The 72,089-nt window shown below is 43.3% G+C and overlaps 1 protein-coding gene across 1 annotated transcript; it reads right to left on the bottom strand.

Moving 5' to 3' along the window:
• Window positions 1–37,418: 37,418 nt before the first annotated feature.
• Window positions 37,419–52,023, bottom strand: slitrk6 (SLIT and NTRK-like family, member 6). The gene is made up of 2 exons (XM_047577051.1): window positions 51,359–52,023; window positions 37,419–41,340 (listed from the first exon to the last, which is right to left on the bottom strand). Exon 2 carries the CDS (start codon window positions 41,323–41,325, stop codon window positions 38,785–38,787), a length of 2,541 nt encoding a protein of 846 aa, XP_047433007.1. The 5' UTR covers window positions 41,326–41,340; window positions 51,359–52,023; the 3' UTR covers window positions 37,419–38,784.
• Between the last annotated feature and the right edge of the window lie 20,066 nt (window positions 52,024–72,089).

The following is a 72,089-nucleotide window of genomic DNA, read 5'->3' as shown; positions in this document are numbered from 1 at the left end:
TATATATATATATATATATATATATATATATATATATATATATATTGCACTTAAAAAGTGTAGCAGTTTATCTCACAGTAGGCATTTCTGTACAATTTCAAATCCGAGTTCACCCACTCTGAGCTAGACATCACCTCCATCCGTCTGTCTGCTCGATTATTCGCACAAAGGGAAGTATTTGTAGCAAACCGTGGAGCTTATCAACAGAATAAATTCCCCTCACCGAATTTGATGTCCTGGAAAGTGACATAAGAGAGGCCTTGAAAAGGGAAAAAAAAAATCAAATCAAAAGGCACAGGTCCAGATTTACTCGAGGCATATTGTTCATGAAATTATTCTATTCAGCGCAGCAGCACTGCACGCAACTGTCCTAACATTGAGCAAGCACTTGAAGGCTTTTCCTCTGATGCGGTGACTTTTCTTTTAAAGTTAAACTGAACCAATGCAGCTGTGAGTCATGTGAACATCTGGGCTGATATTCAGAGGCGAAGAAGCGCGGACTGGAGATAGCTGAAGGGTTTCGTTGTGACTGAAGCCAAGTGAGAACTATAAAAGAGCTTTCTCACGAGCGCGGATATTTCCGTCTTTTTTCGTATTCATTTTCTCTTCCTTATTCGAGTCAAATAATTACGTGTTTGCTCTTGTCTGCCTCCAAATGTCAGGTGGAAATGGTTTCGGGGACGCTGCATTGATTATTGTGCTCTTCGCACACGTGAACAGAAACAATCCATTCAAAAAAATAAATAAATAAACAGACTCCTGGAGCATCTTTCAAAAGATTTTAATCAGGCTTAGGAAAGACACACGGGCGCGACATCGATCCTGCCGTAAATATACTTAAAGCCGGTGTCGATCGACTCCAAATCTAACCTTTAAAACTCGAGTCGCTTTTCAGTGCTCGTTATACAAGCGTAATACGCGATGGAGAGCGGCCAGTTTGAGAGGTCAGATGCTGTAGCAGCTGAGCCTCATGGCTCTGCATGTTGAAAGCTGGCAGAGGGATATTTTATTTGAAGGGCACTTGTCCTGGCCGAGTACCAGTGGTGGCCTTTGTCACGTTAGAGGAACTGACAAGGAGTGACGCAAGGAGCAAGCTGTGACATACAGTAATCTGACACAGTCAAAATAATGAAAGGGACGTTTAGTTTGATAAACTGCTGCCCCCCGAGTTTGATTTTGTGTGATGACTAGAAGGCTAAGTGAAAGTCAGTTTGGGGATCCGCCCTTTTCCCTATCTGCAACTGTGAAGGGCACTCGACTACGCTGTCAAAATGTAATCTCTCACTTTGGATTGTTTGTGAAAGTCACAGGTGACGCATCAGAACCATCGTTCTCGTTCTGATCGCACGGGAGGTCAAAATGATGATTATTTTTTTTCCAGGAAATGTCGGAAGTCGATTAAGATTGCAAAGGAGCTCCGCAGCGGTTCTGGAGGCGCCTCCGATTTCGGCGGCATTCCTCAAAGTGAGGTATACGTGCATTTGAAAGGTGACATAAATGCCTCACCTAGCAATATCCAGCCTGCGCAAGCCCCCCGCCACTCCTTCTCCCCCTCCATTCCGGCGGCGGAGAGTTTTAACAGCAGAGGAGGCGACATGCATCAAACCGAGCCGAATTGACGAGGGGCGACATGCGTGACATTGATATTCATGGCGATCACGCAGATCATTTAGGCCCGTAGCGGAGGGAATTATGGGGAAAGTGCCGAGTGAAGCAGAATTTGTCAGACTCCGGAGCGTCTGGGGCCAGAAGATGCCCTTGGTTTGTCCCCTTTAGTGGACTCCAGCATAGTAGCAGGAGTGTGCGCTCTCTCTTTGTGCATGCTAGCGTGCCAATTTGTCATCGTCTCAATATGTCTTCTCGCTGATGAAGGTCCCATGGACCGAAATATCAGCCGCTCCTCATGAATATGTAAACGGGGAGATGAGGACGGCCACTTGAAGGAGTCTGAAGAGTGTGTCCTTGTCGGAACATCTTTGCGCCGCAATCACATGGAGTTCCTCATTTGAAGACTTAGCATCCAATAATAAACACACAAAAGAGCGAAGCCCACGGAGATGCTCTGCAACTTTTATTTTCTGCTCGCAAAACTTTCCCCCGCCGCTGAAGCACATCCTTAAATATGATGCCAAACGTCAGATGTTCTTTAGTAAAAATACAGCCATTTGCATATTGCGCTTGACGTCCCGTCTCTCAGCAGAAATGTTCCGGCAGTGCTGCAGCGCGGAAGCAAACGGAAGCGAATCCAGTCGACACAGTCTGCTCGTGTCATCCCCTATCTAGGTCACACAAACTGGGAGACCGGCGATGCTAACTGGCATCAATACTCCACTAAGTGCTCACCCTCTCTTTTGACTTTCTCTTGCCTTCCCGTTGTACTTTTCAAAACTCTTTTTCAATTTTTTTTTATTTTTTTTTTTATTCGGGATGGCAATTTTCGGAGGCGCACAAGAAAGGCGAAGGAAGCGAGCGGGAAGCCTGATCCGAGGCTCTCGAGGTTCCGCGCTATTATCAGCGGATCAGACATCGCACTCTTTGATCTGGAGCGATTTGGGGGAACTCTCGAGTGAGGTCATCCAGACAACAGAGGGTAGCTGGTATCAAAGTGATTGGGTTATGAATGGGAGCACAGTCTTCGCAGGAAATACCAAACAGGGGTGGATTCAAGTCTTTGTATAAACCACAAAAAAAGTATCTGGCCATAATGATGCTGACATCACTGATATTTATTTGGATGTTTTGGTCATCTAAAATACTTGGTTCATTCGATCACAGCATTTTTAATGTATTGTGTAATGAGAAATGAAGTAATGAAAGAAGAGCAGAGCGTGTGTTTCTTTGTTTGGGAGAAGAACGGCACAAGAGCAGTAGTTCGGTAGCTGTTTGTGGCCTCATTACCGAAGTTTCGCTGTAGAATTGTGGGTAATTTGTAGGGAGGTTGTGTTCTTAACTATAGCTCAGAGTGTTTTTACAAGCATCTTCTAGACTCTATCATTAGACCAAGATTCTTTTTTTGCTTTTGTGAATGCCTACAGAATCTTTAACACCTCTGAAGGAAAGTACATTAAGCATCACATCAGGGGTCACACTCATTCTTATCAGGCTGAGATGTTACACGAAGATGTCGCACAGACCATAAGAGGTTTGCCCTGTTTTCTTTTTTCTTTTTGTGTGTGTGTAAAAGTCACAGAGATAGAAGGAAGCAGAAAGCATATACCTCTCCGAATTGACATGTCTGATTTATGCACGCTGTAGTCTGCTCTACCCGCTGCAGCTCTGCGCTACGCAGGCCACCGTCTGCTCAGTGTCGACTATTAAGCGTCCTAAAAATGGGATGTGTTTACAGTGCGGGGCCGTGTTCTCCACGGGATCATACGGCCTGGTCAGGTCTGCTTTCAGTCAGACTCTTACAAGTCCTGTCCGCTTTCACTTTTCTCCTGGCACATGACGGATGGCCTAGTTTGGCAGCAACTCAAGATCAAGGAAGTGCGGTGGTATCGCGTGGAAGTGCATTTCACAAGTTGCCACATGGAGTCCATTTACCTGCTGCAGTTCTTAGCCGTGAGGAAAATGGAACTCAGGTGGTGTTATTTTCTGGAGGAAAAATAGCGACTAGTATCCCACTGATATGCTCATATGCACCCCGTCCTCTTGTAACAAGATGTCATGTTTCTGTGGTTAAGAAAAAAAAAAGTACGATTGACATATTCAAGTAATTCTAACCACATCTCTCCCAGCATTATCCATTCACCTCCATCACTGTACACAGTAAGATACACCATTTAAATTCACTATTAAAACATCGGCATTTACTTGCATTGCATTGCATTGGGTTAGGGTTATTTTTCTGTAATACCTCTCAAATTCAAAAAAACTTTATTAATTCCTTATGATTTTATACAGTGAGATACACCATTTGAGATTATTATAACTTCGGGTTTTATGTCTTATTACTTTATAGAACATATGTCTTCAACAGGGGGTCATTTTTATATATTTTTTAATTTTCCCCCACAATTTTAAATTTCTTTGAATACACAGTAACGTGATTCCAAAATACTTTAGTAAAGGGATAGCTTAATATTGAATGCGAAATGATAATGTATATTTATAAATAGCACAAGGCCGAATTTAATATAGAACACATACAACAGGCTTTCTACTTAATCTACTTAATTCTAATAATCAGTTTGGGGTCTTTGGCAAAAAAAAACATTGAAGACCCCTGGTATACAGTAAAATATTATATTATTATAAGATATTATTATCATACAGTGGAGTAACATCTTCATTTACCTGCACTATTTTAAATGGCGAGCATCACCATTTATGTCTATTAATTTGTACAGAAGGGTGGGAAACTTTCAACAGTATAAAAGTGTTTATATTATTTTTTTCTTTAGCATGAACCAAACCACTCAGGGAATTAACATTTACCTACACTACTTTCTACAGTATGGTGGGTTTATTTTCATTCTCAACTTATGTGAATTTTAGAATGAAACACACCTTTCGTGGTATTGAGGACACCATTTACATCCATTATTTTATGCAGTTCAATATCTGTCCATCTACATTATCTGTTACATTTATCCTCTAGATAGAAGGATGGGCAAGAGGAAGAGCTCTTAACAAACTGCCTGTCCATGATGGCCAAAAAAAAGTGTAAAAAAGCATCACTTCACATTCACGTCACCATTTACCTCCATCTTTTTTTTATTTTTTATTTAGATGTAGTCGTAGATGCATCAAATCTAATTGGCATGTTGGTTAATGTAGCATGCGAAACACCCTCTTGATTTTTTACTGCTTCATTTTGTAGGGTTCACACGGCTGCACAGATGGATGAGATGATGACAAACCAACACATCAATACATAATCACAATATTTACTCTGCTTATTAATATCAGGCCCCACCGCACTTGAAGGCAATGACATGAATATCTAATCTGCGGGAACACAAGTGATGATGAGGTAAATGAAAAAGTAGGTAAATGAAATAGCAAATATTTTAGGAAGGATGTATTGCCGTGTTCTCTTGGATGAGGTTCGGATTAGCACCAATATGTTCATGCATGCATCCTAAAATATGATAAACAAAAGTTCAGAGGTTACTTAAAATGCGTAGCTTCAACTCAAATCGGAGCTGAAAACGGGTGTTTGAGCAGCTCTGCTCTCATTTCTGTACTTCACTGCATAAACACACTGACCGATAACTAAACCACTTTGGTTTCCTTCCTAAAGCATGACAAACGGCCACAGCTGGAAGAAGTTTACATAACTAGGAAGTTCATTGTTTGCCTGTTTTCTGTCTTTCCATCCCACTTGTGTTAGTAAAACCCTTGATGCTGTTTTATTTTTTGTGCCTTTTCCCAAAAATTGCAGCATGTCTGGCCTTTTTTGTGTGCTGATAGTTTAAAATGTACAACCTGGCCGCTCTTCAGGAGGAAATAAACTCACTTGTAGAGCATAAACTCAGTGAGCCAAGCTAAACAACCACATTTGTTTTTTTCCGGCTAAGTATCGCTCAGGTTGGACTTAAGCAAAACCTAAGCCTCTCTTGCTCATTCTAATGCATTTGTTATTTTGACACTGAGCCAAGGTTTTGTGTCTCAGCAGGATCACTGTGTCAAGATGTCAGGTCTGTCACGGCAGGAAGGTCTTTAGGCCACATCACCCAACTAACACCATCATTCACACAGGAAAGTGTTACGGTAATCCAATCCAAACTCCTAAATCCTCGCACAACACCTGCGACATCATCATTTTACTACTTATGTAGGCAGTGGAAGCACTGGAAATGAACTCCGCAAACAATCCCTGGCATCAAGAAGATGTCTGCATTTACATTTGTTGAAATAAACCGGGGTTAGGTCTGCTTCGTGCTTCGCTCACCCACCAGGCGAGTCATCACTGCACCGAGCGGCCGCTCCGGAATCATCTCTTTTAAGCTTTCAGGAGTTCACATTTACATTAAACGATGGAAATTTATTCCCGAGGGTGGCCAGTGATGAAGCCATACAAAGGAATTCAATGAGGAGACCAAAAAGTGGGTCACGGGATTATGGCAAAGTATTTCACAAACAACTGTCTTCTTAATGCTTCAAATCGTAACTGCACGGCCGGATAATAAGGTGAAAAGAAGCGCAGCGTATTCTAAACATGGGCAGAAAATAAAAGCATCTGGTCGGGATGGTATCAATCGAGTCGGATTTCCTCAAGAATGAGGCACTTCTCAAGTATGTTACACAAATTTAATATATCTGCTTTTAGTTCAATGTTCCGTAACAGACTTTTCCATGCCTTTTGGGTGGCATTCAAAGCCATTGGCGTAGAGCTTTACCTTTCAACCCCCCCCCACTCTAATGCATTGCCAAGGCCAAAGGTCCTTAGCTCATATGTCACACCTTGACAGCCTCACTCTCCCATTTCAGCAATGAGATACCTGGGCCATGTCCCTGTGGCCATCTTTGAATATGCGCTCCCCTAACAGCCCCCACGCTTTTAAGTCAATCAGCTTGTCAAGAGCCAAGATGCGAGCTGAAATCTATCGCTATGGCCACTCGCCAATCATTTGCTGTTTGAAGTTGACTAACTGTGTTTGAATTCCAAAGGGTGTTAAATATGTATAAGATAATATTTGCAACAGAAATTCCGTGTGTGGGATGTATCCATCACTCCATACAATAGTCATTTTTTTATGTCTATAGATGTAACAGGATGAATCAACATTTAATCTATTCAAAGAGGGACTGCCAAGAAAAGCTACCTTTTGAAGTTTGAAATGTCAAATAATATATATATTAATAATCCTCAAGATTTTTATGAAATCAGATCCCATTCATGGTCAGTATTCCCTCTGCAATACACATTCAGTGCATCTACAGCAAGGAATCTATAGCTGGAAACAACAGAGGTACCATGATGCTTGGTAACAATTTTGGGATTTCCAACATTTCCAACAGGAAAATCCTCCATAATATGCTGAGAGCAACTCTTTGGGACTTGCGAGACATAAATACTCAAACCTCATAAAGTATTTTCCACAATCCCTCTATACAACTGTATTTACTGGTAGTGGCAAAGTTTGCCTTTACTTGTATAATATATGAGGTTCTGTTCAACCTCTCCAAAGCTGAGTATATCTACTGTTAATGCAAACCAAACATTCCCTGCTTGGGTCTATGGTGAAGACAGTATTACTGATGGCTATTTATTGCAGCCTAAATAGCAGCTTTCTAAACTATTAAATCATAGCCATTACTATAGTCATGCACTATATGTAAGATGGATAAAAACTTCATGATCTTGTTTCCTAAAGAGCAGATTTGAAGTTCAATGTAGTGGTTCTGGAGGTCGGCATCTTGGAAAATCCTAATCCTAGATCCCAACAAAGGCAAAGAGGTGGAGTTTAGATGGACGGGTGATGCCTAAGCAGATAGCTAGAAGACTGCGAAGGCACCCCGTTGTCACTCAAAGCTTAACGTTAACCCTCTGGAGTCAGGGGTCTAGGGAATCGCATGACACCCCCTTTTGTATTGGTGGAAAAATGCATCCTATCAAGCAATCAGGAAATTACGTGTCAGTGGTTGCTAAGGAAGAGGGAAAGTTTGTGGGAGAGATGCTATATTTAGTCTATGGAGTGACTGCAGCCAAAGAGAAACCATTTTTAAGATGAAATATAAAAGGTAGAACCAGAATTAGTCAAAAACGGCCAATTAATTAAGTAATGTAAATGAATCCTATACAATTGTCATGAGTAACTGTAGCTCTATTGGGATTGACTTAATTGAGACATTTTCCAGCCCTGATATCAATGAAATTACCAAGGACAGGCATTACAGAAAGTAGTACCGCATTTGACAGTTTGGAAAACTTTGTCTGTCCAGATAAGATACTAAGCCGAGCGTCCACTGCATACCTGATTCACTTAAAGTTTATTGGCGTAACCCTGCCAGTGATCCAAGATAAGTGTCCCCGCGAGAAGATTTGCGACAAGAGGGGCCCCCGAAAAGTGGCGAATCTGCATGCGGCGAGAGCCTCGCTCGAGTTGTTTTTACGAGGTCAACAGTCCCACCTGAAACCGCAAATGACGGGGACAAGTAGTTCAAGGACTCTCGACTGCGTTCGAGGATAAATGAAACGCCTTGTCCCATATTCAGAAAGCCATCGGGGAATGATGAGGTCAATGACATCGAGGGTGTGTGTGGGCGGGGAGGGGGGGACAGCGCCACTCAGTGTGGAGACAAAGAGGCCTTTCATGTTTTTGCTGATAAATGAAGAGAGTCATTGACTGGCTGCCAAATCTTTTTTGCATCTCACTCCCTTATGTTATGACTTTATTTGTCATCTTCTGGTCCTCAGATGCTCTTTGCACCTCCCTGCCAAGAGATATAAATATAAACTCCAAGAGGAAGGACAGGCATACGGAAAGCCGTGTTCTCACTCTGAAACACGCCGGAAGATTGAAAGCGGAGTGGTTCAATTTGATGGGGAAGTGGTCTCTTTGCATGCACAAACTAAGAAATCCTGTTTCAGTTATGGATTTAATAATATTAAATTGCCCCCAAGCACTTTGCTTCCATGTAATACAATTGGAAAATATCTGGCTCCTAAAACGGGAGCCATCTGCTTTTAAAAAGAAACACTGGAATATTAGACGCGTCGAAACTCCGAGAATCTAATTCTTCCTTACAATACCAAAGGGGAAGGATTGTTGTTTTAACCACAAGCAGCCACCCACCTTCTTTCACCTTAAATCAACCTCCTGTGCACAACTGTTTATCCCCCGGACAAAAAACGCTTACCTCACACTGACTTTTTCCTCGCCAGTCATATTTAGATTGCCGTGACAGCCTACCTGAGCTATCTGGGCCACGGTAAACTATCGCGGGCCTCCGTTTACTCCTCTGGCTCCAATAATCATCACAAGACGCCGCAGCCTCCCGCTTCGGAGAAATTATTTATCCTCCCCTCAGCTGGGGCACAAACAGGACATGCTCGCTTTGAGCCTACATGTTAGGCGTTACAGATAAAGCACATTTAGATTCGACGCCATCGCCAGGCACGCTCTTTTTCATCTCATTACACTGTTGCATGACTGCTAGATACAGTAATGAAATTATAACACGCGTTCAGGACAGTTTTTTTTTTTTTTCTTCTTTCCTCAGGCTCCAAGATTGCGTTTGGTTTCGACGCAATCAGCGTGATTGGACAAAATGTCCCTTAAAACGGGAGTTTGAAGCAGTGGAAAGGCAATTACTGTACACTGAGCACCAATAATAACGGACATTATTGTTGAGAAATAAACACTTTCGAGTCATTACACTTAAATGGCAACGGTTACACAATTGCACCCAAGTCCGTCACTGGCATCGGCGAGCGAGGGGGAGGCGGTTGGCATCAACGCAGTGAGATGTTTAGTTTGGGAAACTAGAAGAGAGCTAAAAAGGTCCAGATATGCATAAACAAATTCCATATAAATTACAAATGCTCTTCTTAAAATAAGTTCAGACAGAAAGCACGAAGTAAATATTAGCCTTCCACTGTTGGTGCTACTTCGCAGTACACACACACACACACACACAGACACACACACGTCGTGCTCAGTTTGTACCTGATGACTTGGAATCTCTCATTTTCCTCCAGTCATTCCTTTCCAGTCTCGTCGTCCAGTCGCAGCACTTTGCGAGGACGGCTTTTATGTCATATTTATTTGTCTGGGGGCAAATGTTAACACAAATTAAACTCCTGCAAAGGCGTAATGTGGAATTTTTTACTTCGCAAATCATGTCGGCGTCAGCTGAGGGACATCAACTGATGCGTCCGTCCACACAGACGTGTTTCAATGGACTAAAAGTAAATGGCTTACGACTACAGTTTAGACTTTGCTAAGGCTTTTGAATTAGGGGACTTATGTTTTTTCCTTTGAAATGAACCTTAATTTAACCGGGATCCCACTAACACGAGGAACCTCTTACAGCATAGGTCTTCGACATGAGATCATTGGTTGATTACAGAATTTTTATATAGATTTTTAATATCCTCCACAAATTGAAATTTCAAATGATCTTGTGAACGGGGGGGCAAAGAGTATAATCTGTACAATTAATATATGAATGTAGAAAGGCAGTAGCCCAAGCATTATATATAAAAGTACACCAATGAACGATCCTTCGGGTGACCAGAGCAGGACATCCCACCCGGGAGTATAACTTGCATTGACTCGCAGTGGTGTGTTAACAAAAATAAAAAAAAAAGTCGCAGCACAAGGCGCTTGCATTAAATATAAAAACCAATTTCGGCCTTGGTTCTTTACTAGCATCTCTACACTCAGGCACTCACACATTTGGACCACCTCTTTTTTTCTCCTTTCCTTCAGGAGTGGCCGCTGATAAAACGTTCACGATGTATTAGGAAATGGTTAATTACCCATCAGCGAGCCTTTACAAGACAACATGAGGACATCACCACCTGCTGGGATGGGTGCCAGCCTGACAATAATTAATAGATGCATTATTCATAAAAAGCGTTTACCGTCGCTCCTTTATAAAAAAAAATTTTTGCAGCCCTAAAGTGCTCCTGGATAACCGATGAGATATGACACGTATTTTTTAAGTGTCTTAAAAGCCATTTGTAAGGAATCAGCCACTACAGTGAAATCTTATTTGCCTAATGGTGGTGGTAAATTTCACTACGTATACATAAAAAAAAAAATGAACACAGTGGTGTGGTTCAGCACAGTAGCACTGTAGATGACAACCATATTTAAGAGCATATATAGCTTAAATATGGCTGGCATGCATGTATATTCATTCACTGCACACCAAAACAAGTCGTGTTCTGTCTTTATATGGGATATTATTGGATCATTACCATGAGGGCGCGTACTGTAGCAGACGGTTGAGCCGATTTTCCGCGTTTTCTGCACAATCGCGCAGCTTCATCTAACGTACAAAGGCTCATCGACCTTTACATCATCATTAAAGGAGAGAAAAATATCACATGTCCCTAATGAAAGCGAAACAAATGTAAATACTAATGCAAAAGTACATGTTCAAATACGTTTAGAGCTGGCCATAAGTGTTTGAGTAAATTTGCCTTTTTACTTTCCAAAACTGCATAAACGTCTTATTTCTAAATATATGTATTCAGAGACTAAATCCCCGCCTGCAGCCTTCAAGATTCGCGATTTCACAATTTATTTTCACTTGCAAATGACATATACTGTACATTTGCAAGTCCTACTGTCCGTAATGGCGACACCTGCTCACGTGTTGCCTCATTATCCATGTCGCTAATCTCGTTCGACCGGTGCGACCTCAGGACACTTTGCTCTTTTATTACGCAAGTTAAATAAATAGATTTTTAAGTAACGCCGTGTAACAATTTGCATGAGGATTTACGCTGCAAACTATGGAGGTGTGCGTGCACCAGCTGACAAACTTCTGGAGAAAATAAGAAAAAAAAAAATGATTTGAATAGCAAACTGGCTCCGCTGCCGTTGTCGGTGCTCGGGGAGGAGGTGATGTTTTGACAAGAATCAAAAGGACTGACAGGCGAAAGCGGCCCGAGAAGACGACGACATCGGCGGTTGAGGGGGGAGAAAACAGGGTGGCCGCCAGCTGGGAGAGGAGGAGAAAAAAAAAAGGCTGTATATGTATGTGCAGATGCAGGGGTGGTACAACAGGAGGAAGACAGTGAAGCGCATGTTTCCAGGCACGGGAGCCGTACAGGAAGGAATAGAAAAATGAATATATACATGCGGAGGGTGTCGAAAGCAGAGAGAGGGGCAAACGCAGAAGACAATGCACAGACAAAGAGTGGGGGGAAGAGAAAGGAGAAGACTTAGGAAAGGGGACAATGATGAAGAGACAATAAGGAACCAAAGAAAACGAAAGCTGGAGCTTGCTCGCTGTGTTTATAGGTCCCAGATGTCCGGAGGTAATTGTGCAGAGGGATTGCTCTGCAGACATCTGGCTGCTGAGAGCTCGGTTTTTCTTTCACACACACAGGCGTGCGCTCACACAAATCCATCTAAAGGGCTCCACATAATCCCATTGGATGCATTGCTTAAAGCGTGTAACCTGGGTTAATTTAAATCATTCAGGTTTCCCCTCTGATGGAATCCACCAAATGAAGGGGGAGTCTCGTGGGAGTCGGCTCGAATCTCCTCCAACTTCTAAAAGTTTCTTTTAAAAGCTTAACTCTAAGACAAACTCTTGATTCAATAAATGGCAAGCTACCGCACGACGCACAAAACAACGAAAACCATTAGCCAAACTGTAAGCCCACTCCATCTGATGCGCCGCTTGGACCTCCGTCTCCCGTCAGCTGTCTGAATGAAAAGGTTCCTTTCCTCCCGGCTTCGCTTTTGTCTGCGGGCTCAGGTGAATTGGGAGTTGGTTCAAGACGCGGCGCAGCCGTTTGATGGTGCTGCCATGTTTTCAGCCGCCTGAAAGTGCGCGCCGATGCCTGCAGTCCCAACCTTTAGGAGCCGGTCTGCCGGTTCTATTCCAAATCCTCCTCCTTTCAAGCCTGCCAGTCCATGCACGCCTTGGGGGAAAAGATGTTGAAACTTGGCTGGCAGAACACCTTTCGAAACCAATGCGATATGTTGGTATAATACATTGCTCAGTAGTAGTTAGCGTGGCGACACCAAACGGCGCTTTGCTTGAGGTATGAAGCTGGCACATTCTGACACCTTCTATTTGCATTTATCCAGTCCTAAGTGATGAGCACCATTAGCTGGACCGCTACCTGTAGTCCCAATTAAAATTGTAATCAAGGGCAGTCCAATTACCACAGTGATTGCTTATACAGCACATAAAGGTCACAGTGACTGAGGAAGGCCTCAGCTTCTCCGTCACATCGTTCGTCAAGGATGTGGTGGGAGGTGCGGCCGCTTTGGTGTTGTGGGTAGTTTGCATTTTATTATTTCAACCTCAGACCTCTCCACATAAAACTGGAATCCAATAAGACCACTCTTGGTTATTTCACTCCGTCTTTATGTGATGGTTCTAAAATAGCCCTGCTCGGATGCCGGAGACATTCATCCAGTCAGTGTGGCACCAATCACGAAAACACTAAGAATGTACACTTGAGAAATATTCTGCCAAAGCTTTTGGCAAGGAAATTCAGAAGGTTGCCTTCCAGACATGGACAATAAAAAATTAATGCCTTAAAGGCATTAAGGCCGAACGGGCTACAGGCTATGGAACATACAAGCAGTCTGTTTGGCAGCACAATGCCACGTTAAGCCTCCCGGAAAGCTAAGCTAGAGTAGGTTGCTGCCAGACAATACCAGATGCCTGACAGGAAGTAAAACCACACAGAGGCAGTCTGTCGGGCAGTTAGATATGCATTTAGTCCCCCAGGCAATCAGGGATAGCATGTTGTCTTAAGAGTGCCATATGTCTCAGATAAGGCAAAAGTGCGGAGACAGGTTATTGAGTTATCTCGTATTTCCTGGCTAAGTGGCCGGTGCCCCTGTGTACCTGTGCATCACTTTAGGTAGACCCGTGGCTATAGTAAAACATCTGTCCTCTGAGTTTTATTCCTTTTCCAGGTTGGACTCTTTTCAGATGGTTTTCTGAACATCTCTGTTTAGCTATAAATATAAAACATACCCATTATGTTTTCTTGGTATACCCTCACCAGGAACCAGAAACCATTTATTGTCCTAGATACATGTTTTGTACACATGCTCAAGAGATGTCCACTTATTTAAATGTCATGCTCGATAAAAACAAGAGCATCTCTTGTACACATGATGCATGCATAATACAGTACAGGAAGCTCAATAATTGATCATTCGGTATAACCACAGGTTACATAAAGTAACATTTTTTCTTCAATTTTTATAAACATTTGACTTCTTCAGTATCTTCCCTTGAGAGTTGACGGAAAGCACCAGGTCAAATACAGCTGTAGCTGCAAAACACTTGAGTGTGTTTAAGTAAGAGGCATGTTTGATTGCTTAGGCATGCAAAGCTGCAACGGCACAATCCAGTCACAACAATCCTATTTTTAGCTCATAGAGCCAAGGTTATGCGTGACACAAGGCTCCTACGCTGCAACGTATTTGAAATTGGTAGAAGTTTACTTGCCGAATGCGAAAAAAAAAATGCGAAAAAGAAAACTCATTTCACCATGTCAAATGGACTCACAATGCCTCGCCATTTCAACTATATCATATTCTTCAATTCCATATTCTATATTGCTGCCATTTAATGTTGAGAGCGCTAATGTTCACGTCTGACAGATTCAATTCTCGCCCGTTCAAGCGTTCATCGTTTATTTTAAAATATATTGACAAGATGTACAAAGGTACGTATTGGAATTCAAAACAATGTCCCCTCTCAATGTTGTCTAGAGAGGAGGATGTTCAAATTCCATCCACATTCCTGGTACGGAATACCTTTGCTGGCTTTACTGTGTGTTTACGTCCCTAGGTGGATCGAGGGAAATTTAGGGATGAACGCATGAAAACCAGACTTCATTTTAATCCTTAAACGTAAGTTAGGAGTGTTAACAAAAACAGTGGGAAGGATTGGACCAAAAAAAAGTAAAGCAATATAAAAAAGGAAGACCTGACTAGCAAACCTCTGTGCTCAGACCAACAAACAAGAGGCCTAAAGAGGCCTAACACATGGGTGGCACCAAACAATAACCCTGGTGGGTATAACAGAGAGTGAGCCATGTGAGGAAAGGGTAAAGGGTACCCCACTTGTACAACTATCAACATAAATGGTCAACACATATGATTATCTGAAAATATCTCAGGCAGGAGAACCAGTAATCAAAGTTCACAGCAGTAGAAGTTGCGGAGCAATGAGTGGATCTTCCGACTGGCTCCCTTTTGATTTATGCCCTGAGAAGTGATTGGGCAATCTGAGGTTGAACCAACCAACCAGAAATCACCACCAGACCTCCTACATCTGGAAACCAATTATGCAATCAAGACCTACTTAGCAAACAAGGAAGGGGGAGAAGGAGAGACTCAACAGCTCACCCATTTTCCATGCATTCCAGTTTTCATGTCTTTTTAGAATGCGATACCAACTTCTGCTTGGTTTCATCTACTGCAACATAGTATAACACAGACACAGTCACACCCTGAATGCTGGCCTATCAAACTGTTCAAAATTTGCCTATCACAAAGACTTCTTCTCAAGTCCTGAAAATATCAAGAATTGATAATAAAAATCATTAAATCTTTACCAGACTCATATTCTGATAAGAACTGAGTCCGGCGACACCAGTCTAGCTTAACAGTCCAATCATTTTAACTCCCCACACTCCCACTTTTAAACAATCTCTCTTTGAATTAGTGGATATCACAGCGACAGCTTCCAGCCGTGCAGGATTCAGAGCTTGGGGACCCATCAGCGCTTAGCAAGCACGGTCCCTTCCTCCCAGTACTCCTAAGCTAATCTTCCTATCTGTAAACACATGTCACGGAGTATTTGGAAAATACTTCAGGAACTTTTTTTTTTTTTTTAAATACCAGAAAGGTCTCCTAGAGAAGATGCATTGGTAAAATATTTAACACCACAAAGCTCCAGCAGAACCCGCAGCCCGTGATGCTAATGACTCCTCTTAATACTGCTCCGTCTTGGGGCATTTGCATCGGTGCAGTGTTTTCCTTTGTTCTTTTTTTAAACTCGCGCACACCTAAGGGCGTGCACTTTTTGAAAAACTATTTCAGAGACCCCCGAAGCGAGAGGCGGCGATGACGCTAGTGCAGCGGGGCAGCGTAGATCCCCGAGGAAAGTGATGGTCTGCCCTGGAAAGTCAAATGAAAGAGGTTCATACAAATGCACGCAGAAATAAATAAATAAATTAAAAAAAAAAAAAATCAATTACTTTCTATCTTATCTTTACATATTAAATTGCTGAGATTATATCATATTTTGTACATGGTGATTAAATCAGAAAATGCATGGAGGGCAAAAGGAGAGCGCGAATATTAAACCCCACAATATACTGTCTTCACTTGTGAATTCAAAAGATGATACAGAGTTTTAAAAGGTTTATTGTGGGATTAGGGTTAAGGGGTTAGGGTTAGGCACCAATCTTTCTTTTAGACTATCATTAGCCTAATAGCATAACTGCTGAAGTCATATTTGGATGCTTTTGGGAAAAAAAAAATAGCATGCATATTAGTTCTTTTATTTATATTGTAAGTCAAATAAATGACTTAGGCAATTATGCTATTAGGCTAACGATATTCAACATTTTAAAGAGAACTCAACAGGGAATGGAACAATTTACTCTACAACTCATACAAGCTACTTTTATGTCGGGCATCAATAATTCAAACTCCCGGAACTCGCCGGATGCAGTAAGGCAGCGTGCACACTTTACACACCACCTCCACCTGAGGTACCAAGGGATTACGAAGGAGGACACCGTCCTGAAATATTCAATGTTCTCCCGCTTTTGTTTTCCAGACTGATAGGAGGCGACGGGAGCGTTCGCCGGCCTTCCCGGGAAATTGCGACTGAACTGGAGGCAAGCGGCGCAGGAAGACAAGCGCTCCCTCCCACCTCCCGCCTCCCACCACCCGTAGCCCCGCTGTTCAGCCGAAAGGTACACACTGTGAATAAGTCTTAAAATGGATTATGCACAGTGGACCTGGGAGCGGTTAAAGTTTGAGTAGAAAAACAAAATTATGTACTTTCTTTGATCCGAGGCACATTTAGGAGGCAAAACGGATGTGTCACCCGGAATGTATTTTTACATTACAGTTGGTTGCTGCTCGCTTGCATGATCAAGCGGCCACATCAAAGGAAATACAGAGGGCTACTGAAATCCTATTTTTTTCCCCTGCTTGCTATTTTATGGTCCAGTGCTGTGACATTGGATTTCATCCTAATTTCAAGTGATGAAGTTAGAAACTTAACCCTTAGCGCGTCCGGTGGTAATCGCTCCGCGTTGAAAAAAAAAAAAAAAAACAGCTCAAAAGCCGTAAAGGAGCTTCATTTTTCCTTTTACTCTGCGGTCCTCTTCGTTCCTCTTGGTCAGCGGAGCGGGAAATGGATCCCACGGAAAACGGTGATGCAATCGAGTTATCTAACAGCCAGTTGAAAGCGCTCCAATTTACATTAAGCGCAACTTGATGTAAATGACCTTCTTGACGGGCAGCCTCGCCGCCGTCAGACATCCGCTTTGTACTTCCTGCCTGTGTCACATCGACGCCACTCGCCACATCCAAGGAGGTGGCAAACACACACACACACACACACAGATGTATACACAGGCACAATTCAGACCACTCACACCAAGGGTTGTGACAAGGTGTCGAAACACTGCTACTTGGCCAATGGCTCTCTGGTCCTTCAGGGATGGCCGGGGAAAAATGCTGTCACCATCGTTGTGAGTGTGTGTGTGTGTTTGCGCACATGTGTGTCCTCGACTTGTGTCACTTTTCAGCAACAGTGAGAGACAGTGGCTTGAGGACCATTACTGATATAACCCGTGACAGCCATGTAGCAACACAAGGTCATTATACCCCAAAACACGGGCCTAATAATGATAGCTGGGCGTGCAGTAGAAGGAGAGCGGACCGCTGGATAGTAATGAGCTCTTTTTAGAGTGTTATTCGGTCTTTTTTCGAAAGCCGCGGATCCTGAGTCATTAGCGCCTCGCCCCTGACGATAATTCAATGCAGTTCAGCCGGATAATTTTGATTTAGATAAAAGAGCTGACAGAAGAGTCTCCCCCCCCTCCCCAGTTTTATGAGCTTAAGAGAAGAGGAAGCCAAGGAAATGAACAGAGCTATACTTGTGCCCCGTTTCCTTCATTTTCTCGCCGCTCTTAAGCAAAGCCAAAGTTGTGCATTACTACTGTTTACACTGGGTCTGCAAGACGTTTCTGCAAGCTGTCGATAAAGGAGAGACAAAAAAAAAACTTGCAAGGTCTGTTGACGCGTGGAACGGAAATCCCATCCGTGCTAATTGGCAGTAAAACTACAACAACCTCTTTGGTTGTCTGCATCTGATCATCAGTCCTGCATTGGGAATATTGGCCCCGCTTCTTGTTCAAAGAGCGCCTTGTTTATGCTCGCAGAGCATAAATGAATGATACAAGATCTTGAGAATGCCGTTTAGCTGCAGAATGGACTCAGTATATTAAACTGTGAACCTTCTCAGCCCTGATCACCCACATGCCTTTCTCTTCAACCCCAGCGGGTAAACTACTCTGCTTCTGCAGCAGACCGTGTGAACATGACAGCATCACATGTTCGCGGTCCACAGCATGAGTTGGCAAAAATCACACTTCTGTTTGTCTACCACTGATGACGAGCATGCCTGAAGACGCCTGTTGGGAACTGACGCTACCGACAAGCTTTTTGTCAGTGCGCAGCACCCAGATTGACCTTTCAACGTCACAATTACTGGGCTGATGATGTAACAGTCCCAGGTTTCCATTTGAATTCCATTTAACGTTTGTTTAACTGTCCTGCTCCACATAATAAAGCAACTGCCACTTTTTATGGTCTCATATTTGTCCTTTCATAGCCTGTAGCAGTTTGCCACAAACAACGAGGACAGTGTTTGGCAAGAAAAAGAAAGTTAAGTGAAAAACACAGATAATCATTGTAAGATAATCAAATTTAATTCCCTTTTCAGTAAAAGAATGTTCTGAAGTATTTCTGTGGACATGTTTATCAGATCCATATCTCTTCCTAAGCCTTCTGGTCCTTTCCAGCTCAAGTTGAGGTGCACTATATTTGCTGTTCCTGGAATGTCTCTCTTCTGAACAGATGTCTCAGATGTTGGTTCTGGAATCTGCTGGAGGTGTTCCCAATTCCCCATGGGGAACATCTTATCCACATCCACATTTTCACCATAATTTCTAGCTCTTTTTTCATCCCTTGGAAATTCTTGATCGCCTTCGGTGTCTTTTCTTGATGGATAATGTCCCTCAGGATTGCTACATCCGAGTCTAGTTGGTAAGCTATTACCACTTTGGGTCGGACATTCATCACTCCCTTCAGAGGTGTTTTGGCCTAAGGACATCCGGTCCATGCTCTGTACAGGAACTGTGGACTATTCCAGAGGCTTGGCTATGGGTCTTCATGTGCGCCCCGACTGCGAGCACCTTGCACCTCACTGTTATGTTCTAGATTGTCTCAGGTGTGGCAGACCCCAACCACTGTTGAGCCCACACTTATGGCCTGGCAGGATTTCTTAATCTTGACCACTATGGCTGTTCCTGTGGGTTTCTGCTGCCTGAGGAATTCGCTCAATATATCAAAGGGGCCCATCTACTTGTAAGACCCTGCAGCCATTGTGAGGAGCTTGCTCTTGTCCCAGATCCCCAACATCCTGACGCTGACCTTGTGAACCTGGGCAACGTCCAACTCAGTATGACTGGTGTGTTTGTACTCTTGTCATTATTAGTAATGAGGTAGGCAGATGGTAGGTAGCTCTGAGGACCTTGCCTAAGGGGGTATATATGGATACGGGAAGCACAACAGTGGTTAGAGTAGAATCAAGCTGGGTTCATATCCTTGGTACACCAATGTTCTTCAGAAGTGTTTTACTTATTTATCCATTTACTCCCAACAAACAGACTTTTATTCTTTGTTTAACACTGAGCCAGAACCTGAAAATCTATTAAAGCAGCTGGCAAGGGGCCAGTTACGACTTATGGAAAACCAGTGACCACTGTTGTCTCCGAGAGCTGATCACTATCGAAATGTTTACTTAAGCTGGAGTTTTCAGCCATTTGAACAACAAATTATGTTTGTCTCCATTAAAGCTTTGCATATCTTAGACTGTATGACTGGAATGAGCCCCACGACCCTGAACCGTCACCTGTAAAGACAATGTTGATATCGTGCAGCGCGTTGTGAATATTCATCACCTGAATGTGCCCCTGTGGTTTATTTTATCCATGTTTAGCCGATATCAGCAGATCAAATCAAGAACCCCCTCTGGGAGTCACTCAGACCACTCAGGCTTGGAGCCAGATTATCTGGCAGTTGATAAGTGGGGGACGCGAAGGGGGAAATTATGTCCTCAGAAAACCCTTGGTGGGTTCTTCACATCCTTCAGATATATCCGTACAACAAGCCTCCCTATCGCGAAAAGGATGTTGAATGTATACAAAGGGTAATCATCACTTTATTCTCTCTTAGGCCGTTCTTTGAGAGTTCCGTATATGAGTGATGGCTTAAATCAATACATAAAGCTGTGTGTTACTTTAAAGAATGCAATTTTTCTGAATCAAAATCGTTAGGCTGTGATTTTGGGTTGGAGTCTCTCTGGGGCACAAAGCATGGAATAAAAAAAAAAAAAAAAAATCAATCATTAAGTTTGCAGGCTTAAAGGATTTTTTTCCCCCTCCAGATATCGGGGCTTGTTTTCATTCCTTAAGAAGAAGCTATTTGCTGCCACTCAATTCTATACTTGAAACAACTTGGAAATTGCCACAGCTCCAGCAAGGTAATTCATCATAGTAAACACAGAGCCTTCATTCGGGTTTTGTCGGAGTGTGTTAAATCGTTATTTCATTGTGCCACAGTTGAGTGTCTTCATATCAGCTCTGCGTTACCTTACAGTCTGCTTACTGTCAATCACCTGACACAAACAGGAAGGCTCGGATAGAGAGAAGTAATCCTTCACAACGTGACAACTTTGTCACATTCATGTTTTCCGAATGAGCATTTTCTTTGAAGCCAGGAAAGCACTCCATTTTATCTTCTGTTAAATAATGAGTAAAAATGCTAATTAAATGTGGACTGCATTGCACGGTAATTTGGAATCAACAACAATAATAAACTCGCAATATGAAAATAACATTTAACTTTACTTTGGCCACGTTTAAGTATGTCTAAACCCCTAATATATATCACAAGAAGTGACGATCTGACCAAATAAAGCCACATAAATGGCCCACAACCCCCTGATGAAAAGTCACTTTTACAGCATCCAGTGGTGTGCTGGATGTCTAGGTGTCTGTGAAGACATTCCCGCAAATAAATAAATGAATAATAAAAAAAAATCACAAACAGTCAACAATACCCGATCCATAACCCAGCATTTATCTTTCTGCCACGTACAATGGATGGAGACACTGTTAAACTGTATTGATCTCCGAGACGTGTTAAAAAAAACATGTGGCCGCAATTACAACAAATGGCCACAGGTGCCGCCAAAGAGAACACAACAGATTTTGATTTTGAGAAAAGTTTTTGACACCATGGTTCTGCAAAAATTAAAAAATTAAAAACAAAACAAAACAAAAAAAAAACAAACAAAGTGAAACTGGTCTTTGACCTTTTAGGGTATAAACCTTAGACCAATGAGATGTAGAATGCTTGGTTTTGAGTCCACTTTTCTGCCATATTTGTTAAAAATCCTTCAAGGCATTGCTGAGATTTTGCATTTATGAGTTGAGATATGAACAACAACACACTTTATGCCAAAAATACCACCCGTGTGTATATGTATGCAAGGTTTGGCCAAATTATACATCATTTGAACTGCATTCTTGTATGGAAACAGTTAAAATGTCTAATACGTAGGCCTCTTTGCACTTATTTTGTGAGACTTAAGAAAAAAAAATAGACAATAGCACTTGTGACAGAGCTGTTACTCAAGCCTCCGCATAGCGAGTTCAAACACGTTTTATAAAATAGCAGCTCGTCTGTTCTATCGGGTGACAACTTAAAAAAAAAAAAAAAAAAAAAAAAAAAAGTCTGCATTCCAGTCCACTCTCAGGACACCGAGGCTCACGCGTTTTCAATTACATTAAATCTTTCATTTCATATTTTGGCACTGAACATAGAGGCTCTTAATTGTATATTACACTGCAGCTGGCATCCCTCTCCCCTCATCTCGCCGCCTAACTGCATATTGAGTGCACGGTGAGCAAGCCTGGTGATATTTCATTCATTTTTATATAATTGACAGCTGACATTTTCATGCACCGCCACAAAAGTTTCATTGCCCTGAAAGACAAATGACAGAGTCACCTGAAGACGGCCTTTGTATGGATTTTGCAGCTTTCCGTGCAGCCGCGAAAAATATGAAAACTCCGTCCGCATTATTAAAGTAATCCTATGCATAACCTTGCCGTGCCTCATTATCTTGACACAAAAGGGAATGGCGCTTGTCACTGTATTCCATATTTTATCCATGATTTAGCACAAAGCTGACCTGAAGTCAAAGTGACTGCACCCGACCTGTAGCCCATGTTATGTATAATAAACTCAAAATTTATGTAATCCTCCGCGTGCCTTTGTCATGTTCCTCAAGGACTTTCTTGTTCTGAGCAAAGGGGGTGAAAAGGAACTTGTCACTAAGCTAATTTTTGCATGTTCTGAACTGTGCTTGAAAACAACCATTATGGGTGAACCTCCCTTTTCTCACAGGCCGTTATCTAAAAACGTATTTTTTCCTAGGCAATATCGTGGTTATTGGAGCTTTGCCATTTTTTTAAGATCCCCCATCACTAAAGTTTTGCCTGGGAGCTTATAAAATTCTTTTTAAGTTCTTTTTTTTTTTTTTTTTTTTATCATGGTGAGGTAAGCCAAGCTGGTGTAAAACTTAAAAACACAGCACAAAAAACAATTCAAAGGCTCTACTAAACACGTGCAACGTTTCTCTCTGGTACTGACACAGAAGCAAGGCGTTCCTCTATCCACACAGCTGCCTCGCGTTTCAGTATAACAACGCTTTTAAACGGTTGGCCTGATGAAGACAGTCTTTGGATTGGTGGAGTGTATGGAAACGGAGGTGGAGCAGGGAGGATGAGACACGGATGAATTGGGGGGGAGATGGAAGGGGGGTCTGGGAAGAACGAGGAAGTTTGAAGCTGTCAAGGCCTGATAATTTAAAGCAGATTAAACATACACACAGAAATACTCTGGGTTGTAACACTTTTAAGTGTGAACTTATGAGCTGATGCCATCAGAGGAGTATGCCAGCGCGCGCTTGTTCTGCTACAGACTTAGCAAATGAGTTCCCAAGTAGGAAAGTTACATTAAAATACCAGTGCACCTGAAATAAGGGCAACCATTGGGCAAATATATACATATATATGATAACAATATCTACGTTTTTCGCAAAAATTTGTTGTTTCCGCAACTTAAAAAAATCCAAACCGAGCTAGCGCAACATGATGACTGTAAATGCTAACATTACTATTAACCAGCAGTTAACCTTTTTTTAGTATTACATTTGTTAATTATTTTTTTGTGAGATAGAACACAAATTAATGCTAGCGCTATGCTCTTACTAATGGAAACTCGCTAATGCTAACATGCACATTACAAAGGTAATGTCATGAATATCCACACTATGTGCTGTTGTCAGCGTGCTAGCGTAGCAGTTGTATACAGATTGGTTTGATAACTTTACCTGGATATTTTTGTTTAAAAATTAAACTCTCAAAAGGAAAGCTAAGGTTGATCCTGTTAAACTTAGTCTCTTGATATGTTAGCATCCACCCCACATACAATGAGATTCCTACTTTGTATTATCATTCAGTTTAGTATATTTGCAGAATAAGGTTACATCAAGTACTTCACTGACATTTGAACCAGGTACATCCGTCTCTCTACCAGTGGGTAACTATTCGCCGTACAGGGATTCCCTTCAGGGAAACTGTCTTTGATTTACACTAAAATGGCAGCTGCCATTGTTGTCTGAAGCACACCTGTGAATCATTAACCCTTTCGACGCAGCTGACGCTTTTCACATCACTCAGAAATGAAGCTGCTCTCAGATAAAATGCTTAGAGTATATTTAGCATTTCTTGGCGCAGGAACGGATTGAACAGAACGTTAATTTGGTGTACTTTTTTTAGTTTCCCTTGTTTGTTTTGTTGCTCTTTTTTTGTGATTCTAGGTCACCGGCTTCACACGCTGAAACTCACCAGCGATGTGAGCCTACACTAATGACAGCATGCGCGCCCCTTCCCTGGTAATCTTCTGAAGCAAATAAAAGGGGAGAGCATCCAAAAATACCCAAGAAGCTTGGGCAAGTTAAAATAAAAGCGAAGTCTCGACCAAGGGTCATTGTCTTGTTTACATCCCAAGGTACGGGCACCCCTGCGATGGAAGTTAAAAACAACACGGCAAAAAAAGAGACTGAACGTTTTAGAAGAGAATTCTAGAAAGTGCCCTCTGGGTTTACAAGACATCTCTCAAACCGTGATTGACAGCAAAGAGCTAGGAGGACATAGTTTAAATGCCGGAGTCATTTTGGCGTCTCGATTCATGGGGAAAAACAAGCTGTAACCAAACAAGAGGAGCTGGGGAACACAGGGAGTGCTGCAGTCGCATCTGCATTATCTCCTCGGAAGGTTCGGGGACCTGCTCTGCCACGTAAGCCCGCTGAATGAGAAAGAGATGCGATCTTTGGAGATTTACTCCTCTCGTCTAAGTTTCCAAACGGGGTGATGCACGCCGCATAATAAGATTCCCGTTAAAACGTAGGAGGCTCTGGCTCATTTGTGTAGGTGCAGCAAGGCGGCTAAAAATAGCCCAGAGGGTGATGGAGCAAAAGAGGCTGCTTGTTACTCCGAGACCACGGGACAGATAGTGGCGTGTCGCTGCATTTTGTGCTAAGACGGGAGGCGAATGCGGCGAGAGAAAGTTGTGTGGGAGTGGAGAAGGAGACGGGGAAGCGGTGATGGAAAGAGCAGAGAGTGTTTGTGAAAGCCGGGGAGAGAGGTGAGGAGAATTGGGGAGAAGAAGAGGCCAAACTCCAGGGGCTCGCAGCCTCTTTTCTCCAAACTGACAGCGGGCTTGAGCTCCTGCCGAGAAGAGCTGTGTGTATCCTGTTACTCAAATCCCCGTATGCTTATGCACCTTTGGATATGTGTGTGTGAGAGTTTGGAGGACCCCTGCTCAAGCGTGTGACCTAGCTCATGGTGGGTATGTCTGGAGCCGGAACCCGCTAGCTAGTACCAGGCGGCATGACAGTGCAGTGTCAAAGAGGCTGAGCAGTGTCCTTTTTACCCCTTGAACTCATCACATATTCCGCTAGAAAAGCTCTCCGAGGGATTTTGGTGGTGATTCACCATGTTAGTTGGACGTCCACGAAGGGGTCTGCACGCAACGCGTCCGACGGATTGCTCGCGGAGGCGGGAGCTCCAGAAACCCCGCCAATTATTGATCTGACGCATCCAAGATGGCGAACCTCGACTGAGAATATATGTCCCGACGAGGCGCCCGGTTCACGGGAACGCACAAAACGCCACAAATGACTCGTGTCACGTTCGTGGGAGAGCATGACGCAGGCATCGGGAACAAATTAGCCCGGTCTGCGAGATGTGCTGTGGGTGGTATCGGAAAGCACATGTTGGTTTCAGCGAGCATAGAAGGAGAAGAAAAAAAAAAAAAAACTCCCAACGCTTGCATCCCACTACATGCAGTCATGTGCACTGGGCCATGTAGCGTCAAGTCCTAGCAATGATTCCAAGCAAGCTGAGACTTGCGGGCATGTGTGTGTGGTTTTGCATGTGCATTGTGTGGTATGCAAAAAAAACACAACGTGCAGGGTCTGAGTTTCAGCTGAGCAGCAGCGACATAAATCAAACCAATGACCTCCCTCTTGTGCGTGCGTGTGTGTGTCCCATCCTGAGCTGCCACTATTTACAGAGCTGACATTTATTACAGGTGTAGCGACAACAATCACAGCGCTATATAAAACCATCCTTGATTACATCCTGAAACCTTCCGGAGGGGCTGAAAATGAAAGAAGGAAACGCGTGTGTTCTTGTCAAACAAACTTGTGCGATTATATTATGCGTATCACAGCTATTTTTTTTTTTTTTAACAACATGGATTCGAAAACCACAGCAGGAATAAATATTTAATATGTCCTAGATCGTTGCGAAACAACGTCTTAAAAAGTGCGCCGCTTTCGTGTGGAGGGATATCCGTGCTTTAAATTGGCCCACCGTATACCGCGCTGGCCGATGGGTGAGGAATGACTTTATTGTTTTGACTTCTAACGTCAAGATTACAACAGCAGGAACACGGGCAGCCTAAAGCCAAGGATGCTCAAACACTCTCGTATGGATTTCTATGGATGAAGTAAAAAAAAACAGAGAACGTTTGCACTCTTCTGTGAGCGGAGGGATGAAAGTAGTTGAAATATGGCAGGTGAAAGCCGGGGCAGGCTGTTCTAGGCGATATCAGGGAGTACATTACAGCTGACATTGAAAGAAGTAGTAACATTAACCTAATAGGTACAAGATGTACCTATTAAAGGGATAGTCTATAATATATTCACTTTTCAAGTGTCAGTTTCAATGAAATTAATGTTTCTGTTTTCGGTTTACTACGAGAGCAAACCTCTTCTCTTAAATCCACAAGATTAAGCACTGGCATTAATTCCGCAAAAATCCACACAAGTGACCTCAGGGACTAAATGATTATACCAGGAGATGGTCGTAAGCCCCCCGATCAGACGGTGGACGCGTGTCTTTAAAGCTGATAAAGTGGGGGGAGTTGACCTTGAGTCACATCTGGTTCAGGAGCCGGATCGACTTTCTTTCGGGCGGACAGATGTGTCGATTTGCGCCAGAAAACTTTCAGTACTTTAGAACACTAACATGCATTAGACAGCAGCTCATTGACTGATTTAACGGATAACGTGTCTGTTACCCTGTTAAAAAATGTTATAGTTGCTTTACTTATGTATTTATCCAATGGTTACGAAAAGGGCCTGCATCTCACACGTCACCTTACGTAACTTCCGTAACTATCCCAAAAACTGGGTTTCAAGAACTACGGTCAAGACCAATGACCATACAGTACCCTTCTGTCACTTAATGTTTAAGAAGTAGGAAGTTTTGTGAGCTAACGCCATCCGTCACTATATAATAGAAAGCCAGGCATAGTTGCAAGATAAGATAACAGGACCTTTCTTCATCCCGTGGGAGATTTATGTGCCAGATGTTGCTCCGGAACAACTGACATCAATAATAAAAGGTCCTAGGTGAAACGCTGAAGCTGAACCGGGTCAGCGCTCCAAACCAGAGGCTGCCTGAATCATTTGGAGGCCTCCAACTTAAATAAAGGAGAAAAGGTAAACTAGACAAAACAGAAACTGACATGCACTTGCTATTCATGTTTTGGGAACCCTTTTGTGGCCCTTGGTGCCCAAAACGTCTACTTAGTTTGCTCACGAGCTCGATCTCCCCTAAAACAAAGGAATGAGCCGTCCAGATGTTCAGCACTCCTTTCAAAAGCTGCCAGTTGTCATCCTACGGCACGGACTTAACATCTGTTGGTTGTCCGACTGTATATCCTGCCCAACACCTTTCAGTTATTATGTCTGGAATCTTCCTGGAAGCCTTTGATTTACGCTTGCGACATCTTGAGACGCGCATTCGTCAGCTTTGGTTGAAACCTCTCTGACCTCCACATCCGTCCAACGCGCCATCCTTCTCAATTCATTCCGCACAACATCTCAGACATTTTGTAATCCCTGCTTAATCTCTCCTTCGAATAAACATTTTGTTTTCTAGGCATACCGCCGCGGGGTGAACATAACACCAGTCTCGAATCTTGATTACTTTCTGTCAAAATACCACTAATCTGTAACTGATGACACTGTGTATTAGCACAATAGAAACATGGCTGCGGCGTATATCCCTGAAAGCATCTTGTCATAAACAATACATCACACGGATATCAACGCGGGCTTGCTCAGCCTTTTAGAGTTCATAAGAAGTGAGGGCTTTATTTAAGATCCGGAACAGAGCGGTGCGTCAAGACTTCCTCAGCACTGCGTGGTTTTGTGATGTTTAACAGTTCAAGGAAACATGTTTCATGATCACATGTGGCGCACTGACTGTATTTAAACATGGATGAACCCTTCAGGATTTCACAGATGGAGTAAAAATAGGCAAAGAGGAGGAGCTGGAGTGGAGCTAATGCTGGTGATGTCTTGTAAAGGAACTTAGCCGTCACCCAAAGCAGCCACACCCTGTAACAATGGTGAGTTACATAAAAATTCGTTATTAGCTATAGAGACCAAAGCTGAATTTTGTAGCAGGCTGTAAAGATGTTTATTTCTGTTGTAAAAGTTTGGCATTATAAAACGGCAGTTTATGGAGATTGACTCCCTTATATAGTCAGCCCCAAGTGGCCATTCAAAGAACTGCAGTCTTTTGCACCATCGTGTTGGATGGGTTGCTGCTTGTGCTGCATTTCAAGATTTATTTTCGACTCCCTTTTATCTTGCTGCATTGCTTATAAAGCCTCATTTGATCACCGTTGCACCTCTTATCTAGGAAACACTTTCTAAAGCACAAAAGAGTCAATTCTTCCATTTGTGATTTTCGGACAATGTGTCTTTCCCCTAAGTGTTGATGAATATCTTGGAAATAAGCGGTTCTGTATTTGTAATCATAATGGGCCGTCTTTCCCTCACCACTGCGGGTTCTTGCATGTGCACCTTATGGAATACACTTCAAAGCAGGAGAGGTATAGAGGGAAGCGCTGCATATGCGCATACCAAGATCATTTCGAGAGCAAAGGTTTAAAGTTTACTCCTCTAATTGATATGACTTAAATGTACTTCCCGTCTGCAGAGACAAAGGACAGAAAAGGAGAAAGTTAAAATGAGGCAAATAGAGGGAAATGGAAAAAGGGAGAAATAAGAAATTGGCTTACATCTCATCTCTTTGTGCTTTGTGCATGACAGCTCTTTGAGGAAGAAGAACAAGATAGCTGGGAGCCACTGCCGCGGTAACACTGATGTTGGCACACTATGAAACATTTAATTACACCATCATTCAGTGGAGGAAGGAACCGACGACTCGCGCTGCTCGGCCCGGCACGTCCTCTCAAGCCGTGAAAGCCCATCAGTGATCATGTTCAATGTTCCAAGTGGGCCGGGGCGAGGCACTTTTCGAAATGGGTCATTAGCTTGTAATATTATTAGAAACACTTTGGGCTACCATCTCATATTTCTGCGGTGTGATCACATGAGGAAATTTGTTCTGATGTTGGGAGCACAAGTGCGACTTGTGACTCCGTCTTGGGAGGGTGCTGCTCGCTTCCTCCTCGGCTGCGGACGGCGGCGTCACGCCCGACCTCGCTTCACGCTCGACAAGCTCGCGCTGCGTTTCGAAGACGTAACAAACTTTTCCCTGCATGCATACGCGCTACATACATATTACATTTGCATGGATTTGCTCCTTTTCGCCCATGACGTTCAAATCACTGAATCCATGGATGGGGAATAGGCCACTTCTGGTTTGAGGTTCACTGAGCTTTGTTTGTTGTCCTGGTGACGCGTTGTATGAACAAAGCCGAGGTTATATGTCACATCTGAGTCGTGAACTGCACATTATCTGAACAAATGTACCGAATGAACAAGTATACAATGCAGACACAAAGGGTTATGTTCAGCACCAAGGTTATACGTAACTAAATGTTGGAATTCATAGAAAACGTTGCACTTTAAAATAGAAGGCTTGTGAAATTGCTGTACATGAAGTCCCTGCCACTGTCATTCACCCCAGAGAAGCTAGCATAAACATTTCCCCTCTGCAACTGATGCACTCACATGGGAATACAAAACCTCACATATGTCTAAATACTAAAGAGCTGTTGTTCAATGGACTGCACAAAGAGATGCACAGAGTATTCACGCATAAGTTCTACCAGGCTGCCTAGGGGTAAATGGAAGCAAGATAATTTCAAAGTGATACTTAGAGTGCTTCCTTATCCGATTCTTGCTACGCATTATTTGGTCCACAAAATTATCTGTCAGCTCTAGTTATGTACATCTCATTCTCAGCAGCAGCGGTGGCCAAATCTCTCAGGAGGGGAAGGGTAATTGCAATGCTGCCATGATGGCTAAGATGACCCGTTCCGTGGGTGCATTAACAGTAGTAAAGCAAAGCGTTGTTACATTGCACGATTGAACAATTGTGCAATTTCTTTTGTCCAAATTGGATAGCAACACTGCCAGTGAACACTAGGTAGGTTGCAATTTGCATTCGCGCATGCCATTCCATTCATCATCTTCAGTGGCACTGGCGCTGATAACGGGGTTGAAACTTTTGTCGTTGTGATACAACAAGCTTAATTACATATTATTTGAGTTACTCATTTATATTAAAACAAAATTAGCCTCTCGTTGACCATTCCATCTTTAAGGAAAGTCTGGCCAGTCAATCCAGATGTTCCTGGCCCACTGCGTTTTGCATTAACATCTTGCTAGCTAGGGAAGTGCTAGCTAACTGCTCACCGTAAAGCAAAGAGACTGTAAAATCCGTGCCGAAAGCACATTAGGGCAAACTATCTATATTAACAACATTGTTTGTCCGTGAGAATGATCTGGGCATTTGCAGACATACTGAAAGAACTCAAAAGGTGCCAAACCTTTGAGTTGTAAAACAGCTTTAAATTAGCTGGACTACATTCAGAGGCACACGCTGACTCTACGACAGTGACATTCACTACCTTTTTACGTTTTCGGCGCCGTCTTTGCATCACCCCAAATCCGGTTCTTTAAAATGAGCAAAACTAGCAAAACACGGCATCAGCTGGGGCAAACGCGACTCAGTAGGTAGAACAGTTTGTCCACAAACCACGGGGCTAGTGGTACGATCCAAGGTACACGGACCACATGCTGAACTGTCGTTGAGCAAGACCCTGAATGCTGAGTTGCTCTGAGTGCTTGGCACTGGTGTGTGCTGGCAGAATAGCACTACATAAATACAAGACAGAAAGCAGTTGCAGAACACCAACAACCTAATTGAAAGGAAACCCCTGATACCTAATGTCGCCAAATTTATAGATTTATTCTTGAAGCCAATATCCAAATAGAAAAATCTCTGAGTGGCTTAAAGAATGCAATCTTTTTGACACCAGCATCCATCCATAATGAAATCACATAAATCAGCACCTTTCATTGTTCATTTAGAGCTGGATGTTTAACATGAAAGCGGAATGGAAGGTATTTTTTAGAGGCATGATTTTCTAAATGGAATGATACAACACAAACTGCAGCACATTGCCAGTGAGTAGAAATTCAATATATCATGTTCTTCTGACTTATTTGACAAATTGAATTTACCAGTCATTATTAACGCTCCGTACATTCATGCCTTTATTTGTCCATCCAGCGTTGCTTATGGAGGCTGACTCCAAACCTTATTCTCTATTGAATTAAAGGATATTTTTGGTGGCTTAGGAATCTGTCTAATGCAATGTACTTCAAACTATCTATATCTCTCCCTCTTCAAAACCTGTTAGGACTTAATAAGGTTAATCAATTAGAGGTGAGGCCTTTTGCTTTGAATAAACCCTGCTTCATTGGACAAGATTCAGAACTGATTTAAGACAAAAAAAAGGTTTTCACTGTATGAGATACCTGGAACAAAAAAAACAGAAAAAGCTGCACAAATTCCATTAAAAGGAGAAAATCTCCCTTTACTCTTAAATGTCATCACTCTGGGATGTGCGACACATTCCGGAAGCAATTTAGTGATGGAGTGCTGCGATTTGCTTCTTTCCAAGCACCCGCTTCCACTTGGTTTCGAGAAAGTCGAGAAACTGATGTTTCCCATAATATCTAAGAGCATGTGGCTTTCGCTTGTTGAGAAATTAAATATTAGAAACTCACTTGAAACTCATTAGCTACGGGCCCGTGGACAATATTTCTTCAACCTGACTGAAACAATTTTGGGAAAAGTTAATTACATTTAGTGTCCATTTAAACTGTTGTGTATGAAGATGCATGCGTTTACATGTCTCTAAACATAACTCAGGACTTAACAAAGTTAAGGCGCAATGTGGTTCTGGCCACTGTCGTTTATCAAATCTACCGGAAATATAACGCTAGAAGAAGTTTGATTGATAGCCCTGAATATATTCAGCAGAAGAAGGCGACCAGAATGCACCCAAGTGTGCAATGGCATTGCCCACATTGATTCCAGATTCATTCATCCTTTCAAAACCCGCGTTTGAGCAGCTTGCTGCCACGTTTCTGTGACTTCAAGAAACCAATCATTACACATGACGGCTACCCCTAGAAACGATTTAGGGAGTATTGATCTGTTGAAGCATTGATAACGTTATTCTGTGCAAAAACAGACCGTCAAAGGTGTACACCACCCCATTCCACACCACTGAGATGCTGAGCTATTATTCCAGTTATTAGCAGAACACGAGCATCCAAGTAGCCATTGTGTTTTTTTGAAGAGTGCAGTGCCAATACGTCATTGTCTGCAGACAATACGTTTTTTTTTTTCTTTTGGATTATCTGGATCTTTTATCGCCGTTTGTTCATCGCAGACAGTTTTAGTATTTGGTTTGAGGGGCTTATCCTCTATACCTGAGAGGCTGCTCAAAAAACAAAAAGAAAAAAAAACAAAAGACTAAATACTTGTGTTGCAAAACTGGGTCACCAGCTTGCCGTTCTAAACCGTGTGCCAAGTGAACAACAGGATAGGGGTTCAGCGTCCATGGCTTCGTAGCAAGCTGCTCTGCTTGGCATGCGGCATCATAAGATCGCCCCCAGGGTAAAGCTCTGCAACAGACTACAGTTCAGTCAGGAAGTGGGGGTGTACCGAAAAAACAAAGTCACCCTTTCTAATGCTGCTTCTTCCGTAGATACACTACACAGATGTGGACTCCTAATATGCGTTGATGTCACTTGAGTGCCTGTAGTACATGCCATTTGCGTTGCTTTTATGCACTTTATATTTAAATAGCCACTTCACCTGTGCCTGTTCAATACATTAGAAACATCTAATGCATCACCTGGCAGTGATCGCAGCACCACTCTGGATTTTAATGGGCGAATCTCTCCGCTCCAATATGCTGAGTCTCTAGCAATTTTCCAGAAACGTGTGCGTTTTACGCGCGGTTGCTCGCGACCGCCTCAACGCATGCCGGGATAGGCTCCAGCCCCCCCAGTCACGACCCCGATTCGCAAAAAAGCGGGTAAAGAAAAATGGATGCTCGGATGGATCGATGGACGTGCACTTCATTCTAAATCGTGTCCCATCAATTAAAGTGACATGCGGACAAATGACTAAAACAAATTTCTGGGGCGAATTTTAATGCACTCAGGCTTCATTTTAGCTTGGCATATTTCCCAGTTATGTAAATATTATCGCCCGGTCGGTTGTGCATGCTCTGAACTCTTCACCTCCGTCATTTAGATGCGGGGAGAAATGAGAAGTTGCAGAAAACATCGACGGAACCGCATTCATTGGGGCGACGAGTTTGAGCTCCTTGCGGCATTCCAATAGGCAAATCTTTATGTAAATCATTTAAAACGTTTGCTTTCAGTCACACTGGAGTCTTTTTTTTTTTTTCCTTCGCTAACTGCATTAGCAATCTCCATCTGGCGGTACTTGCCGCCTGACCTAATCACTCACACATCCGTCCTCGCACGCGCTTGTTTGTATTTGTTTACATGTGCGAGGCCGACTTCCACTGTGGTCTGTCTTCTGAGGAAACTCGGTAGTTAAATTTGGCAGATTACCCCGTGGAGCATTATGGAGGACAATAATAGGACATTTCAGTTTGATGGCCCCGGCCGTATTTTTTTCCGAAATGGGGCTCGCTGATGAGGAGATGAATCAAATGCGAGACGAGGTGCAGGCTGAGAGTGGAGGCTGAGGCGGAAAGACAGCAGGACTGCAGGAATACAGCGTACCTCTGGAAACTGGTTGTGTTCCTGCTGTGAGCGCTCTGAGGCAAAGCGTCTTGGTGTATCCAAGCATTAGCGAAATCCCTAATATGAAACTAGAGCTAATTATGCCGAAAGAGAATGGGAGTAAAGACTAAACAATCTTATATCATGTAAAAATGCCTTTTGTATGCTGGATTACAAGGCACACATGCCAAAGGACTACAGATATAAACAAACCTTCATATAAAAAAAATGAAAAAGGAAGGAGCTTTCCCCTGTTAAACAGAATGCACAGAATTTCTGCAGACATATTTCCCCATAACTGGTGGCTGGGTGTACGTTCCATAAGCCACAGTAAAGGTTAAGCCCTTCTTCTTCTTCCATCGGGGGATGCTGTCACCTAGCTGGGTTTGTTTGTCACAGGCTGAAGTAAAAGGACACACTTGTAGAACTGTTTGCGTCTACTTTCTACACTGTCTGTTGGACATCTCCAGAGGAAGCTGCCGGAGTTCTTCTGGGAGTTCATCCCAAGCTTAGCTACGCCTAGAGGGAAGCCTACTTTTCATGTTGGATGTCGGAGGATACAAAATACAATATCTCAATATCAACCCTTGGGAGTTCCCGAGCGGCGAGTCTTTGCAAAGCTGCTCCTCCACATAATAAATACCAGGATCTTAAGGGTGACCGCTTGTAGACCTCTCAATATTGTGACGCTGGGCGAATATTCTCTATGAGGTGTCGGATGCGTCAAGATTTCAGAACTGAGTGGCCACCCTCAGGACGTGCAAACCAAGCAATGACAACCGTAAACCTCCATAACTCTATGCAGGCCCTTCAAGGCAATATCGGCAATAATCCACAATAACCCCAGGATCATCCTTCTATCTACTTTATGACATACTTTGCTTGTTTGGATTGAGGGGATAGCACATGCAGAGCTTTGCCTGGGTACCCCTAGGGGCTAGGATTGCCGTTGTTTGGAACTCGTGGACAGGAAAGCCGGATCCCGTGGGAGAGTCTGATTTCACCTTCGCTCAAGTTTTCCTGCAGCAGCTGCCTTATTTAGCTAACAACACCATCATTGACCTTTTCACCACTTCTCGGGAACACCACGGCACCTCCATTTCCAAACTCTCGCCTCCGGAGGCGAAGAGTGCAAAGTTAGCTAATGGGAAACGTGCCTTTACAATTACCACACATTTAATCCTCTTAGTGTCATTAGTCTTCAACTCTTAAGTTAAAATACTTCTTCCACACCTGAGGAACCTTTTTCTTACTGTGTCTTTAGTTAGACATCTTTTTTTCTTTAGTTCTTCCATGTAATAAAACCTTCAGCAACTATATCCAGCACTACAACAGTTTTATATTTCTACCAGTTAGTGTTCATTAATAACACAAAGTCAGACCTTTTAATTGACTGCTGCTTACTAAAGAGGACCCGGCAAATCTCTTTGGAGGCAACAGAGCAGTCGATATTGTTGCCTAGAGTAGATGTTCCGTTGTTGTGCTCTCAGATATGAATATTAATGGCTTGCGGCCGGAGGAGCGATGTAACAGATAGACCATTTTATAAATAATAACTGGGTGAGATGATATAGATTTTTGAAACCTCTTTTTGAAAGCAGTTCTCCTAATAAAGCTAATATATCATCCGCAGTACGGATGAGACAGGGGACACTCCAGTAAGTCTACCAAATACTAGATTGCGCTAATATGCTGTGTTATTCGGTGCGTCAAAAGGGTTATTTGTGTGTTTTCTGCTATTTTTTTCCAGTGTGAAAGGACCAAGTGCCAAGTCTGCGTAATTGCATTTGAGATCACAAGATGAGGGTCCTTTCTGGCTGCGGTGCAGAACAAACATAGGCAGTGTTCAAACTGAATTGTAAATATTCACAGCTGGTTGCTGGTGTATTGTTCGAGTCCAGGTCTGAGTTTGTTTGTCGCTGTGAGTCGGGCATATGTGCGCAGTGTGTGTGAGCGCGCAAACAGGGCCTTTCAACTTTCGCCACAAGGTTCCCATTACGCTTCTTGGAGGCTTGGTGTGCATTCTGCAGCTGGCACCATTGTTCATATTTCCATGTAATTGCGTTACATGCGATTACACTTCCCCCGCGAGGACAAGAGAGTTACGTTGCAAGAGCTTCATCTAAACGTGAGCGAGTCATTAGGATTTGTTAGCTGAATGAACGCGTCGACGTTCACGTCGTGTTGTGCAAATTTATGCAGCAAAGCGAGACTTAAATATTCCTCACACACAGCATAGGTGATGCGATGAATATTTACCCAATATCGTTCTTGCACAACAGAATCTCAAGAGAAATTTGCGATGCAGTGCTAACGTAAAAGATGTTGAGCTTGAAAAGTCTTTCTCCAAATAAATAATTCTCAAGGAGCTATTGAATCTTTAAAGGGGTGCAAAATGCTTGACAGGCAATTTAGAGACTGGGTCATCCTGACACTCGAGTGAGTATGAATAAGAGATTTCGTTGCACATATTAACAGTGAAACGTAGCATGATGACGTCTGCAGTTTTATACGAGAATTTGAATTGAAGCGATCTTCGTTTCATCTGAACATGCCGATATGGAAACATTTTCACATCATCTAGAACGAGTAAACTGTAGATCATGTCCTACCTTTCTGGCCTCCCAGCTACTAGTCATTTTACCTGTTCCCCCTCCCATTTGTATAGAATACTGCCACCTGCAGGTACGGAGGTATTTCATTTCACGCAAAATGACTGGTTGTTGGCTGTAGTCTTTGTAGTGTGTTCAAGTATATATATATATATATATATATATATATATATATATATGTATATATATTCATATTTTGAGTTATGTTTAATATTACAAACCTATTATCTAGTTCAATTCACATTTAAATAGCTTCATTAGTTTATATAAAATAAACTGCATCTGCTTCTACGCCTTAGAATTTCAGTGCCATTACTGTAGCATTAGGTCTGATTTAAACTGTTGGGAACATACCGTGGAAACTAATAGAATCCGTTTTTTTGCGCTTGTTTACTTCTGCAGGATGGGAGCCGTGGCGAAGTTCAGTTAATAAGAGAATGCATTTATTTGAAGTCGGTCCCTGAAGTAAAAGTATTTCTCTGAATGCAGCTGTGCACTTCGCTAATGCCTCACCTTTGGAGGAGCGCACTGCTTACGAGCCTCACAGGATCACGCCGGAGAAGATAATTTGTCTTCCCCGCTGTGCGTGTGGCGTGGCGGTCTGTTTGCCTCTGCGAGTTTGCATACCTTAAATGATGTGCGTGGATATAAATCTATAAATGCGTCCGTGTTGGTGGGGAGGCTGTATCTGGGTGCCGCACGCCAGCCCAGGGTATTTCAAACCCGCATGTGTGTTCTCGCTGAGGAACTTCACATACATCAATTATGATGGAAAATGGGCGAATTAGAGAGGGTCCGCTGTTTCCCCAGAGAGAAGGAGAAAATGAAAGTCACGAAGAAAAGTGGGGATGGTGAAAACCCCTGCAGCCGCAGTTGTGTGACTAAGGACTAGTATTGAGCCGTTGTGGGGGGTTAAATTATTCACACAGCGGGAAAAGAACCAAATGTTGTTTACACAAGTACATCATGCACATATACACATGTACTGCAGAGGGCTGATAACACACTGACAGAAAATGTCATTCTTTTTAGTTGGACTTCCTGGTGAGTCAATTAGCGGAGAGGCTGTGCACCAAAGTACTCTTTATCTATGAGGTACAATTCCGTATATGTGCAGGAATTAGCCATCCATTACATTACATCACTCTGTAATATTGCAATTCTTTATTTCCTGTTTCAGTTACAGCTTCTGTTTATATTCTGTACAGCACTGAAGGCACACAAAAACCAAAGATATAATGGAACGTAGGTATATACAAAATATACAGAATAAATAATTAAATCTAGTTAAGTAGAAAAGCTACAGAGTGTGTGCTTACATGAACTGTTCAAATGAGTTTTCCAGAGTGTACGTTATAAATCCTGATCGATGACGATGTCCGAGTTGCGGGTGTCACTTGCCGGCTGTCCGTTGCGTTAAACGTGAGCTGAGAAACTGAAAGGTCGTCTGCGAGAAAATCAGGAGCTTCAGTTTTGGCGCTCGTCGGTCACCATTAACGTCCCAACGAAAGCCCGCTTTTAATCAGTCCAAAAGCCGGACGACGACAGCATGAGGACGGAGCAAGGTTCCTGAACGCTGCTTCGTGAACCGTCAGACATGAAATAGTGGCGTCGAACAATCTCACACACACGTACGCGCACAATAAATGAACATACACATTAGCGGCTCATTTCTTCTTAAAAATAAAACTAACCAAAGGTTTCAGCAGGACTCTGTTGATTGTCATGCACCATCTTATGGCATTTGATTAGTGCAATGCATTTTTACAACGTAACAGTTGTGTATACTGTACTTGAAGTGCTCTATTTACTGATTGAGAAAAGAAAAAAAACATACTTATGTGAATATCATTATTTTGTATAAAAATAAATAACTGTGCAGTGTATTGGGGATAGCGCACTCACTGTTTTTCAGTATACAGTTGGCAATTTCTTGACTCTACGGCACAATGAGCATTCTGGTTACAGCATTCCAGCTGGCTTATGTTGACAGAGGGTGTAATCAGGTCATACACGCAGTCAGGGTAGACTGATTAAACAGCGATTCTGGGTCAAGTGGTGATTGAAATCCACTCACTTCTTCCTCAACATCTGCTTTATCCAGACAGGATGCTCGGGGTGGGGTGGGGGTGGGGTGGGGTGGGTCGCGCGGATCAATTCATTTGGTTGCATTAACGCCGTGGAAATTTAATCAATTGTGAAAAGATGATTGAGTGTATTTCAACCCGGGCCTGCTCGACAGACTGCGATTGCTTCTTGAAATTACATTTGGCCAAAAAAATGTGACAGCTCTCAGCAGCTACATAACACGGCTGTCGACGGACGAAAGGTAACAAAAGAAGAAATCAGTTACATTCTGTGCTACAATTAAACTCAAAGAGATGTGCCCATTATATATATGTATATATGTTTATATATACATATATATATGTGTTCACACTGTGGAAAGTACAGGAGGGCAAACAGGACAAGGCACTTGGTTTAAACTTATAATAGACACAGTTGTCTTTTCTGTTCAGTTAAATGCAGTTTGATGCTCCAGAACTTCCAAGTAGTCTGGCTCAGTATGCAGGTTAGCTTTAAGTTCAAAGTACTCGTTCTTGGTTTGCTCGAGCATGACCTTGCGTGGTCTTGAGTACATTATTGTCTCCATTAACTTCAGCTCCTCCTGGTGCCCCGGGACCTGCATGTCTACCGCCGACTGGAGCTGGGGCATGTTTTTCCTAAGGTACTCCGTTATTCCGAGCTGCTGCAGCTCCTTCTCCCTCTCCAGAATGTTCCTGTACAGGGAGTTGGGATTCCCGAGAGTGACGAACTCCGCGGGGCACTCTCCGGCCATGGGTCTGAACTTTGAGCTCGGGTTTCCCGTGAGGGGGGACGTGTTCTCCTTCTCCATGATGCTCCGGCAGACGTGGTGCTTGGCGCTGGGGTCGTCGAGGCTGTAATCCAAATCGGCGTCGTGCTCCTTGTGCTGGGAGCAGTAGGTGGGGTTGCGGCAGATCTGCACGATGGGACTGTGCGATCTCTCCTCGTACAGAGTGGCGGACCCGGTTCTTTGCGTCAGAGTGTGGTGCGTCGTTTTCTGCCCGTACATGCTGTAGTGTAAGTGGATGGGTGAGCTGCTGCTGGTGTTTTCTCGAGGCTGCTCCTCCGCTGCTTTTTTCTTCGCCCTTCGCCTCCGCCGGTGCACCACGAACACCACCAACCCGGCTGAGCAGAATATAATCATCAGGACGAAAATGAGAAGGCTCAAGATGAGCACAGAGAGCGGGATGGTGTCCGTGAGGGCGATGAACAAATTCCTCTCGCCGTTTTCAGGCCCTATCGTCGCCGTCACGCTCTCCTCCCCGCCTGGGGACCCGGGGTTGTAGGTCCCTAAACCGGGGCAAAGGACGTCGTGATGAAGGCTCCTCAGCTCCGTCTGCATCACTTTCTTCGGGGTGTGACACAAAATGGAGCCCACCACCGTGTCCTTTCGGAGTTTCTCGACCCATTGTTTGAGGCTGAGCAAGTCACAGCTGCAGTCCCAGGGGTTGTCCTCTAAATAAATCTGCTCCAGCGAGTCAAGTTGATCAAGCACATTGCTCACTGGCAGGTGCATAAGCAGATTTTTCCTCAGGTTTAATTTGGTGAGGGGCACGTTGCGAAATATCTGCGCAGGAAGAGAGCTGAGCAGGTTGTTATTTAATGACAACAGCTTCAGGTTTGGCAGGGGATTAAATGTGCCTGGAGCAATCTCTTTGATAAGGTTATATTCCAGATACAGGTATTCAAGGTTGTGGAGTCCCACAAACATAGTGGAGAACAGTTTTTCAATCCTGTTGCCGTTCAGATAGAGTTTTTTCAAACTGCTCAGGCTGAGGAAAGTTTCATTATCGATGTAATCGATTCGGTTATTCGCAAGGTTGAGCAACTCCAAGCTGTCGTACGTGACAAAATCGTATTTCAGGAGCTTCTGAATCATATTTCCCGTCATGACGAGTTTGGTGGGGCTCTGCTGAAGTATTCCGATATCCGACACCTTTTGAATTCCTCGGTCCTGACAGTGCATCAGAAAACCAGCCACGGGGTGATTGTGACAAGAGCAGTGCTCCACGCAAGGGCTGCCGGGAATGTGAGAGGGCGTCGGTGCTCTGGCGTCGTCTTTAGCGTTAACCAACTTGGGGACTGGAGACACTTTGGACGAAGGGGTGACAACCATATCCAGCGACTTGGACGGCTCCTCCAGGTTGATATCTGCGTGGGACGGGCACAGGACGTCCCGCTTGACTTTAGCCAGAATGCTCCCCTTTAGGTGATGCGGGGTGCTGCAGACCACGTCCCCGATCGCCGACTGCGCCCTCATGTTCTCCATCCAGCTTTTCAGATGTAAAATATCACAGTCGCAGACCCAGTCGTTGTCCTCCAGCAGAAGCTCCATTATCCGTCCGATGTGCTCCAAAAACCCCACGTAAGGCAGCGTCTGGAGCTTGTTGCCGCGTAAGTCCAGGTGGGTGAGGGGCACGAAGCGAAAAATGTTGCTGGGTAAAAACTCAATGGAATTGTCGTTGAGGATGAGAACCTTGAGGCGCATCAGTTTGTTGAAGGCACCCGGTTCGATGACCCGAATGAAATTCGTGTCGGCTTGGAGGAACTCCAAATTCACCAGGCCTTGGAAAGTGTCCTCTTTCAGGGTGACGAGGAAATTGCTATTTATGTGGAGTTTTTTCAGGGAACTCAGAGTGCTAAAGACCCCTGGCTCCAGCTCTTGTATGCTATTACCCCCGATGTGCAGTGAAAGGGCATTCTTAAGCCCTTCCATTTCCTCGGCACGGAGCTCAACCAAGTCATTTTTGTAAAGGTTCAGGTGGAAGGGCACACCTGACGGGACTTGGATTTGGGAGATTTTGCTGATGTTTCTCTGCTCACAGTTAAGATGAAGGATGCCGTCTTTCACCTCGCAAGAGCACAAGGACTCGCAGGATTCGCTAATAGAGGATGATGCCTGTGAGGGATGGATATCTTGAGATCGGGCCGCGGTGAGAAACAAGCCGATGAAAATGATACAGGGCAGCATTTCGGTCTGAGATATCTGTGAAGAAAGAATACAAGCATGGACAGGAGGGGTGGGGAGGAGGGGAAAAAAAACAGCATTAGGTTCACTTGTTTTAGAAATCAGTCCCATTGATCCAAATGTTATACAAGTATAATGTGAATGAACTTTGGTTGCTGTGTGTCAAAGGATAATGGTATAAAAAGACATAAGAAGAGACATTCATCTTCAATAAAAGCACGGATGTTGTCTACAATTGATTTTATCTAGTGCAAAAACATGAAAAATATAGCGCTTTCATGTCGACTAATCTGCACACATTATATTCCATAAAAGACTACTTCATTTTGAAGGTATAATCAAAGTTATGAGTGTCATGTATTTTTCCTTTTTTTTTTTTTTGTAGACTTTGTGTAATGTCTGTATTAGTGTGTAGCAACTTTTCATCTATCAGTACACTGTATTTTACCAGGGAGCAAATGCATTTCACAGGGTGAGCAGTGAGTTTCTTTCCAGTGACTCACAGTGGGATAATGGTACATTTAAAAAAAAAAAAAAAAGGACTTTCTCATTTGACTGATTTCTCTGAGCTTTTATGTGCAGACTCATTTGCACAAAGACTTACTCAGCGTGAGTCATGCGAACGCAGAAGTCAGTTCAGTCCATGTCAGAGCAACATTTCGAACAAGTATCGTACATAATGAACGGAAATGAATTACCGCGAAGGGCCGGGGTCTGACGGTGACCTAATCACAGAGCTAACCCTAAATTTATGAGTTCGGTTTCTGATACCGTTAATCTGATTGTGCTCCCGCTCTATTCTACGAGCGGCGAACTGAAGAACCGGGACGGGAACACAGACAGTAGGAGTATTAGCGCTGAAACGCAACATTTTACCATTTATCAGTTTATGTAAGCATAAATAAAATTTAAGAACACAAGCGACCATATTTGGCAGTGCACCACTTTCTATCCATCAGCTTTAACAGGCCAGCAGCAGGTTTAACCTTGAAAATGCACAATATTTTTTGAGATGTAATCTGCCTTCCTGCATAGACCCAATCTGTGATTTATCTGTATATCGCAATAGCTCATTCCTATAATTCAAGAATTTGTTTACATTTTTGCCTTTTAAAGGGCTGGGCCTTAGCGCTGACAAAGAGAGACAAAGACAGCGTTACTTTGTGCAGTTTCTAAAGCCGGTTGGAGTCTTCTCTTACTGTGAATGAAAAGAAATCAAAATCCACTGACAGCAGTTTAAGCAAGCTGTTAAGAGGAGAACTCCAACTTCACTCTGAGCAGGATTTATATTGAGTGACAAGGGAAACGTTGCAATGTGATTTTAATGATGAGCAGCCTCGGAAACCACATCTAAATCCATTAAGTTGACTAAAATCAGGACGGATCAAAAGCGAGATCCTCTCAGAGGACCGGAGAAGTGCAGACATCCTCCCCAAGATCAAGGACCGGATCGGCTACATATTCACTGTTAACTGAGGGAAACCTTCAGAGCTGAGGCGGGGAAAGATGACAGCTGTTCTGCTAATGAATCCGATTAGCATCTGGAAAGAGTCACTCCAGCAAGACTGAGCAAGTCTAGTTCGGCAACTCCAGCCTGTGTTTGTCAAAAAGCGAAAAACCTCTGACTCATGACCGATACATAAGAAGTGCTCTACCCTGTTTTGACGGGTTCCAGAAATTCTTCTCACTACCGAAAGTCAGTTAGACATGAGGCTCATCTTCTGTAAGTATTGCAGTTCCTTATAGCCTCAAGCCAAAAGCACTTTGACAACGAGAGATTAAACACATACAAAAAGCACATAGTATAACAATATGTATAATTTAAGCGCTTGCTGGAACCTGACTAAAATCCAGAAAAGCAGTGAAGTTAAAATTCACGGTGCCTAAGGAGACAACGAAAAATCTCAATGGGGAGAAGATGCACTTCAACTCCAACAGTCGACTCCACTTTATTTATGTAGCACTTTAAAAACAACCACAACCGAAACTAATTGCTGCACATAAGTAGAATAGGAACATAACACATTGAACAAACTACTAAAGACAATAAATAGAAGTACATTAAAAAGCAAAAGCTACATTGGAAACACTGTGTAATTATTACCTCAGTATTTACTTGTTCTACTCTTTCACCTCTTTCTTGTTTCATCATGCCTCAGAAACATTTTGTGCTATTGGTTAAGGTCAAAATTATTGATGAAAACCAAGTTAACACTATCTCCAGCATCTTTCAGTTAAACAGGCATATACCCTAAGGTCATTCTCAGCATTCCAGCCGCCAACTGCTCCGGACTCACATTCCTCGCTGCGCACACCTGGGAAACGCTGAGCTCTTCCAGAGAATCCTACATAACATGAAACTATAATCACCACCTCAAACGCAGAGAGTGAAATAATCATCGACCAAACCAACCAAAATAAAATGAATAAATCACTGTAAATAAAATTGATAACCTAACCAGGCCAAGTGAAAGTTCAAACTGCATGCATCATAAATCTCGCCACCCCTGCCTTAGTGATTCCTACAGGGAATTAACACAACATCAGACGGAATACACCAGAATAATTAATCGCGTGTTCCTGCCGCCAGGGATTTCTGGCGATCTTAGTCCCGCCATTGAAATATCCGTCAGAATGACAAGCAATGCATTATAGATCATTTATAGCTTCAACTTGCTTAAACTAGCGAGGTGTTTCAAAAATAATGAGATAAGATAATGAGAAATACCTGATAAGCAACACTGTATTCTGGCATTTGAGGATAAAGACAAATATGATCGAAGTCACACCTTAGTAAAACATTTTTAAAGCCGCCAAATTTGAAAATGATTTTCATAAACCAGTAATAATATGCAAAACAAATAGAACTTCATCTACTTCATCAGAGGTGAACCAAAATGAAATACCTAATTTGCGGAACCTATTAAATACATTCAGAAAACGGCTCCGAAACCTAGGGCCCGAAAAAATATGTGGCCATTTTCTTTTAATTTCTTCGTTTATGTACTGTACGCGGAGTCCGGTATTGGTCGTGGCAGCCGAGGAAGCGCTCACCTTTGTGACCCTGATGGCTTTCGGGAGTAAGTATGAAATGAAAAACGGGACTATTAATAGATGTTATCGCGCGCTTCGTGATAACGGGGCTGAGGGCAGATAGGGGAAGGCAATACGGATGCACTCTGTATTTCAAACAGACTTCTCTAACTGATCCATTTTTCAGGCAATCAATGTTGCATGGGACGCAGCGTGACGGGCCCAGGAGATGAAACACTCCTCCGGTGCCAGTCTTCTGCCGTACTCTCTTTTACACATTGAAATGTGCATCCCTTGCTGTTCAGACAATTCAATTAGAGAGCTACTGAAGCCCTGTGAAATCTCTCCTCATGCATGTGAGCGAAGCCAACCCATTGTCTAACATCGGGTGAGATGAGGCTGAAAAAAGTACTGCGGAGCCGAAGAGAGCAAGACGGCAGAGGGGGAACGAGGAAAATCTGTTGATGAAATGTTTATCGCACACCGAGCCCTAGTATAGCGCACTCTTTGTCCACATATAAACCCACAAATAGCATGTTCGCACTTTGTTTAAGCCAAATATAAACGGCATTGTTCCAGTGCGGCGAAGCGATGGTTGATATCTCGCAGGACCCATCAAACTGTTCTTACTCGAAATGATTTCATTAACAGCCGATTGAATCAGCAATAGAACGTCACGTGACACGCTGATGTGTTAAAATTCATCCTGTGGACACGACCTCCAAGAGGTCGGATTCAGCTGTGAGGCTAGTGAAGCCCTGTACGTGTCAATAATTCAGTGTTTGCTCGTGGACGCCTCAGTAAGGCAGCAAACATTAAGTCTGGGAGTTGAGCTCCCAACTGTGGCCCCAAGCTGCTGCACCATACTTCATGACTACAATCACCTCGCATTCTATTTTCTACTTGATTTCATTCTATTTATTAGTTTTCTTTTTCTCGGCTGCCTAGCCGTGCACCACCAACTGGCATAATTAGCTTTGATTCATTAGATTAAATGGCGAGACTTTTCTATGTGGTGTGAAACAGGAACGGAGCCGCACGCACTAGCTTCTGACAGCTCTCCTTATTTATTCCGTCTTCAAAAGGACTTGGACTTTGACAGTTTGACTTTGACACACTTCTTTACATTCACAAAGCAGAGGTTGGCGCCGGGCGAGCTATCTTTACTGAAGAGCGTACGCCCTTGCCTTCCATTGATTTTGCACAGTTCACGCACTGGACGGCCGAGCGTGAAGCGCTGCTCATACTTACACATTTGTCATACTTTGACTGACAAACAAACAGAGCCGACGACTGCACGAACTGCACCCAAACGCATGCACACTACCCAGCTGACAGATTAGAATATTATTTTTAGATAATATGAACACAGCTATAGTCATGTTCCATCCTCATCATTGTCAAAGCAAGCAAAGCATGCTCGAGCCACAAATAGCCTATAAGGCAGAAGCCTAATTCATTTTTCCGTAGCGTGAGGCAACTTGATGTTCAAGTATAAAAGGCTCGTTATCCCCAGTGGCACCCGACAGATAAAACCATCCTCCAAAATTCACTCAAAACTGATAAAAGTCACTCTGTATTTGTGTTTCAGACTCATTGGGTGGATCTTGGAGATGCTCCAGAATATGCTTGATTTTTTTAAAATACTCTCAAAAGCTTCAGTCACCTGAGTTCTTTGCGTTTCACGACCTCACTTCTCCTCATTGGTGATCCACCTGCAGTCGAGTTGATTAATGGACCCTGACAACAGGGAGGTTGAAAGAGTAAATTGTGATTCACTGACGTCCAAAGTTTCCTGACAGAACCATATAAATAATGTTTAGTGTAGCATCTTATGCATGCACACAAGCTAATGCGTAGCAAGATAGCAAGGATCAAACCGAACAACTGGACCAGACCTTTCTGCCTTTAGCTATTACATCCACAGATTCTACAAGGATTGCATCTTTAGGAACATTATCAGTTGCCTGTTATAAAAACCTGATTTGCTGTGTGCAGCTCATTTCATGCAGTGGTTTCTAACAGCTGCCACCTGATCATATGGCGAGATAGAAGCAGGGAGCCCTGATATACTGCAGTCTTTTGTAGATAGAATATTCCCCCATCGATGTGACCAATCCAGCTAAGCAGCTTCATTCGCTGTATAGCCTCCTCAGTTAGTGTTCTCTGCTGGTGGGCCTTAATTTCGGATGGAGAACATATGCAAGATACAACTAATAATAGAAGCGCACAGGCGGAGTGTGCGTCTGTGTGTGAGGTGGGTGTCTCGTCTCCCCTGGCAAGCGTGATTTAGCAGGCTTGCATTTCAAATGGTCTGTTTAACTAATGCGCAGTAATTAGTTCTCCCGGAACGAGCAGGCACATAACACCAGCGTACAGTGGCATCAAGGTATGTTTTGTTTGGAGACCCATCTGCACCGAACAGATGCATGTTCGTGTGTACATCGCTGTCCCTTTAAAAAAGGGACACGTTCTGGTCGACAGTGACTCACCAGCGAGACTGGCACACTGTAGATACGTTTGCTCAGACCACACAATCCAGGAGCTGGAAACTCTGGCAAATCAGGCAAAAGCAAAAAATATACTCTAATAGTGCTGATCGTGATAATTGTTCGATAATGCTTTAAATCTGTAAAGATCCCCCCTTAAATCGAGATCACAACACTTTCCATTCTCTATCTTTTCTCGTCCGTTTCGGTTGCTCCTTTAAACGCTGTCCCCACCCCCAGTAAAAAAAAGGCCACAGGGTAATGGTAATGACAGTCTTATGATTCAGTCCACAAATAAGAGTAAGTCTTCCGTGCGATAACGAAACTGCAGTCTCCAAGGAGCCACAGATTATAGGTAGACAAACAAAACAAAGGGCAGCGGCGAGTTCGTTCTGTGGTGTCGGCGTCAACGAAATGAGAGGCTTAATTATAAGGTCCGCAAAAACATACCTATCATTTTGTGAACATCGTTATTAGAACGACATAAACGGGGGGAAAAAAAATGAAAATGATACATCAAATGGTATCAGCATGGCTGAAACCTGTGTGTGTGTTGTTAATCATCTCGTCACCCTTCGCACTCTAAGACGTCTCGATTTGATACTGATGAAAGCTTCATGTATGTATTGTTTTACTGTGACAGATGTTAATTATTACTGTATGCTTCTTCAACAGAACCCTGCTTCACTACTAATTGGACGAACTACCATAATATCAGAAGCTCTTCTGAGGACCACATCTGCTTGTTATTAGTAATACCTGAATGGTATCTGATCATCATCGCATGCCGTTAAGCTTTTTTACGTCAGTATCTGTGACTGGTGCTGTTCTCCGTGGCTGCACCGCTTCCAAAGTAGCTGCACGTTTTCAAGGCGGGAATAGAAAAATAAACTAAACAATGACGGCAAATCTTTAAGCCGCGTGGATTAACTTTCAGCCAACCTAGCAAAAAACGTATCTCTCGGTTCCTGTGTTGTTTTTTTTTGACAGAAGGACTGAAGATTATGACGAAGACACTGAGTTTTAACTGACAGAAAATCACAGTCGGGCTCACGCATGCCTCTTATTTTTATTCCCTGCTCCGACCTCTCCCTATTTATTCACTAGACACTCCGATAATTCATCCCCGTGTCACAATGGGATCAGTATTAGTTGTTTTATGATGCAGAGCCAGTAGAACTAAATCTCCACCCGAGTGACACCGTGAGCCGGCTGATGCAAATCAGCCTGAAGAAAATCTACAGCCAATGGAAATATCAAGGCTTATTGGAGGAGCCACTATCAGACAGAGCAGACTTTAACAGGACGCTGATAGAGTCTGAGCTTTTCGGATTCGTACTTTTCACAGAAAACACGACATGAAAGGGCCGACAGATGTATGCAAATGAGCGTGTCGTCTATATACATGCTTATATTTGTGGAGTTATGGTCGTGGAGTTCAAATATTTGACCGTGAGCGAGTGGTAAAAGTCAGGAAACAGTCCAATCCCACTGGACTTAGAGGACAAACGAGTCAGAGGGGGTGATGCTTTTCAAAGGGCTGACAGAGCCGGTATATTTTCACATGAAAAGTCTCGTCTCGACACTCAAGACAGCAACTTTAAAGCAGCTTTAGTTCAAGTCATCTTGTTTTCTGCCTGTGCAGTTTCTTTCTTTCTTTTTTTTTTTTTTTCCAGATCAGGTACTGTGGCTGAGTTAATTGAGTGTCTGATGACTTAACAACTACAGAGACTTGAGCCGACCTGCAGCCTCCAACTGAACAAGGCCTTTCAGGACCAATTAAGTAGGAATGCCACAGCGGGCAGTTAAAGACTCAGGACAGCATCGTAAGCTCCTGCTGGAACCTGTTACCAGAGCAAAAGCTTCAAAGTCGAATATATATGTAGTTTTCAGGAAAACGCCGCCGCCCACGATTCCGTATTTGTTTTGGACGCGGATTACAGCTAAAATGCTTGGGATCATAACAGAAACCGGAGATTAAACGCATTTACAGACAACACAAGAAGTGTGTGCGTGCGACACGTGACACCGGCGCGAGGGAAGGGAGTGTTGCATTTGAAACGGACGCAGTGGAGTGTTTGTTGTCCTAAATAATGTGCTCACTGAGCATTTCATCAGAGCGCCGGCCGCATCCCATTGCGTTGCACGCGCTACTTTCCCAGCAGCAGGTTTCCTAACGTTCACAAGCAACACGGATAGAAGGAAAGCATACACCTGTCACGAATGTGTTTTCAAAAAAAATGATACCCACATTTCGATTGGGCCACCTAAAATTTTAAGCAAGGTCCGTGAGTGCTTTTAGAGGAAAAAATAAAAGAAATAGTAAGAACGCCTGCAAGGCCTCTATTGACTCGCCAAACTCCAATAAGAGATCCACTGGCCTGAAGCGGTGAAATTCTATATTCCCCTTGACAGAGATTTTTATAGCAAGAAGCGCTCTCAGTGAAAGAGGTCATTTTCTTCCAGGTGTTTGGGAATACAGCCTCCCGGACAACAGCAATGCAACAAACCACCAGTTTTAATGATCCGGAATGACTGACAATTACACGGAAAGCCTCTCACAACAGGTAGTAAGTCCTCTCACTCTGTAATATGTGTCGACTGCCTCGCAGTTGCACGTGGAACAGTCGACGTGTTGCACACAGTTGCACTCGGTGGTCACTAACCGACAGTTGGGTGCATCCAGTGATACTTCCTGCAACGCCGCTTTCGCTCGCGGGCTAAGACAGAATGAGAAAGCGAGATAGCGAGACTTGTTGCGTCCAGCTCGGGGTTATTTCATTCCAGCCTGACTTGGGATACCAGATTAGAGCCCCCCCCTCCCTCCACTCTATTGCTCTGGCGCGAACACGAGCCTTGTTTACGTGCGTGCGCCCGCCCGCCCCGACCGCCTATCAGACTTCTCCCGAGCACCCTGCCACTGTTCCCAGGCACCAATTACAGCGCGACTTGTCCCTTCTCCCTCTGTATTGGAAGTGATGTGGCTTGCCCTACAGGGTCGACACCACCGCTACACCCACATATCTGCAGAGATCCTGCCAGCGCCCGCAGCCCTCCACCGCAATCCTGAAGAAATGATAATTATGACATCCGCCCACTCAAGAGGCAAGAGATAGTTCAACTCCCTTGCCCCTTGTTCCAGCCCTTTTTCCTTTTTTTCTTTTTTTTTTGACTTATTCAATATTCTGTGGGCTGCCTGCTCTCTGTGTGCCTCAGAAAAGCAGAAGCTCTCTCAATATATCTGCAGGATTTCACCGGCTGAAAATAGCGCGCACTAATAAAGTTGGAGCCCTCGCACAACTCCGGCCGATTTCCCTTGGCTAGTCACACATTACGACAATCCAAACACACCTTTCGCTTCACGGCAAACAGTGGGACCGCGTCCCTCCACACCAGCTAACGTCTGCGAGAAAACATCAGAGCAATTTCCTGATTTCCTGTGGGTGGGCAATTATTTGCAGCTTTAAAGCTGCAAAAAAAAAAAAAAGATATACATGCCTCTTGACAATAGGTTGTGCACACTCACAAGTCGTTTCATTTTAGCAAGCCTGATAAATTGGCCCACAAGAGCAACCGATCAATAATTAATCTTAAGGCATTTAGGCTGCCCATACCTTCCCAGATTCATCCGAGCAAAAAATTGAGTCCAGAACTCAATTATGCAATTCTCAATTTAGAGCTAATTATTTCTTCATTAAATAGAACTATCACCTCATCTTCTAATTGGGAAGAAGAAAAAAAGTGCAACACTGCAGGAAAAAAAAAATAGAGGAAAAAAAATGACGCAATGGAGCGTGAATGCAGCTGAAGATGTATTTTGTGATGCACACTTCGGGCCGGTGACATAATGAGATTAAGCGGTTGGGAGAACGCCGGCCTCTCTGATTGGCTGTTAGAAGTCGTGACGCAGCTCATTAAAAACACACCTGTGACCGGGAAGGGTAATTACGCCTGTGCATGTATTTAGCACTGAAAAGTTTCAACGCTGAGTTGTGGGGAAACAAAATATCCAAGAAAAGTTTTTTTTTTTTTTTTCTCTCTCTCTCTATGCAATGGGATGAAGTGTATAGGCACACCGGTCTGCATTACCATAAGGCAGCACAGCGCCGTAGGATACAGTAACTGCGTGTGGCAGGCAGCCAGGTGTGCTCGAGGTAATGGAGCCCCCTCAGGAAAACTCACTAGTCCTTCTCTCTTCCCTCGCTGTCAAATCCAGGCACTTTTTACGTGCCTTTTTTTTTTTTATTATTATTATTTATTTATTTAAATTTTAACCAGCCACTAAACCTGCCACTAATTGAACAGCCTGCGTTTTACTACTAACACTGCGCATTACACGGAATAGCATTAAAATAATACCGTAATAATAATAATAATAATAACAATGAGCTACACGCTAACATACTTGAGCGAGTTGGAACCTGCCCACAGTGTCACGGACAAGAAAAAGACACAGTTTCAATCAATTAATGATTTTAAAATATGCATAATATCGGTGCTGCTTGGTGACTTACCGGCTAAAACTGATGACAAAAATGAATGTTTAAAAAAAAAAGAGGAAAAAAAAAGGGAAGGCTATAGTCCAAAATGAACCGTTCTCAGTCCATCTGTAAATGCGGGGAACCGACGCATTGGAGACTGGGTACCACTTCACTCCTTAGAGCTCATTTTTTTTAAATTAAAAAAGAAAGAAAAAGAAAGAAAAAAAATCACGCGAGAAAAACTTAACGTCAGTCTTTCTCGAGTCTCGAGCAGCTGTCAATCACAATTATTCCGAGGGGTCTCGCGGTGCGGTTTTCACTCCGGTCCCGGGATGATGAGCCCTCCTTCCTTTCCTTCCCCTCCTTCCCTCCTTCCTTCAGCCTCGCTGGAATTAATTACGGCCGGAGTTGCAGGTTCGAGGCGCGGGGCGTCAAGCGGCGTTTTGGGAGAAATAAATTAAAATAAACCCTTTCCCAGTTTTCTTTTACAGTCCACTTCAGAGGACGGAAGCGCGCACCGTGTCCCACTCTCGCGCAGCGCCGCGCGCTCTGTGTAGTTAACCAATCTGCGATATATTAGAGTTGCTCGGTCATTTGCATGCTGTAGAGGTGGACTACAGAGAGGAAGAGCGTCGTCAAGGCGCCTACAATTCACAGCGCAAGTTCCTTTAGAGACTTTCACAATAAAAGCAAACAGTCACTCCTATAAATATACCGACAAAATATATATATTTGCTGATTCGTCTTGTTGGATTTGTTTTTATACAAATCCCACTTTAAACACAAATTATTAATTAAAAAATAGTTAACAAATTACAAAAAAAGGGTTTAATCTGTGCCCTGCAACTCTTTTCGACCCAAAATCAAAATTTTATTTTTAATGAAGAAACATACAACTTCCCGTATCTCCGAGTCTTATATCTGCAATAGTCGCTGTGGAAGCTCCGAGGCAGTTTTAAAGAGCTCCTCCTCTTGGATATTCTTACAATACCATAGCAAAAAAAAAAAAAAAACTATCTTGCATCGACGGCCTTTAAATAGCCTGCCTGCAGCACAAGCCCCAAAGGATGGTTTCCACGCAATGTGAATATTAGTAGTTGAGTACAGATATATATATATGTGTATATATATAAAAAAAGGTTTAGGATTCACTTAACACATGACAGAATCTGTGCTTGTGTATATGTGTGGTTGTGGTGGTGGTGGGGGAGGTCGATCAGCACAGTGGCACACCTTCCATCATGCAGCAAATCAGGGTTCAAGCTGATCCATGTCCTTGAACATGAATCCAAAGTGCTACTAGTTCCAGCTGAGTTGTGAATCACCTCTGACCTCCCTGCGGAGCGGAAGCTAAGTATACCACCGCTATTCCGCTCACGCTCTTGCGCGACAACTTGAAAGCCAAAACAGCCTGAAACGTCAAACCACTGTAAGTAACCTTGGGACGGCAACTGATTCATCTGCAACTAAACCCTGCTTGTAATTCTCCACAGTCCTCTGACTGATCACTTTCAGATGGGGCCCGGGAATGTCTGCCTCACTTTTCTTGCAAGTCAGACGCTTAAATCCAAGTGGGTTTGTCACAGGATTAGTGTAAATTTACTCCCATATGGAACTTCATAGTACGGTGCAAATCTAACGCTTGACCTCAATGGTGACCCGAACCAGATTGATCTCCTCAAAGGAGGACAGAGAAAGTAGAAGCGTGAAAAAAAAAAAAAAAGTGAGAAAATTACAGCCCTGAAAGTACAACAAGGGTTACGGTCGAGTTCTGGAACCATGTCCTCTGAGTTAGCAGTATAAAATTCACCTGTTATCTTAGAGTGAGCTTGCAAGTAATTTAAAATCAACATTTACAACCGATAAAGAGCTGTGTTTTTAATAGTTATGCAAAGTCACTCTTCAAATAATTCTCCAGACAAATGCCTCATTCTCTTAGAGATTAGACACACTTTCTCTGGCTTCTTGTTGCTCTTTAACTACTTCCCTACAGTGTGATAATGAAAGCCACAAAGCCATTAAGTGCCTTTGTCAGCAACTTCTTTGTGCCATTGCTGAGCAGGTGCTCTATCACACAGACATTAAAAAACAATAAAATCTAGACAATGAGATCCATATCTGCGTTGTTTTGCATTGGTTTCTGTGGACCGAGGCGATACGAGACTGGGTGCTGATATTGCATGTTTAATAATTGACTTATTTTCCATTGATCTGATGTTTGATCACGACAGGAAAGGCCTTTGTGCAAGTTCCACCCAACTTCCACTGATATACGACTCCTACGCTGGTGGAGCGCGTGAATAACTTTATTCAAATATCATATTCAAAATGATGTTTTCAAACCAAACAGCACCTCACGCTTGTGTCGCACGCTGTAATTCAATAGTGGAGCACTTCCTCTTCTGCACAATGACTTATTTAGATATAAGAGTTTCACTGGGACAGTGAACAGTGGGAGGAGAGGGTTAGGGTTAGGATTAAATAAGATAGCCTTGATAAACCGATCATGCGTTTGCACCACAACTTCCACTTCTGTAAATTTTCCAAATCTACTCAAAAATATTATAGAAAAGCAATTGACCATCATTAGCAAGTTCCCAGTGTTTTCTTTTAACAATTTAAACTAATGTGTGATAATAAATTAACAAAAATTGGTAACCCTCAGTACATAAAGCACATTTTTACGCAGATGATGAGATCATTTATACGAGAACTGAAGCAACACATCAACTGTGGCACAGCGACAATGTAGATGTCCACCACTGGCTGTTTTAATTACTTGGCTGACAGCAGCATGTACATAGAATTAAATATACCATCCAAATCTACCAAATTAGAATGGATTAGGGATTAGCATTGTCCAACAAGAAGGTTTGAATCTTCTGGGTTGCCCGCATGGATTTTGTACAGGTACTTCCTCCCCCAGTCCAAGCACATCCATGCTAACGATTTGTCGGCCCTGCCATAGACTGGCAACCAGTCGAGGGTCTTGCCCTACTCTGACCCTATGCCAGTTGGGATAGGCATCAGGCTCCTGCAGCCTGATGGGTGAGTAAATGTTTGTCTCAATGGCTGGGTTTTGAAATTCCACAGATGGGCCGGGCCAGCATTTGGCAAACATCGGCATCTAGTGGGATCAATTGAAACGCAAGATGCTGCAGGATAAAGGCGAAATTGCATGAAGGCTGAGCATACCTGCTTAATTATTTACCATGAAGAAGTGTCCTAATGTTGTCTAATGTGATAATATGTTCTAATGGTCTGTCTTCAACATTTTTCAGGCCAAGGACTCCCAAACTGATGGAAAGATTAAGTAGGGACCCCCTACTTACCATGTGTTCAATATTAAACTTGGCCAAATATATATCATTATCATTTTGCATTCAATATTAAGCTATTAAAATAATACACAGGTTCAAATATACATTTTATTTTATTTTTTTACTTCAAACATGTGCAACAGTAGAGTGGCCAACTGCCGTAAACCTAAACATGACGTAAACATAGCAGGGTGGGTCTGGGATTTCACCTGGGGACTGAATGGGAACCTGAAAGAGTTAACGTGTCATACGGGGCCTCGTGATTAACTCAGCAGAGACAGGGGTGAGGCCGACAGGTCTCGGCTAGTGCAACGCTCCTGAGGCAGCTCCTGTAGCGCTGAATGAGTGATGTAATGAAAGAAAAATAATGTCTTCTGCCTCCATTTATCCCTTTACTAAAATATGTTGGATTCGTCAAAGAAATTTAATTTTGTGGGGGAAATTTAAAAATTTCACAAAAGTAAAAAAGTCTTGAGAGGTCCTACAATAACAAGCTGGGGTTGAAAATTTCAATAAGTGCCGTAGTTTGCCCACCACCGCTGTATAGGATGACCGTAGATAACAGGTGGGTGGATGGATAGAATAGGTTAACTTAACTGTATCTTTTCCTGTAATGCTAAATACATCGACACTTAAGTGGAAGTAAATCATGTTTGTTTTTCTTTTTCCTCTGGACCCCAAAGATTTCCACGCTGTAAGCTTTAAGAGGCTGAGCCAAGTGCTTTAGGCTCCAGTACATGCATGCATTCCGGTTTGACATTTTTGTACGCTGAAATGCATCATTAAAAATAAAAGCCAACTCCAAAGGAGGGTGACGTCCACAAAGGAACCGTCTGTTGGCGGCCGTTCAAACGCAACTGCCCTAATTTCATCATGATCATGATGCACTTAACGGCAGAGAAAAAATAAATAAATCAACTCAAGTCCTTGCTTTCTCCCAGTGCTCCATCGGTAATGAGTGTGATGCTACCTCTCTGTTACCTCTATAGGGACACAGCAGACATTGTACCAACACAATTACATGCCTCCCACTCATCTGATAAAGCAGCAGATAGGAGTATATGTGCTGAAAGAGAGCCTGGAGATATCTGAGGGCAGGATGGCATTAGCCCACTGCAACAGTGAGACTTCGTCTGACTGTTCTCCTGTTGGACGTGGGTTGAAAAGATGAAAATGATGTAGCTGATGATCCGTTTGCAATAATGCAATGGAGATTCGGTTATTATCTGCTGTTGGTAGTCACGATAGTTCTAATTCATGTAATTCAGGGGCTCTAAAGTTGCATCTTCAAGAGTCAACTTTTGTAATTTGGGGAAGTTGAGCGTCTGAAGAATGTCCCTTCACTGAGTACACGATTGTGTACTCTGCATAATGGTTCTGCCACCTTGTGCACAATCATCATTGGTTGCTTTCCTTCCATCGACGGCATGCTTCCTGCTAGATTTTCGGAAGGAAAAAAAAATCAAATGGAAGACGCGCTCGTGTTCTTTGCTTGGACCTGAAGGCATGCAGCACCCACTCATAGCCACGTCCTTCCTTACTTTTACTACTTTTGATGTCACTATCAGTCATCTTCATGGAAGCAGCGAGCTAACCACGGAGCCGAGAGTAAAAGCCCTGCCCTACTGCGCGATGAGACCCGGGAGACAGGGCAACTTTTGTGTATCTGCAGTGAGAATCTCAAATAATGGAAGATCCTCTTGCATCTATGCGTGTTTTCTCTTTCTTTTTTTTTCTTGGCCCAAGGATCTGGCCCACCCACAGTCTTGCTCTGTACAATTTCTGTGCTGCAGTCTGAGATGTCTCACATGCTCTGCATCAGGGATTCCTATGAAAAAAGAAAAAGGAAAAAAAAATGCCTCTCTCTCCTCTCGCTATTTTTTCTGTCAAAAGGAGAGACCCGCAAGAAACAGGCCTCCTGACCAAAACTTCTGAATCCTGTCGAGTCCTTTGCGCCGCTCACCTCGAACTCTCAGTTGTGGCAAAACCAGTCTTGTCAGAGAAAGTCTACAGGCTATAACTGCGTGGGATTAAGGCCAATAAACACTACACAGGGCTGGAGTTCAAAATATCCATGTCCAAAACTTTAAAAACATGCAAAGTGGCAATAATTTTCAGAATTTGGCTTCTTCTGCAGCGATCAAAGCATTCAGATCATCCACTGTACGAGGAGTGACCCAACATATGCTCAGTTGTAAATTCTAAGAATTCCTTTGTTATACAGTACAGAATTAGATCAATGTGACACAGCAGGGAATTGTGTTGACTAACTCACACATGATGAAAAAAATATAAAAGGTTTTTATTTATAGTACAGCATCGTGTTTCACCCACTGACAGTACCACTGCGAGACCGGATCGATGTACTGTATGGCACCATCACGCGCTTTAATTAGAGCCGCATCAATAGATGTGTTTACATTCTTTTAATCACTGCCATGCCCTCTCAGTGAATGATGCCACTGCTCCATTGTTTGGGGGTGAGTCAGATCGCACGTAACTCGCTACGCGCGCTTAGTCACGAAACGAACCCTCCCATATGTCACATGACTCCGTAAAATGGTTAAAATGCAAAGCATGAACTGGCATGCTCTTAGTGTTTTCTGTCCTTATAAGCAAAGGAAACTAAGTCAATGCCTTTGAGGTAAAAGAAAAAAAAATGAATCAGGGTAAAAGTGCCGAAATGTGCAGTTCATTGAGTGACCACTTGAGGCTCGAAAAGTAAGTCTATTCCCATAGACTTCCATGTTGTAAAGCTAAATTTTATTTATTTATTTTTTTACAGTTCTATTCAAGGAATAATGAAGTATAAATGTAAATGATATCTACCTATTAATTTAAAGCCTGTCTGCCTTGAAAGTCATGTGATTCGAAAAGTATTTGTGCATTTTGCGATGTCAAGATGGCGGCGGCCATAGCTACGTTACTATCTCCACTTGGCATCTGGTTTGCTGCAGCAACGTTTAGATTCCATTTTATTTCTAATCATACGAAACAAGAACAATAACCAACAGCTACCTTTGGCTAATGTTTGCTACGCTAGCATGTTAACGCAAACTTGACTCATTCAATTTATGTGCAGAAGAGAAGCAGGCTTCTTTACAGTTTTTATACGTAGTGTTCCCCCCCCGTCAGCCTCAGTTCCCCCTAGTTGTCAGATTGTTTCTGGAACTTGCTGTCTCAAGGCCATGTATCCATTTTATTATTCCAAGTGCAATTCTTAAGTCAGGATGCCAAAGTCCTTAAAGTTGGGATACATTTAATATGTTTCCTAACACTTCATGAGCACTTAGCCATGTCCTCCCCAGACTTCGAGTCACATAAAGAAGGTCAATCTAGATAATTTAGATAATGCTGGTTGTCTGTTATCGCTCAGCTTTTGTTGGCATGAAGCAAAAACCATCAAGTGTCAAATCATCTTGGCATGCATGAATGACTTTCATTTCCAGACTCTTATCACTTGTCCTTTAAATTCATTTCTATTAAAAGATATCCTTCCGTGGTTCTCTAAGCACAGAGACATTTCCGGGTTCAGATATGGCTGTAGGATGCAGAAAGTTCGGCCAGGAACAGAGGTCGCCACAACTTGAGGTTCCATGTGGCCGCCTTTGGCTGTGAGCTGCGCGGATGACATTTACATTCAGTATGTACCGCTACAGCTGTCACTCAGAATGAAAGCATAAAAATGCGAGCTCAAACTCCTGCGCAGCCCGGCTGATATTTACACTGGCTAATGCTCACAACGTGTGCTGACAGCACCTTTCGTCGCATCGTCTGGAGGCGCGGGGTCAGCTGCTTTCGCCTTTTGTTAGCACAGCGGCTCTGCGGTGTCACGACACCGACGACTTCCTCCGGACCCTGCCTTTTTGACAAACACATATAAGAGGTGGCGGCATGTCATGAGAGGAACATGCAAGTTTTTTTTTTTCCGTTTCTGACTTAGGACCAAGCTCGCAGGATATTGTGTCGCTTCTCTCCAGCAGTCCAACCAGTCCTTGTGGTGTTGCGCAATGAACAATTGCATAATGCTTTTTTTTTAAGGAAAGCTAAATGAAAAACACATATGGCAGTTAAAGCCTATGGCATATTTATAAGTTCATGGGTTCAGAAATGCAATCTTTACATGGGAAACAAGGTGCACAAAACACTGTGCAATTAAATGCTTTTTCATATTTACAGTGGCTCAGTTTCATGTAAGACATGACAAGGCAAGAAGAATGATGTCTTACAACCTATACTTTAGCACGAAAACATACTTCAGGCTACGACGTGCCTTTCTTAAACTCTCATTGAGAGGTTTGTTGTTCACATTCTCGTTGTCCCTGTGGTTAGCGATGATTTACAGTTCATAATGAGACACACTGTTTTCAGTGGTTACCCAAACAGCATGCAGCAGAGGATTTCAAAGACAATACAGCAGCGCTTCAGGCCATTTAACCTAAACCGCTTTGAGCATACAAAGAATTAGCCACTTGCTTTAATTTTCACCCTCTTTGCTCATATCTGGTCCTGCTGCATGCTAAATGTCACCAATAACTTGGAAGGTCAACACAGGGGGCTTGATAAAGGCTTAAATGTATTTCTCTGACTTGTGCAGAGGTTTCACGCAGGTTGTTTTCTGCGTAAATGTGGTTTAATTTGCGAACTCTAGGCAAGAGGGCAAAGGTGAGAGTGCGCGGTGGCCAGATGCAAAGTAACAGCGGGATAGGGAGGGTTGCGTGGCAGGTGTTGGACTTGGTCTCCTTCCCCTCGGGGCAACACACTTCAAGTGTACTTCGAGAAAGCAGGGTGTCAATGACTGCCTTGCTGAGATCTGACAGGAAAGGACAGAGAGCAAGAGAAGTGTTACATTATTTCCTGAATGAGTTTGAAGAACAGAGCGAAAGAGAAAAGAGGTTCTGGCAGGCTAGGGCTTCTCTTGTGTGGTCAGAAAAAAACTCCATGGAGAGTGAGGTGTCTCAGTGTCAGCCCTAGCAGCAAAAGTCCGCCACATAGGGAGATACTCGTAGGCCGGGGCGTTGCATATGGCAAGAGCTGTGATTGGTCTGCTTTGTAGTAGCCTTAAAAAGGCATTTTTAGAGTACTGTGGGATCTAAATGCCGTAACCTAGGGATGAAGTCTGCTCGTACTTCCTGCTTCACTTTCTACTTCCTGCTTCAATTTCAACAATGGAAAGTGAAACATTTGCCGAAATTTCGCCGAACATGGCTCATACAAATGTCTGTATCTCCAAATGTCTTAAACTAACCTTAAAGACTCTTAGGAAATTGCGGGAAATTGCTACCCTACTACCAATTGCGGACCAATTGCGGCTCTAGTGCTCTGCATTGCCGCGAGCGTGAGCCGTGAGCAATAGCAACGCATCTTGACGTAGCGGCAATAGGCCCACTCGACGAGTTGAAAGGATGTCAAATAAAGTACAGTGTCTAAATAAACCACGCACGGGAATCCTTTCCGTCCTTGAATCAAAGACGAGCTCTCGCACGTGCATTGCTCGTGCTGCCCCGAGCCCATTGATCTATTATTGAGCCAAAATCTTATTAGCAATCCGGTCCCATTCGTCTCTCGGCGCCCTTCCCATCATTGCCTCTTTTACCTGTGTGAGTCACAAGTGCTATAAGAAAGATAACGGTGTTACTTTCCATTATGCGAACACCTGTTTGCTCTCCAGAGAGGCTCATGTGACACCGCTGCAGTCATCATGTGAGAACCCAGTGTCCTGCGCCACACCACTCCACCCTCCCAAATAAAAAAAATTAAAAAAAAGATGACTGCCTGGGCAATATCCTGTTTATTGTTCACCTGGGATGAGTTGTTAATTAAAACCCGAAGCTGCCTTTGTGTTTTCAACAAAGGGGCCCGTTGCTATTGTAATCAGGCCAGAAGCCACCTCTCACCTTTTGTGTCGAGACCTCTTCATCTTTCTTTTATTGACCGGTGATCTATGAGCCAGGTGACACGTAAAATGACGAACCCAGCCCAAGAATTCGGCGCCGCTCACGTGGATTCTGGTGAAAGAAGACAGCTTGTTTTTGTCTTTTTTTATTTTTTTAAAGTAGCTTTGAGTAGAGAATAGGAGAATAGGAAGGGCCTCGGGGTGCCGGCCCTCTGCCACATGGTCCCTCGGTCTATTGCTTGCTACTTTTTCCTTTTTATTTAGCTCGCGGCACTTGTCACTCTGCATGTCCGCCCTTGATTTTCTCTGCGAAATATAGGCTAGAATTCAGGACAGCAGCAGAAGCAGACAGTGTAACGTGCAAGCTGTTTGGGTCACTGTGTAATTGGTGGCCATCTTGGTTCAGTAACCTCAGCAGTGGGCAAAAAATAAGCTTTATTAAACGCATGCATATACATGCTGCATATTAAGCCCCTCGTACATTTGCAAATCTGTCGCTCTAATATCATATTTGCCAGTGGGATGTATTCTCCATTCAAACCTAAGAGGCCATAGTAAGACAAGTTTAATTTGCTGGCACAAATTAACAAGTGCACACTTTTGTCTTGAGGTTTTGTAACGGATCCAAAGGAGGAAATGTCATTTTAACCGTTGCCCCAAACCCCACATTCAATTTAAACTGCAGTCTGGAGGGAGACGTGTCCTTCCAACTGTTAGTTTCTGTGGCCCTCTGCTGGTGATTTCACAGCATTGCATTCAAAAATCCCAAACATATTAAAGCAATAAGGCACCAATGAAGATTCTCCAGAATATAATAATGCCAATAATGAATTTAATTTATCAACACTGATTAAACAAAAGTGAGAGGTTGCTGGATGTTTAGTTGTGGAACATGTGATGATTTGTGCTGAAAAACATGGTGGATGTAAAAGTATGAATGCTTTGTGTGTTTGGTGTGAAAAAAAAAAGCTTTATGTTTTATTGTTGCTAATTATTGTAATTTTCACCCAAAATCACCACATTCATCTATTATATTTAGAAAATGATGGCAGTTAAAGCTGAGGCACTGTATATTTTATGTCAATTACATTTTATTGAGTAACTATAGTAATTATAACGGCATGTCCATTTATCGTAATCAGTTCCCAATGGAGGATCTCCAGACCAACTTTCTGCCTTAAAAAGATTTCCAGGAGAAGATTTTCTCCGGCTTCCATGCTATTTTTTTTTTTTTTTTTGCCCTAAAATGTGTCAAAACTTCAGTAGAATAAAAAAAAGAAGAAGAAAAAAGCCTTTGCGCTTCAAAAGATGAGTGAAGAAATTTCAGGTTATTTTTAAGGTTATCCTTGGATGACACGAAGTCGTCCATGAAAACCGCTTAACGGTGAGTTGACCTGTTCACACCCACTCTGACCTCGACGGGCCGACTCCATCTGCTGACTCTGTGTCTGTGTTGTGCATTTACCAACCATTTACCGACAGAAGACATTTAAAAGCTCAAGAAAAGGGAAGAATTTAACATGCTTATACACTATATTAGTCATTGGCTGCACAGTGGTAAGGAACTTGACACAGGTTGACATGCCTTAGTCAAGCATTCCATATCCTTGTTATCCTTTTGCAGAAATGCTCAGTGTCTATGGGGTGCAGACTCTTTGGACAAAATCTCGAAATTTCACACACACACACACACACACACACCATCTCCAGGTCTCAGCTGCAGGTTGCTGTCCACTGGCAATTACTTTCATCCACAGACTGTGACCAGGAACTGTTACCCTTGGGGTTGCAGCACGCACACATGCACACACACACACACACTGCTAACCCGCTGAATGCTGATTCTGGGCTTGTGCCCGTACAGCTTTCCAGTCTGACTCTGGTCCTGATCCCTTCCTACACAGCGTCAATCCTCCTAAATGCACCCCGATGGCTGCGTGGTCACCGGTCCCTGCCCGAGCGGGTCGGTAAAACGCTTTACGCAAGCGCACACGCACACCTTACGCGTAGGTTGCCTGGAGCCTGAGCTTCTTGCGAAAGGGGAGACGGCGCCTGCATGCGACTGCAGATCGGTAAATTCGCCGATACACAAAAGACACACACGGGGAAACAAACAACGTGTGAACCCTGAAGTGCCTTGAGGACAATTAGAGGGAAAGCAAATGGTGAATTGGGGTCCTCAGGGAGTGGGGATTAGGGAAGCAGTGTTTGGCTCCGAGGATTAGTTCAGGGGGTGCAGGGTGCTTTAAAAGCAGGCGATAAGCTCTACAACAACTAAAGGTCACTCACCGAACAGATTGAGTGCTTACCAAGGATGAGAGGAGATCTTACTGACAAACAGGCAGAGCTCAGGAAAGAGAAAGAGTTTGTCCGGTTGAGGGGAGGGCCCTCTTTGGGTCATGCTAGTTTCAGCGGATTCCATAGATGCTTGATCAGTTTGGGATCGAGTGCTAACTTTCATCTTTTGTGTTTTTAGTTTTTCCTTAACCATTTTGTTGTATGTGTTTGTGTCAGGCTGCATCCTGCTGGAGATAGCTGCAATGGCTAGCAATGACAGCTGTCTGTGTGCTATTGGGTCAGATCTAGTCTACGTGGGTGGTAGGACCTAACCCTAACCCTAACTCTATCCCTAACCCTAACTCTAACCTCCTCATGAATGCCAGGTCAATATTTTTTACTTTTCCTGGTCATAATGTGGAACAACTAAGCCTCAGCGCATCAAATGCAACTGACCCAATATCAACACAGGAATAATATGAGTTTTTTGGCATATTCAGAGAATAAACCCAACCTTTTGGCACATCAGGTTACATTGGGAATCTATCGAACACGTGCAAGGTGAAGCCGTTAACTCCAGACATAATATAGACATTCACGTCTCATCTACAGTCAAATCTGCACATGCTTACATGCACGCGCTGCCATGCACTCCAGTTAGACGTCGCCGTCCAAATTACAGCTGGCAGCACCTGCAGAGCCAACCTCCTGCCTGGCCCCACGCTGCGATTCAACTGAAGAAGCCCACTGGGTTGGTAACAGCCAGCCTTGTTTAGCACCGGGGACAAGGTCGTTTAAGTGATAATAAAATCGTCTCATTACTGTAATGAGACACATTTATAATGAAGGTGATTTGCCCAAAAAAAGCACAAGCAAATACACACATGCAGGTACACGCAAGCTGACAGCTCGAACATGTGCACACACGAGACAAGGCTTCCCGCCCGGAGACAGACACGCGCACTTTGAACAGGAAAAAAAAAAAAATAAAAAATCTGCCGTCTAATTACCTTGCAAGCAAAACATAATGTACAACCTCTGTTTGAGAAGGGCGCCAGAGTAACCATATGCCCCCCCTCCCCTGCCTCCCGCCACAGTCCGGATCAGTCAGAGAGGAGCTCTTTATAGCTGCTGTGCATCTTTGTATTAGTTTATCTGTTTACTTTCAGCCACCAGCTCAAAGCTAATTAAGCCGCGATGAAGTCTTCGACTGTCAACAGCAACACCGAATGCGGGTTGACTCCGGGTATTATTGTATAGGGAGGCAGAGACAAATGTATTATAATTGGCAGGGATGTGCCTGAGCTGTTTCATGTTTTACAGTAGTATTATACTACAGTAAATTCCTGCAACACACGCTGCACATAGCGTGTTAAACATAGATGCCATTTATCTGGCTTGTAACCTCGGCATCAATTTATTAAAACATTCAACGGTCAATTAAGATAGAAGTATTCGTGTTAGTTTACTGGAAACACAAATAGTCAATTTCTTCTTCCATCTTAGACCAAACGCAGGTCCTAAGATTGAAGGGTAGAATGCTCATGGTTCATGGTGAATGCGGAGTGATGGTTTCGTCTAAAAAATGAGAAATGAGCGAGTTCCCCTTCCCAGAAGGGATGTTACATTTGCAAATGACCCAATTATTTTCCAAAAGGAAAAGGGGAACTGAGCCAACATTTTTTTATTATTGTGGCCGAATCTGACAAGGCAGTATAAAGTATGAAAGTGCATCAAAGACCATTTTGCTAATGTCCCCTAAATGCCTCACAGGTAGGTCCGTGGACGGCCACGCGAGCTGTGGTCGGCGCCCGCTAAACTTGGATGCATTGCGGCAGTAAAAGCTTCAATGAAGTGTGGTGCAATATTTGGAGGGCAAATTTCTAATTGAGTGTAGGATCAACATACAATTTTCCCCCAAAGAGAATGAAGGGCCGATGTCTCTCAGAAAGGAACGTAGGCGTAAGATCTGACTCCTTTAGAAGGATCCTTGGTTCTTTTCTGGGAATGGGATTGATTAGATGTGTCAAACTATAAATGGCTCCTTGATATTTACAAGACTGTTACTGAAGCCAGAGACAGCTCATGTAGGGAACGTGCAGGGAACGCCAAGGGTGACTGACCCTTCCCTGCCGACCAACTTTGCTGACTACTGGAGTTACTACCCATGTGAATGGCACAAGGAGTTTTTCCGTTTGGCAATACCCAAAATGTGACACTTTGAAAGTTTTCTGTCACATTTGGACAGGACTGATACAAGAGGCGTCTTTAATCTTTAATTAATCTTTAATTATTTTCCACGGGAGTTACTGGTGGCACACGGTTGCACGGCGACGTCAGGATTTGCGTCACTAGAAGAGACCCCCAAGAACACTTCTCAACAAGCTGTTGAATTCGCGTTCAGTTTTAAACTCTTGCTTCCCTAAACAGGCAAACTAAATCTGCCAATTATAGTCGGCTGAGCTGAAATAATTGCTCTTCTTCTCTGTGAAATGACAGCGTTTGCTTCATATTACTCCGGAGATCTGCCTCAAATAAACGCTTCTCTTCTAAGCCCAAGAAACTGCCCGAAAGTAGGGTTGCGGCGCCGCGTTGCAATCATGACACAATTGTCAGAAGTTGTCAAAGGACATAAAGAGCTTAATGAGTAGTCAGGAGATGATTATCTGATGAACTGGTAGGGAGGGAGACGTGCGGCGGAGGTCGATGGACCGCATTTGCGCCCGTGAATTTACGAGCAGGCGATGCGAGTCGTCTTGCTGAGTCACCAGAAGCCACCGCTCCATAATTTTGCCTTTTAACCCAGCTTGAACTGGCCCCCACTCTCAAGCACCTCCTCCCCGTGTGGAAGCCCACTCTGTGCGGTGATGTCAGACACACTGCGAATCTGAAGGGTGCTCCGCTGAGTCGGGTTTCAGCGGCGAGAGATTTGCCGGCCGACTCCCCTGGGTCAACGCAGCACTCGGGACGGATTTCACCGCGTTTGATATCACCTTAAACTCCGCGGATTCGCTTGAAAGCTCCCTCTTAAGAGTCCACTTCATTTGCTCACCTCTCCTCAGTAAAACCCCAAATAAATATGGCTTTTATTGTAGCATCTCCCTCAAGCTGTTGGGCTGATATTTGGACACAAGAGGGCACTGGTGGCTATCCAAAACAAGCCAATCATGCTGCATAGCCCTCTGGAGTGGCCTACTCTCTGGTGCTTGTTCATATATAAATACTCCCCCAAGGTGAATATCCTATAAATTGCCTGTCCGTGAGTAAAAGAGATCACTATTATCTCTGTCATTGACACTGAAACAGGATTGAGACCGTACGCCACTCCAAATGAACTGCAATCCAGCTCATGACCCTGTATCATCTGCCACTCCGCATTTATTTATCTCGTTTGTGTCTTCGCCCTACAGCAGAGGGGGTTACATCGGCTCCATAATTCACCCACGGTCACACGGACCCGGCTTGGCCCCTCTGTCGCCCACAAACCGGCCCCATTAGCTTGTCAGCGACGTGTCTTTGAAGAGACGTCCGGACTGTCTCCTGCCGGTCATGGTTGTCTGTCTCGCATCTGTTGCGTTTTGCAAAGCATGTCGGATGGATAGACGGCGGCACTGTCTTGTGCCGAGTCGCGGGGTGAGCGGGTGGGAGAGAGCTTGCTGAAACAAGCCGGTGTCCATGACAGATGCAACAGAGTGAATGATGGGAAGGAGCAGGAGGTGCAGTCGAACCTTGAGAGAATTATTTGTGTTGTAGTGTGCGTTTCCCTCCATGTGCATGCGTGCACCCCTGCCTCATAATGTGTATATGTGGACATCTGCGTGTGTTTCCTGCTATAAGTGCTCGCTCTGTGCGCGTACTCCCTGCAGATCACTGCTCATCTGTGGTTTATTCATCCCTGTGGATAGCAAGGGTGTACATGCTGAAAGGATACATCAATCATTGGAGGAGGGGGGTAAAAATAGACAGGCCTGGCTGAATACAGATGTGTCTCTTAACTCGTCCGCGAGGCGTCTGCGAGGGGGGAAAGTAAATAGCAGGGAGAGAAATTTAATTTTTGGTCCACATTCAAAACGGGGAGGGCTTGACGCAGAGCTGGAAGCAACCCGGGCTCTCTCCTCCCCGCCACATTCGAATCCCACACACCGAGAGGCTCCTGCTGTCCATATCAATTAGCGGCGTTTAGCTGGTCACACCACTGCGCTACAGATGACTACATTTCCCACATCTCAGTGAGGCAGATTGCCTCCCATTATTAATGGCACCGCTGGGAAGGCGGTAGCTGCTGAGCACTACACTACACAGCAAGCCTGCAGTTGAATCCTTGCCATCAGAGTGCTGCAGAAACCTCTTCCTCACTGCGAAAGGTCACCAATTCAGACATGTACTCTTTTTTTTTTTTTTTTTCCTTTTAATCATGCATTTTATCAACTCCCTCATTTTATCCATCTCATTTGACAGATGACGTCACGCTGTATAAGCCAGAACACAGGCAGCTCAACGACTGAGACCGGGGCGCAAGGTGCTTCTGCAGAACACAAATATTGTGCAACAATATGCAAATGCGGTCGGACGCGTGCGCGTGGACGCATCTGGAGCAAAACAGGCACGCTGTTGATGGACAGGGAGGAGGGGGGGCGCTGTGTGGAGGACGAGGAGAGCCAAGGGTGACTGATCGATCTTGGCATGGTGTTAATAGTTTCAATGATGGAAGGCATGACTCCCGCTTGTGTGTGTGTGTTTGTGTGCGCGCACGCACGCGTGTCTCCCCTGCCTTATTGATCATGTGCCAGGGGCGAGGGTTAATGCTCAGCGTTTTCAAGTGCTCGGGGGCAGGCGGCGACCAAAGTCACTCCATGAAAAAGCGCTGCCGGCAGAGGATCTGCGTGTTTAATCCTTCAATCAAGAGGAAGGGGTTAAATGTTGCATGTCACCTTCATATAAAGTGACTTGTGAAGCCCCGGAGCACTTACTGGTGGGGTTGCTGGTGTTGGCCAGCCTCGAGAGACATATTAAACTGGAGCAACTGCAGATTTAGAGACTTACAGGACCAGTTTATATGTGGGATTAAAATATATTTTCAGTAATGTAAATGGAGGAATAAATATTGTGGAGTTATTTTGTAATAAATCCACATCATTTGGGCAAATCTAAACCTCTGATAACATGAGAGCATGCTTTTCTTTGTTTTGGTGGACCAATTACTTTTTTAATCACTCTTGTATCGATTGGTAGTCAGTAATGTGTACGAATAGCCAGATTGGGAGGCTATTTTTACCCTGAATCATCCGAAAAAGAAAACAAAAAAACAGCTATTAAGTCGGTATAGACATATGTGAACAGAGATTGGACTTGTCGCCATAGTTGCCAACAAAATGGCAGGCGAGCTTGTTGCAGGTCGAATAAATTTGCATTTAAACGGAAATTAGTCTATTTCGACGGTAACCACAATCGAGTGGTTTCATAGCCCAGCCAAACACACACAGGAGAATAGTTATAATAAAGGAAAGGCATCACAGAGTCAACCAAGGTGTTGTACGTCGCCGTCTTGTGACTGTAAGTCTTGATTGAGCACCTATTATCCATGTTGGTTTGACAATCACTGGCAATTAACCTGCAGTTAGTCAAATGTATGTAAAGTCAACTTCCACCGCCAGATGTTGGCTGGTTTGTGCGCGACCCGATGCTATATCTTTTTTTGCTAGTCTGGTTAATGTTTGTTTCTACTTCCTGCTTCGCTTTCAGCAATGGCAACTGAAACGTTTGCCGAAGTTTCACAGAATCCTACGAATGTTTGCAGACGTCCTCAGTTAACCTGTCCAAAACAATTTAGGGCTTGTCTCCGGAGGTGCACCTCAGGTAGCATGTGGCATGTAGCACATCTGGGTAATTGACACAGGAGCTTAAACCACCTATTACTCCCAATGAAGTGATTTTTGTTTAACATGCCCATAGTAAAAGTTGCACAGTCAGTAGTGGTGGTACTGTCGTTGGTAACAACAAAATTGTGTATTGTCTGAGCTTATGGTGGAACTTTTGGTTAAAAAAAATTAGTGTTTTATAACTTCATCGTCCCCTGGAGGTGACTCACTTTTTTTTTTCCCCCGAACACAAATCTCATCTACCGTTCTCCCTGTCCTCTCTTTTTTTGTCCTATAAAAGTGATATTGGTGGTTTAAAAAAAACAAACAAAAAAAAACCTTGCTACACTCTTCCAGTATCCTCCAGTGTTAAAGCAGGTTAAATTATCTGGGGTGTGCTGGACAGTGAGTTTTGCAAGCCAGAAATACTTCAAGTATTTTTTTTTTTTGGGTCACTGGCACTGATCAATAACCCCGGTGGTGATGTGTTATGGTCATTTTGCGTTATGGGGCGGCGTAAATCTCCCTCATTGCCTCTTTAAACCGAGCCCGTGAAGGAAGCTTAGCGCTGAACATCGATACGGGGGCGATGATCGCTGCATTTCAATCCCACCCCGGGATTTATCATATCACTGGGGACGCTCGCGTTTCGAAAGCCCTCATGGGGTGCGGCACCCAATTTCACCCACTTTTGCCCCCCTTCTCTTTTTTTTTGAGACTTGGGGGGGTGGGAGTGTTAATAAACCGCTGATTCAAGCAGCATGATCGCTGGCAGCGTACACCTCCACTTAGCTTAACGGCCCTCATAAAATTAACAGTGGCAATAAAACACACACCGCGAAAGTATGTTTCTAATGACACCTGGAGCCCCGCAGGTCATTTGTGTAAGAAATTATACAGTAAAATATTATTGAAGCCAACAGCTACATAGAGGGCAAAGCGCCGGGATGCGCAGTTTGAAACGCAACGGCGGCAAATTTGGGATCCTCTAATAATAATAATAATAATAAAATCATAAGCGTGCTTTTTTTTTCTTTTCTTTTCTTTGCGGGATACTTTAGCTTTTGATAAACTGCCGCGGATCTCCGTGCGTGGCGTTCGAGCCATCCCTGTCACCATTTTGATACAGCTATTGACACGTGTGCACTCCATAGAGCTGCCTGAAGATAGCAGAGGTTCTAAATTGTATCTGGAAGCTACCCTGACAGTCGGAAAAAAAGCCATTACTCAGAAGGCAGAAGTCTCAATATGTTCCAGGAAACCCAGGAGGAACATGGAAATTGAAAAATCATGTGCGCCGCGCTGCAGTGTGCAGTAAATGATCCTATGCTTTGGTGAGGGAGGGGGGAATAATCTTATCTGTTGCTCCTCGTCTTGGTTGAGTCATTAAATCCCAGGGCCTTGAGCAACATATGGTACTCAAGCAAGTTATTTTTAAATATTTGGTTACATACAGCACGGCAGTGTCCGCCAAATCCTCTGTTTCACGTGTAATGTATTTCGAGAAGAGGTTCAGTCACCTGCAGCGCATATTTTTGGCCGTTAGAAAAAAATCTAGGTCAAGGTAATTATCAGTCTGTGTCAGCTTATCGCTACAAAAAAAAAAAAAAAAATGCTGCATGTGCCCCAAGGTGTAAATTTATCACTGGGTGATCAGAACACCAAGCCACGCAGACAGGCTGCAAATTACAAACTCTACGCGTAATCAGCGGGGACGACACGTGACTTTTGGTTCTTTTTATTTATTTATTTATTTTTTTTTATTGAGAACAGGCCACGCGAGCCCGTGAGTCACTCCTTGCGCGGCCTCAGGGAACCAAAATGCCAGTTTTATTAACTTAATTTCTATCCAGCTACAAGCCGTCAACACAACTTAATATATGATCTGAAAGATGAGTCATGTATGAGATTATTGCTCAGACGGGGGGGACCTGTCTGCTGCCGTCTCCGTAGGCTACGTTTATCAATTTCCGAGTCCGTTTTGGATCGCTCTGAACGTCACAGGTCTGTTTCTGTGTCACTTTGAGAGGCTAAATGCTAACATCACCATGTTAGCATACTAATTTGTTGAATTTTTTGACCAGTTCATGTTAATGGAGACATTTACTTGTGTTTCATGGCTAAAAGGTTGAAATGTTGTTGTATTTATTCATGTAAAAGCTTTTGTGAACACATAATTACCATATTAATACGCTTTTATTAGCCTATTATGCACAATCCTTTTAGCTCTGTTTTGGTCTCAAACTCCTCAAAATCGGATTCTTTATCCACATGTACTTTCTTCACCCTCTAGTTATTAAATTAGCTTGAATTATCCTGCATTTGATGAACCATATGCACCATCAGCTGTAGTTTTCCACCACGAGTGGCGCCATGATTCAATTGTTATGAGGCCTTGAGGAAACCAAAACGTCACTTGTATCAACTGAATTTCTATCCCCGATACAAGCCATCTACGCAATTTAATATATGACCTCAAGGTGTGAAAACCAGTCATGTATGAGATTATTACTGTTGCTATTTATCTTTCCTGTAGGCCACATTTTTCAATTTGTAAATCCATACTGGTTCGATCTACGCCTATATTGCAAAAGTTAAACCGTCACGAGTCTGTTATCATGTGAAACCAGTAGTATTTCATGCCTAATGAGTCACTGTGGGATAAATAAAAGATTTTCTTATTGCAGTTTTTTTTTTTTATCTCAGTTTTGGTCTCCACCAGGTTCCAAGATTCCAAGAAAATCTGACTCCGTAGCTTCAAAAGTTTCTTCACCATCAAGTCATTACATTTTTTTTTTTTTATTATTTATGCATCAAACTCCATGTTGGTAACAAAGAAAGATAAACCTTATACGACCCATAGCTTTCTTTAAATTCTTGCTAATCCAAAATTCGGCGAAGAGTCGGAGCATCGGTGGAGCGAGTCAAAGCAACCATGATTATTTATAACTTCACGTCATGTCAAAAGGTGAAGCATTGCATTGTGGGGAGAGAAAAAAAAAAGCATCAATCTAGTTACGGAACAACATTTTTTATTTTTTTTTGTTCTGTTGTTGCAGCGTCTGAGAGCACTACATTATGCAAATTAAGAATTTAAGAGACTGGAATAAAATGGCATCGCAAATGAAATGCGGTGCAGTGGAAGAAAACAAGAAGCGTTTTTTTTTTTTTCAACAGTGTCTGACACGGTCTTAGCCTCGTGTTGTTTTTCGGTTCAGTTTCTAAATAGACAAATTGCACACGCGTTCGCAACATCAAAAGTGGGTAAGAAGAAGAAAAAGAGAGAATTTTGGCTGAAGGACTTTCTTAAAATGACCCTTTGAGTGTTGGAATACAAAACCATTATAAGTACAAATTAAACTGGGGTCGAATGCCTGGTTTAAAAAAAAAAAAAAAAAAGTAAAATAAATTTG

Source organism: Mugil cephalus, chromosome 23 (genome assembly GCF_022458985.1).
Source record: "Mugil cephalus isolate CIBA_MC_2020 chromosome 23, CIBA_Mcephalus_1.1, whole genome shotgun sequence".
Lineage (NCBI taxonomy): Eukaryota > Metazoa > Chordata > Actinopteri > Mugiliformes > Mugilidae > Mugil > Mugil cephalus.
Note: the sequence above shows the minus strand (reverse complement) of the source record. Positions and strands in the feature narration are given on the sequence as shown.

What these genes read in the sequence shown, in the direction of transcription:
- slitrk6 (XM_047577051.1), bottom strand. Translation starts at nt 41,325, where the DNA reads ATGCTGCCCTGTATCATTTTCATCGGCTTGTTTCTCACCGCGGCCCGA.